Source organism: Motacilla alba, chromosome 4 (assembly GCF_015832195.1).
Source record: "Motacilla alba alba isolate MOTALB_02 chromosome 4, Motacilla_alba_V1.0_pri, whole genome shotgun sequence".
Classification (NCBI taxonomy): domain Eukaryota; kingdom Metazoa; phylum Chordata; class Aves; order Passeriformes; family Motacillidae; genus Motacilla; species Motacilla alba.
This window is the reverse complement of record NC_052019.1, coordinates 8166878-8238288: the sequence shown is the minus strand read 5'-3', so window position 1 is coordinate 8238288 and position 71411 is coordinate 8166878. Positions and strand designations below refer to the sequence as shown.

Sequence of the window (71411 nt, the reverse complement as noted above, 5' to 3'; positions counted from 1 at the left end):
CTTACTAAATGATGCTTTAAAAAAAGAGTGCACAGAGGAAAATTAAAGCTTCAAAAGAAGGGGCATGAGCCAGTGGCAGGCATATGCCTCTCATTGCTAAGCCCCCACACTAAATAAGAGCCAAAATTCTCATGCAAGCAGTGCTTGGCTGAAGGTGAAAATTAAGAGAATGAAGTCTGGCCATGCAGAACATCTGTGGCAGCCAGTTACCAAGCAGGAGAAATAGAAGACAAATTTCATGCTGCAGATAAGGACAAACTGAAACAAAATACAGTCTGGGTGCAGAGATTAGAAGCTCTGAAAATCTGATATTATTAAAGGAAGATGTTGCATTTGGGAGTAATGGTCTCATTTAAGCATTAATAATGAAAAAAAGCATCGGTTATAATATATGGCGGGGAATACATCCATCCTCCTAATGATAACAAGACAGATGATTTTCCTAAAACTCATGCCACTTTTGGCTGTAACTGAGGAGGAACTGGAGATGGCTCCAGAGCATATGGACCAAGGATTTGCTCCAATGCACATCCTCTTGTGAACATGCCACAGGCTATGATTAAGTGTCTAAAAGCATTTGTGAACAGAAAAATGATATGTGTCTGATATGGCTGTGTCCTACTGCTTCTGCTTTGAAAAAGGATTTGCAATGTAATCCCCGTGTTTCTAATGCTTCCCACTGTCTGCATGCAGCGCATCACTTGCATTTCCATCTCTTTGGACTCCTTGTTTGTTCAAAGGCAAATGTGTGGGTCTGTGGGGATTTCCTTCTCTGTGTTGAATGATATTTTCATGGTACAGCATAAGACCTGGATTAATCTGAAAGCAGTCACAGAGAGACATTCTAGGGATCCCAAGCAGAAAGTTCTCTATATCTAGAACAAACTGGAAGGTGCTGTCTCTGCTCTGGGCTCACATCCCACATGACAGGTCTCCTGCCTTGCACACAGTCCTAGAAGTGAGAGCAAAGCCCAGCCCCCACTACAGGCATGGGAAGAAAAGAGAGGAAAAACAACAAATAAGCCAAATGAAACAGGAAAGCATTTTTTAATGCTTTTAGGAGAAGCCCCACAGAGCAAATATCAGCTCTGAACTAAACTTCTCTCTCCTTCTGGAACTCAGAGCAGAACAGTGTGGCTGCCAAGCTGCCAGGCCTCTCTCCAAGGCACTGCCAGGCTTCAAACACCTCAAGCCCTCTCAGCAGCTCAATTTTCCCTGAACAGGCTAATCATCCCTGCTGTCCTAGTGCTGTGCTCCAAGCTCACTTCCATATTGTACAGACTAAGCTTACCTCTAATTCTTCTTTGGAAGCTGCTCTGCATATTCCCACTGTCCTCTCTGATTGTGAAACCTCTCCAAATCCTACACCTGGCAAGGTATTGCTGCCCCTCCCCACCAAAGTTCATGAACTGTGTGCTTCATGCACTCCAGTATTTTGGTATTTCCTACAGAAATTGGTCCCTCTGGGCCTGTTTTTGTGAGCATTTGCCTCTGCGCTTCTCACCTGCCGCTGAGCAGACACACACTCTGCAGGTTTAACAAGCCCTGAGAAAGCAAGGACTGACCCTGTCCCCAGCTGTGCTGCTGAATGCCCTGGGCTTGAGGGGCTAGTCAGGGAATCATAGAATGGTTTGGGTCAGAAAGGACCTTACAGATCATCTAGTTGCAACCCTTCTGCCATGGACAGGGACGACACCCACTAGGTCAGGTTGTTCGGGGTTCCATCCAACCTGGCCTTGAAGATTTTCAGGGATAGGGAATGCTAGAAAGAAGCAGGAAGGTGGCTTCTCAGCTTGCTGAGGTTTGCCATGGCAAGGGAAATCCCTTGCTGCTGTTGTATCCAGGCATGTGCTCTTCCTTAGAGTTTGCCACAAGTACAGGGCTGGGACAGCTGATGGATTTCAGCCCTGGATGTTTGAGGTTTTGCAGGTGGAGGGAGTGGGAGAGGAGAGGAGAGGTCACTCCTGGCTGGCCCAGGTTGGGGTAGTAATTGGCAAAGACTGTAGCAGGTGAAGTGTGGCACCTAGGAAATGTGCCTGAGTATGAGGAGGTGATTTTCCTGAGCAATGTGCCAACTGTGTGCCTCATAGCAAAGCCTTAAGACTCTGCTTTGCAGCACAGCAGGGAAAAACAGCAAAAGCTTGTGGTGACTCTGTAAAGAGCAGGGAAACACGGGTCTGTTTGCATTCAATTAGCAAATGGTCAAGAAAAATTCTCTGAGGGAAGAAATTTTTCCCTGCTTTCTTCATTCATTCTCCTGACTGCCTTTGCCTGTGTCCTGGGGACTGAGAAGCCCATTGGATGTTATTCAGGGGTATAAACTACTATTATTCTCAAAAACTGACTTTTCACAACTATCTTTAGACTTTTACCTGCCAGAGACATCTCCTAGCTCTGTTAAAAGAGTCCCTTTCACATCTCTAAAGCAGTGTGGATCCAGAAAATACTGCTTCAATAATGTAGAAAAATTTGATCTCCAGAGACTGGCATATGCTAAAATGAGCTATAAATGTGCAAATAATCACAGACACAACCCACAGACATAAAGATGGAAGGGAAACACCACTAAATATCTAAGCACAGGTTTTGGGGATTTCCTTCTCAGGCAATGAAAAGACAGTGAGAATTTTCCATCAGGCAGCCCAGAGGTTTTTTCTCTTTGAAACTCCTTGCAGGGTGCTATAAGAGGAAACAAGGTATGAGAGATATTTCATGTGAAAAGGTCCATTGTAAAACTAACATCCCCAGTTTGGAAGTGGTAAGGAACTTTTTGAGAGTCCTCACAAATATGCTTCTGCCTTCCAGCTATCTTAAAAATACTGGTGTTTCACTAGAGGCAGACAAAGGCGAATTCAGATTAAGGCGAACCTAAAAGCTCAGGCAAGAAATTTGGATGCAAACCTGGGTTTTGTAATGACACCTCTTTATTGAACTGCACTGGTAACTGTATGGAAAATCTATACCATAGCCCACGTCCATGGTTGGCTGCTGGAGCACTGACACGAGCTGTTCTTGTAGCCTGAGACTGTTTGAGAAGATGACTATGCAAAGGAAGCACAGGTCCAAGGGCAGAGCCCTGAGGGCCCAGAGCCTCCAGGCGCAGTTCCAGGTGCTGGCACAGAGCAGTTACCTGGGACAAATCAGGCTTTGCCATCTGCCACAGAGAGCTGCAGAGCTGAGCTGGAGGACAAGGGAGGAAGAGACTAGAAGGACTTTCTTCTGCAGGCCCCAGGGAGCTCACATAAGCTGCAGAAACCATTAGAAGCCTTTTTTTTCCAGTTGTTTGAAAAGCATACAAAGTATTTTTGAGGGTGACAGGAAAACCAGGAAAAAGAATTGGAAGAAGCCCCTTGGAGTTACATTCCTCAGAAACAGCTCATCAAGGGGATGATACATTCATTAAGGTCCTTGCCCCCTAGAAAGAGGAAGACAGCACCCACAATGTCGGAACAAACATTTCAAGGCAGCCACAGATTTAGGCTTGTGCTCTGTTGCAAAGATGTATTTGCTACTCTCACAGCCATCCTTTATAGGGGAAACTCAGTTTCTACAGATGTAATGATCCTTCTTTTGCTGAAAGTTCAGAACAGTTCCCAAGCACAGTGAGCTCTGCCAGCAAGATGACTTGTCTGCTACCCGAGGTATGCCTGCGTGCAGGCTTCTGTTATTAAAAAGGAAAAGCAAAGCCCTACAATGCTGTGATATGGTCAGACATTTCTGGAGCTGATCCCTTCTGATTGAGCACAGCAGCCTTGCTCAGAGCAAGGTTACAGCTAGGTTTTGGGTTGGTGTAATTGCTGTGCAGCAATTACAGGAGGAGGCTCTGTCTGAACCAAGGGCTGAGTGGCTGTGGCATTCCTGCATCACTTGAGCTAAACTAGGTGGCTCCTGATTGCCAACATGGGCCAAAATGCCTTCTCTAGTATGCTTGGTCCTCTGTTGGATAGAAGTGTCTGAGAGCTGTGCCCATATGTTTCCCTGCCATATGGGATTTAGCTACACTGGTATAAAATAGCTTTATACCAGGCTAATGTCTTCCACTCTGCCTTTCAAAGTGGTTAAAGCAATCAATTTCCACACACAGGCAAGACATGACTTTCTTTCCGTGCTTGGAAGGTTTTATTCACAGTTCTGAAGGCCAGACATTTTATCTTTCTTTTTTCCTTTGTTTATTGAAAGTCTGAATCTCAGAGAAGAACCTCAGCTGCTACAGAACTGTTCTGTGCATGGGCACCTGAGAAACAGAAACATTTCATGTTATAGATCAGCTAGGAATTATATGAGAGGAATCTTCTGCTCATTAAAACTGGTTTGTCTCGTCCCCACAGTTCCCAGTGGCTGGCAGTTGACTGTGCATGGCATTTTTTTATTCATGAGCTAATACCAGAAACTGCCTCTGAGCAAGATCTAACATTGGGCAGAGCCTCAAGGCACATGACAGTGTTCTTCCACCCACTCCCATTTTCCCAGTGTAGCCATCACTCATGCATCCAGATTTGCAGCCAGAACTAAGACAGACACAAATCTGGTTAGAATAAATCCAGCTGAGGGCTAGACCCTAGCGGAGGGCATGAGGCTGGCCAGCGGCAGCTGGTGAGGTTGTGGTGTTTCTGGTCACTAACAATTGTTATGCCCATCAGTTTGGATCAATGCCCTCCCCTTCCCTTTTAATTTTTGAGAATCTGCAGTGTCCACATTGGCTGCAACATCTTTGCTCTGAAACCTCATCAGGCTGAAAGAATGAGGCAAGAAACAGTCTTTTTGACTGACTAGATTCCAACTACATTTCTGCTTTTTTGGGCACAAGAAAAATGAATTTTCTTCTGCTGGCCTTTCAGAAAGCTGGGCTGCCTGAAACCAGAGGGACATCTTGGATGAGGAAGGTTGGAAAGAACAGCACTGGAGCTGCCAGCACAGGTGAGCATGGCAGAGGAGGGGACATGGTCCTGTGGGGTGGATGGTGGAGTTGAAATCACTAAATCACAGCATCAGAGAATGACAGAATGGGAAAGGTTGGAAGGGAGCACAGATGGATTATCTGGTCCAACCACCTTGCTCAGGCAAGGTCATCCCAGGGCACATGGCCCAGGATTGTGTCCAGATGGTTCTTGAATATTTCCAGTGGGGGAGACCCCACACTCTCTCTGTACAGTCTGTTCTACTGCTCAGAAGAGTAAAGAAGTTCTTCCTCATATTGAGGTGGAACTTCCCACGTATCAGTTTCTGCTCATTGCCTCTTGTCTTACTGCTCCTAGAAGAGCCTGGCTCCACACTCTTGGCATCCTTCCTTCACACACTTACACATAAATGATGGCAATAGGAGCAGCCAGCAGAGGAAAGGGAAAGTCAGAGGGAGCAGTAAGAAGAAAATGTCCAGCAGACTTTGCTAGGGAAGGAGTGACCGCTGAGTGGGCAGCTCTAGGAAAGGACAGTGGGATTGGTGAGGCATCTCTGTGTCACAGCCAGCCCTGGGATGGGTGGGGAAGCCTGGAAAGCCTCAGTTCTTTTGAGGCAACAAAGTCAATTCACTGCCTGTCCTCTCCAGTGAAGGGCTGCTGTGTTGGAGCCAAATCTTTGTCTATGTGAAGGAGCCTTAGGAGCAGGACTGGGGAACTTGCAGGCTGAAGGCAGCTCAGGTATTTTTGATCTTAACTTTAACTTCCAAAGGCTCCATCCCTGTTGATTAGATACTGTGATGTGTGAATGTGTTCACAAGTTTGTGCCTGTTGAATGATTATAGGTGCTTCCTGAAACAAAGTAGAATCAAGTGACAAATACAGAAGATCAGCTATTTCAGACACTTAAAACTTGCTCCGTGTTTATGTGTGGAGTCAATGGAGTTGTTTGTACTCAGGCCAGATTTGAAATTACCTACCAAGTCTAAACTGGCCAGTATAAGTAGAAATTCTGACAGCTCTTTAAGGAAATTTAACCACACAAGGATACCACAAAATCATAGAAGTCCATTCAAAAGGGATGACTGCTGAAGACCAGCAACAGGAACAGCACAGCACTTACAAAATGTGCTGTCAGTCTCTCACAGAACTAGCTAGCAAAACTTTATAAAAGCCTGCTAATGTATGCGATGAAAGGAGACACAGAAGAAAGTTCAGACTACAGTGGACATGCTAAGTATAGCGGGGAAAAAAAAGAGATGTTCCTAGACCACACTAGGTAGCTAAGCAACTAACCTACAGAATGCCAAGCTCAATTCCCCCCAAATTCCTCAAGAACTGAAATGAACTCTTATAGCTGATACAAATTCTGAGTCACTGAGCAAAATCTCTGATAAAAAGAAGAGATGGAAAGAGAAAATAGCCATTAGCAAATCTTGCATAAGGAACTCAAACCCGTACCCTATAATGAATCAGGGAAGAAGAAAAATCCATTGAAGGATACAGAGATGAACTCTAAAACAAATTGTGTCAAAGCCCAGGTGAATAAACTTTCAATTCATATAACCATGCTCCAGAGAAGACAGGAAAAGGGCTATAAAAGCCCTTTCAGAAATGCAGATCATTACCTCAGGAGACTACTTAAAACAGTCTGTTTGTTTTGTTGCAGAGAGAGAAAAACAATTATTAGAAATAATTGCATGTTTTCCTTATTTTTTCAGATTCTGAGGTATCTTCTTCAAATGGCAGGTTTTAGCACATTTTTAGCATATTCTTCCCTGCCAGAGCTCCTCTTCCTCAGAGCAAGCACTGACTGCAGTTCCCCGTTTCTCAGCATGTCCCAGCACACGCAGGTTGGGTGTGAATCCAGCTGTTTGCCCCAAGGAGCGAGAAGAGCAGGACACAAGAGCAAGGCTGACTTACCATTTTCAAGGCCAAAATTTGGCAGCCTCAGCTAGAGCACAGACAGCATCTTCTATGCTGACTAAATGTGACACTGGCTGGAAATTTTTTCTTAAAAGATGCTGCTCTAGGCAGGTTTAAGCTATTACTTGCCATGCCATTGCACAGCTCTGCAGGAGGTTTTTGCAGGCAAACCAAGCTCATTTAAGGAGATGTGTGTGTTGCACTACAGAGCCAGAGGAAAATTCTTGCCTCAACTTGAAGCAAGTATAGTATTACATTCCTCGAGACCAGAAAATGTTCTGTTACATCCAAAGAGATACTTAAAATGTAGCATTTTACTCAAAAGTACAGACACAGTGAAGGTGAATTTTCAAAAGCAAAGCTCTGTAATATCTCATGTATGTGATGACAACTTTAGGTTTACTTAACATTTTATGAAGAAGCCAAATTCCAGATGTATGAACACTTTGGCCAAACCACAAAAGCACAAAGGAGGTCAAAGATGCATCATTAACTGCATTAAATACTCCAGGCATAAGCCCCTGAATTTAATATTTCATGAATAGTTAGCAATCTATTTTATGAGGATCTGTAAAATACCTTCATTTCTATCCTGCTGCCAGTAGTGAATTCGTTAGCAAACTGTGTCTGCTAACTTTGGTTAATGTAAATAAGGACATAGATATGCTGGAAGCCAGGAAAATAATAGGCTCAGATTTATAGCTCCTGCCAACTAGTGTAGCTCTGATGGGTTTGCTTCCACTGCTGGCATTCAGCTCACAGAATGACACCCACATTTAGGCATCTACAGGTGTGCATCAAAGTCCCCATTTCAACCTGTGGAGAGGTAATTCTCCTCTCAGCTGACAGATGGCTTGAACGGGGCTTTGAACTCCACTCACCAGTGGAGCAGAGTTCCACTCATGTACCCCTGGGTGCCAAATCAAGTTATCTTCACAGCCCCCACCTGAGGGTCTGATCACAGCATGAGGAACACACGAGCAGTCCTGGTGGGACAGATCTGTGCCGACTGCCCTCTCACTGTCATGGCCGGTGCCTCACTTTGAAAAGAAATGGGCATAACTCCTCCCAAAACAGGAAGGTGTTGTCCCTCCCTCTGGATCACAAATTTCCATCTCCCATCCTGTTCTCTTTCTCCAGATACTCCTTCACTTGAACAGCCTCTCCTGCCAGCTGTCAGTGTCTTCTGGGTTTAGCATTATTTTTAACTCTTGTTTGCAGAGTTTACTGAATGCTGAGTGCCTAGGAAGATGCTTTTTCTAAAAATGACTCAGTGAGCAAGGTAAATCAGACCTTTTGCTGGAGCTAGTAAAGTATTAAACAAAAACTGCCATGTGATTTGCACTCTCATGTTCAGTGATTACAATCAACTGCTAGACACGGCAGTACCAAAGTGCTGCCAGAATGACTTTCTGCCTCTTTGTGGTAACCTGAATAGAAATATTTTCTTCTTCCACAGAAATGCAGCACTTACTAAAGGCTTATACTGCTCTGAGTTTCATTTTTATCACTTTGCTTATTTATCTTCTTGCCCTCAACTGGCCTGATACTCCTTGAAAGCACCTGTTAGATTCATCCCTTCCTTTTACAGGTTATTCCCCTTCTAAGTGGTTTTTGAAGATAGGCCTTTTCCTCTAAAGGAGGAAAGGTTTGTGCCACTTTTTTTTTTCTCTTGATGGCACAATGACAGCTTTGCTCCCAGGTTCCTGGTCTGTTCTCACTCCCTGCGTGCTCAGTGGCAGCAGTGAGCAGGATTACTGCTACTTCTTATCACCATCAAAGCTGCTTTTCTGGCCGTGGTGCAACAGAGGGGACAGGCAAGCAGAGGTAGTTAGCAGTGGGGCACCTGCTCTTTCAATTAAAGTCACCTTTCCTTCAGATTTCTGGGTTGGCTATAGCAAAAAAGGGGAAGAACCTGTGCCATGAAGCTCTTTTTTTTTAATCCCAGAGCACAGTGTAGTTCAACAACAAAACATGTGAGGACAGATTAAAAAAAAAAAAAAAAAAAAAAAAAAAAAAAAAAGACATAAGATCCACACATTTTTCAATTTCTAAAATTTTTCCATTTCTACCCTTATGGCTGTAAACAGAAATAAGGTACAGGTCCCCAGGTAACTGCTGTATCCTCTGCTACTGCTGGTGCACAAACCCACGTCATCTAAGGAAGCATCCAGGTACTTGCTCAGACTGTACAGTTGCTGGAGAAGCAGATTCTTCAAAACTTGTCATGTGAAATATTTGTCAGACTGGTGGTGATATTAAGACAAAATTATTTGCATTTTACGTAATGTATGTGAATTTGCACAAGCTAGACTTGAGACCAAAATGTTTTGATTCAAGCAGAAAACAATCCCAATATCAGGTGGCAAGGGTTGGTTTTGGAACATATTCATTTAAAGGGAAAAAGTGGGAGGAACTACCAAACTAGTAGTACTAATAAACAAGGAAGTCCCCAAATAAATCTTTTGAGGTATGGGGCTTTAGACTGACAAAAGTTCAGCTGCAAACATCATATCTCGTTTCCACTAAAGTATTCTGCATTTAAGACTTTTGGCTCATCCAAGGTCCACCGAAGCCAGCAAAAACACTCCCATCTTTTTCCATGTGTTTTAGGTCAGGAACTTTCTGAGGAAGATGTGTAACAAATTCAGCACATTGAAAGCAACAGACACGTTTCCGGCTTTGCAGAAAATCTAGCTAGGGAGGGAAAACAGGCAAGAAAATAGACCATTTTTGTGATTTTTTTGCAACAGTATCTGAATGTGGATTCATTCTTTTTCCCACTTAATAGTATTGGTTCCTTGTTCCCTTACCTTGCCACTGTGGATAATTGTCATTTGCTGTCTCTTGTCTCACTGTGAGCTCCTTTGGAGCTAGGACTGTCTTTCTATTCTGGTTTTGTATGGCTCCCGGCCTAAGGGTTCCTGTCCAAGATGCTACTGCAACACAAAAAAAAAAAAAAAAAAAAAAAAAAAAAAAAAAAAAAAAAAAAAAAAAATCAATAAATAATGACAATATCTCTTGTAAAGACAGCAAGCAAAAGTGCCAGACTTTGCACAGGTTTTGGCTGGGTTGAACAGTCCCCATAATCCTCTTCTGTGCCCTTCTGTGCCCTTCTGGGCCACACAGTGCCAAAGGACTCCATGACTTTGTCCCAGTCCTTGCTAAAATGCTGCTGGGGAGTGCTGAGCCTTTTTGTCTACTCTTAGTGACAAGGGTAGAGCCAAAGGCACTCAGCATGTTTCAGAAGATACTCAGGCCCTTGCAGGATGTGGCCCTGATGCATTGCAACTTTATCATAATCAAGGAGGATAAAATCTGTTACCAAGTCACGGGTACTAAATCATCCCTGTAGTAACAAATATGGGAAATTATACATACCACACCATGAAACAGTTCATTTTGGGAGGGCTTATTCTGACAGCTTCCAGTTCCCCTGAATGCTTCACACAGATTTTGCGGACAGTGAAAACAACTGTCCTTCTGGCATGATCTGGAGCTAATTCATCAAAAAGTAACGAGTTTCCCATTACTGGCTCCCTGTCCTCTTTCTGTAGGCATTCTGCCATTCTACTTAGGTATCCTGGCATCTTGTGCTGGATGTCTCTTCCCAAGAGCTGTCCGTGGGCTCCTCGCTCTCCGGTTCACGGTTGCCTGGACAACGCGTTGCAGCCCTCTGCAGGCACCAGCATCCCCACACGCAGGCTGCGCCACCGAGATCACCTTCCGTGGCTCCAACAGCAAAGGCCCCAAACTGCTAATTAAAAATAGATCAGAAGAGAGAGAAGCCAGCAGGCTTCGAGCCTCATCTGAAATGTACGAAGCGAAGACTTTGGATGACATCAGGAAGCGCTGACTACGTGATCCAGTCCCCAGGACTCTCACTAACACGACGAGCACAGCCTAGAGATGAGACTGGCTGTTAGGACTAATTAAGCTGACTCGCCGCAAAACGGCCACGAGATCAAAAATTCCATGTAAGGTCGATAATTGACGCATGGCAAGCCTTTGTGGAGGGGATGCCCTTGCAGAGGGCAATTAAGGGCCGCGCTGAAAGCGAAACGCCGCCTAAGAGCAGGGAGAAATGCCCGCAGAAGCGTGAGGGAGGCCGGGGAACCTCGCTGTGGGCTCGGGCGGCGCCGGCAGTACCGCGCGCTGCCAGCAGGCGGCGGGGCAGCCCCCGGGCCGCAGACGGGAGGGCGCGCTGACCCACAGGATCCCGGAGCCCCAGAATCACAGAATCCCAATATCACAGGATCCCGGAGATCCAGAATCACAGAATCCCAGAATCACAGGATCCCGGAGCCCCAGTATCACAGAGTCACAGAATCCCAAAATCACAGGATCCCGGAGCCCCAGAATCACAGAATCCCAAAATCACAGAATCCCAAAATCACAGGATCCCGGAGCCCCAGAATCACAGAATCCCAGAATCACAGGATCCCGGAGCCCCAGTATCACAGAGTCACAGAATCCCAAAATCACAGGATCCCAGAATCACAGGGTCACAGAATCCCAAAATCACAGGATCCCAGAGCCCCAGAATCACAGAATCCCAGAATCACAGGATCCCGGAGCCCCAGAATCACAGAGTCACAGAATCCCAAAATCACAGGATCCCAGAATCACAGAGTCACAGAATCCCAAAATCACAGGATCCTGGACCCCCAGAATCACAGAATCCCAAAATCACAGTGCAGGGACCCTGGCTTACCCCTTAACCCATACCTCTGGCCCTGAAAGCACTTCCCAGCCTAGTTTTCTACAGCCCCATTTAAATATCCAAACACATAATGAAGGCAGATGTTTCCATTATTTTCATTTAAAGAATAAAAATCAATGAGTCAGGTCCATTTTTGATTCTCGCTCATCTCACTTTCAGGCCCTCAACACAGCATCCCAGCAGCAGGGCACTGATTTGAAAACAAGTATTTCCCTGCTTTACTGTTAGCTGTAGAAATCATTTGGGTTATGAAATACTTTTTAATGTGAACAACACTGTCCTTTTAGAGGCAAGCAGCAGTGCTGAAACACTGAAAATGGTTTCCCTTATCAAAGGTGGCAACGAGGAGAGGAAAGCGACAAGCAAGGATTGCAGGCTGACTGCGCTGAGTACAAAGTGTGTCAAAAGAGAAAGCAGTTCAAAATGGATATTGATGCATAAATACGAGGTGTCCTTGAACCTCAGAGGTATTAGAGGCAGTGGAAAGGGCAAAACCCCACTCAGAAAATGCTTGGATTTAATTGTCTTTGTATTGGTGGTGTACTTGAGCTGGTAGCTTCAGAGACCCCATGACACTTTCTCAGGGATGAGAAAGGAATGGGAGCCCTCATTAGGGAAGAGGGATGCTCAGAGGAGAAAGCGCTGCTCTCCCTGTTGCTCCATGAACAGAATATTTTTTTCATAGCTACAGGGAAAGCACTCAGAGCTCCAGCCACAGGAAAAAAAAAAATCAGACCTCTCAGTGACTTTGCAGTTTTAAACTCTGAGGTCTTTGTGCTTTGATTTTCTAACTGCAAAAAGAGACAAACAATGCAATTTGCCTGCTGGAAGTAGGAAAATGTTGACAGATAACATAGGGGCATGGGGCATACCTGCAAAGGAAGTCCACAAAGTAGGTTTATCACCAGGGGGTTGATTTATCTGTCATCAGTCAGATAAGTAAAAGTGTTCTCAGTCTGACAAAATACATCTTGTTCAGAAGGTGAGTGCTAACAGACAGACAGCTCTTTAGTTTTCCTGGATGGCACCAAAATCTCATGTTTTCCTTACTGAACAGACTGAATTTCACTCCAGAAGCTGCTTGTCATCTGTGATCAGCTGTGTCCACCACAGCACTCTCAGCAGTAAAAATTACAAATACCCTTACACAAAGACAGAAATCCACTTGGACCCAAGTATCTCTTTCTCCCTGTAATCAGAACAGCTCTTTTTCTCAGGACAGTGGCAGCTGGATCAGGTCTTACCACCAAGTTTCTATTGCTTCTGCAAAACAGCCAGAGAATGTTTTGGATGGACTTGTCAGCAATAACCCTGGAACAATCTCTCATATTTACAAGTCAGAAGCAAACTTCCTATGTAAAAGCCCTGTGGGGTCAAAGGAGGCCAACCTCTGCCATATGAGGGGGACAGCAAGTTTTATCCAGTATGAAACACTAGAAATACTTTTTTCTCCCACACCACAGCTTCACTTGCTTGCTGCAGCTCACTCCTTCCTATGTCTCAGCACTGTAATGTAAAAATCAAACCAACCATGCTTAAATTTTGCACTGAAAAGCATCTGAGTCCCTCTGTGAGGGGAAAGACCCTAAGCATCAACTGAGAAGTTCAACATCATTAGCTGTCTCTGTTTACCCCCGTATGCAGAGAGCAGGACAGAAAGGAAAACCACCTCTGCTACATCCTACCCATGAGAATGGAGAGTCTCAGTGGATGCAGGGGTATAAAGAAGGGTTTGAGTGCAAGCAACTGGCAGCACACACAAGTCAAGCTGTTTAAGGAAATAAAAAAGCGGGATGTGCTAAAAGCCAGCCATTGTCTCCTCCTGGAGAGTCGCCCGCTCTGCAGGCACTTACTGCTTCTGTCAGCTCTGAGGCTGAATTTAATATTTACACAGCTCTGGAGATGACCCTATCTGGATTTGTGTGACAAACAGCATGAATATAAAATCCTTCTTCTCCAGAGGCACCTGGTTGGAGCTCTATTTTTCTTGCCAAAACATCATTTTCTGCCTAATCTAAAGGAACTTGGCCTATCAATGCAGCCCAACATTCTTTGGAGCGTCATCAGAGATTCTGAGACCTACATTAGCTGAGTATCCGGCAAGCTTCCAGTCCCCCTAAATATTTTCTAAGCACTCAGCTCCCTGAGGGAAGAGATTTAAGAAGAAATTGGCATACAGTAAAACTACTCGTATTTGTTCTGCCACTGTCAGAGAAATGGCTGTGGGCTTCTTTTGGAAAGCTGCAGGTTTCCACTAACATTTTGACACTTGTGCTGTTTTGTTTGTAGCTGACAGGGCCCAAAATGATGAAAAATCAACTCACCTGGTCCTCAACTGAGTGCTGAAGAGTGTTAGTGTCTCTGTACACTGCTAATTTACCCTTGCTTGATGGCAGTCCGCCCTTGGGAACTGAAACCCCTGCCCAATTCTTCTCTCCTTTTCTGCAGTGTATTCTGTAGTGCACAGCTCATCCCCACTGCCATGAAAATGAGATTTTCTGGCATCCTCCATAATAGGCTGGGAATTTGCAGAAGATTCCTTAGTTGAACTTACAACACTGGCAAAACTGCCTGGTTCTGCAGCAGATCTCCAGGTGGGGTCATGGAGACTGTGGTGAAAATCCTGTGGAGAGGAAAGATGGTCAGAAGGGCAAATGCCTCCAGGGTATTCAGCCTCCAGACCCAGGAGAGGTACGAGATTGGTTTGTTCCATTTTCGTGCCATCTCTTTTGACCCATGCCCACCTCAACTTCTGCAAGGAGGATGAAGCCCTGCTGGAGATGCTGTGGTCCAGTGGCCTGTCCTGCACATGGCATCTCCAGGTGAAAGGCAGAAGCCACAGGTTCTCTTATGTTGGATTTCCAGTTGTGGAATTTTCCTACATTTATTGGAGCAGCTGAAGCTCAGCAACACCACAGTACAAACCCAGTGCAAGCAGTCTGACCCAGACTTGTCCCTGCATCAGCCAATTCCCCTCTCACGGATGCTACTCCCAGTTTTGGCAGTGCTGTTGTAGAACATAAATCCACAGGACTCACCCCAACTGCCCCAGTCTCTCTGTGGGGGAAGATTTTAGCTTAGTGGTTACAGGCCAAACACCCAGCTCCACAGAAGTGCAGGTGCACTTTAGACAATTCACCAGTGGAGAAAAAAATGTGGATTTAGATGCTGGCATTATTGGGAATTCTTGACACACATTGAGCAAGCAAACAGAAGTAAAACAAATACAGACTGAATACGTGTGGGGCTGTCTTGAGAACAGCTCCTATGACTCAACATGACACCCTATCAGGCCATGTTTGCTCTAAGGTTATCAGCACAAAGCCAAAAACTGACACGTTACTGCAGCTGGATGATAAAACACAGAATAGCTCAAAAAAATCAGACTTTTTCATTTCTAACATATAAGTTTTCTAACATCTGTAGAGGGATTCCTGTTGAGGCAGATGTGAGTATCTCCTGCTGCACAGATGTAACACAGAGAAGAACTGGATTTTCCAAGGCTGTGCAAAAGTGCTGCCCAAGTGCCATGGTTAACAGTCCTTACAGGTTTGTACCTCACCATAAAATGTGGCAGCCTTGTCAAGTATCTTATCTTAGTGTAGGCTTTTCCCACAGCATCTTGCTCTAAGTATTGAGGATTGATTCTCTAACACCCAAAGAACAAAGACTGACCCTCCTCTTCAGGCTGCAAAACATGTTCTGGGGCCATTTAAGTGACCAGTATTGGGATTTAGTGTTGGGGAAATTCTTACAGACATTTCTCCATCCCCCCTTCCTGTACAGGGCATGACTGGAGAGAGCATATTCTGGTTTCTCAATGTGGGTTTTATGTTTAACACTGAATTACAAGAAGGTAAAATTGCCAACAGCTCACACCTCTGTTCATTGACTGATAATAGAAACAAAGAAAAAGAAATGTTATGAGCAAACCTTTTTCATGACGTGCTTGTGTAACTTGTTTTGCAAAACTGTTTTCTATGTTTCCATGCATGTTCAAGATTTATGCTGCCACAGTTTGGCTGTGCTAATCTTCAACTAGCACTACACAGCACATGGGCTGATCAGACAGGCAGCTCTTGGAGGGAAGAGGACAGAAAATACAGCCATAAGGAAGGAAAAATGTGTAGGAGTTCAGTTTACAAACCAGTGAAACCAACCCATGGGCTATAAATCAGGATGAAGTTAATGTGTGTTGCTTCAAGAAGACCCCATGCACTGAAAAAAATAAATTCTGACTGAACTAATGAGACTGATTCAAACACAATGGAAAAGATATTTGGTGCTGGTGTAACAGCAGAGCATCGCCAGGAGCAGTCTTTGTTGGATCTATTTTATTGCAGACATGCTCTTTTGATTCTTGGCATCACTGAGCCAGGGATGTTCACACTAGGAAGCTGAACCCAAATCATCTTACATTTCTGGAGCTGTCTAAAGCTGGATACTTGGAGTCATCTCTGAAGCAAAGCAGCTTGTTTTTGGTTTTGCTTTAAATTATAGAAAGAAGAGAGAGTGTCTGTGCTGCACTGAATCCTGTGCTTGGGTGTACTAGCTTGGCATTCATGGAAATTTTCAGCCATCAGGAGAAAGTGACACCTAATATTGTGAGGGCATGGCAGCTCAGAGGGGTCCTGGTGATCACAATGGGGCATTGGTCCTGGTGGTCCCTGTGGCATTCTGGTTGAGATTTTATGCTTTCAAGGAGGATGGCATGAAAATACATGTAACACTCAGACTGCTCAGAGATCACTTGTTATTGTAGGAAGGAAACTGCCGTACCATCAGAAGATTGTCAAGATTCAGTGACTGCCAAACTCTGGCACTGTGTCATGCCCTCTGGACACTATTTTGTCCTATAAAGAGATGTGAAGAGACAGAAAAGTAAGATCTGCCCTACATTCAAAAGAGAGCTTGTAATTCGAGCAGCATATAGCAAGTCCTCAATATCAAACAGAATTTGTGAGTTGTACAGATAGATTTCCCAGACACTACCAGGCTGGTTTATTTGTGTACAACAGCTGTCAATAATGATGTGCAGTTGCTGCTGAACAGCACACACAATATAGGGTAAGTTCCAGAAGTGTGGGGCAGGAGCTGTGAGCTGAGATGTTTTCAGAGCTCTCACACCATTACAAGTGAGAATCATTTTAAGGCTCCCCTGAACACAAAGGCTCGGCAGACATAAGGAAGTGGGCTTTGCTTCTAGGTCATCATATGTGAAATAGCAGGGTGAAGTTTATTGAAACTAATATACATACAGCATTTGGATGCTGCTGATTTTTTTTTCCTAAATGTCGTCTTTTATTTTACACTATTATTAGGTACTGCCTCTGCTGATTTTATCTTACTGTAATCCTTTGTCCCTAAGGCAGATCAATTTTCATTCCATTGAATACCTAGGGAAAGGGGGAAAGGTTTTATACGATGTCCTTTGTTCCTTTTATTTTCTTTCTTAGTTTTATGGAATTTCTCCACATCAAAAATACAGTGGTATTTTGTAAGTCTTTGTGATTGAAATTCCACAATGTTTAGACCTGTATACTCACTTAGGTTTTAATTTTCAAATAAGCAGTTTCTTCAAGTGACAGGAGTTTAGATATAACTTTGTCCTTACTGTATATGTGATGTTCCAGTCCCCAAAGGATGTTGAATTAATAGGATTTATTCTTTATATAATGAAAGCCAGAAGAAAATAATTACATGTAAAGATGTTTACTATTTGATATTCTGAGCTTTCTGAAGCTCTGAGTTTTTAAAATTCCCAGTGAATTCAATGGAAATTGCAAATGTGAAAACCAGATCATTAATGTCTAGGGATGAGTTTATGGCTATTAAATAAATTTGCCTCTGGCTGATGATAAAATTAATGGGGTTTTGGATGTATTAATAAAGAGATGAAAAACTTACTTGGAAAGATGATTTCGAATGCTTTAACATTCCGTTTCTATCTTATTCCTAAAATGTCTTTGGCCCATGAGCACTACAGACAAGTAAATATTGTACAATTGTATTTACATTCCAGATTAATTTTAAAGGTCTACAAGAATGAACTTGATGAAGACAGGAAGTTCGGACTATGATCACTTTTCAGTTCTCCTGTCAAACACTTCTGATGAATCTCCTCACGTAATACCAGCACTTCCCCCACTGTCTGTGTTTCAGGAGGAAAATCAGCAGGTGGCTCAGAGAGCTGAGTGATGGGGCTGACAAGGGCCATGCTGCACTTAGGTACACATTGAAAACCAGCAGCTGATCACCTTAATCTACCCCCAAGATGTTACTTTGTCCAAATGACGCATGAGCGTGCAGAGGATCACATTTTCTGCTTCTCAGGGGAGCACTGCTGCCCTTCCTTCACAACTCACTCCAAGTTTCCCAGCTCCTCTGATCCACTGCACTTCTCCTGAGGGCTGAGGTATAGGTCTGAGGAGCCATGCAGAGAGTGATAATGGATCAGTTTGGATGATAATGAACCATGGAGTGGATCTGACACTGCAAGGTAGAGAGCAGTTAAAACCCTGAGGTAGTACCATTTTACTTGTCCCCCCCTGACATCAGCACATCTGACACGAGCAAGGAGCAAAGCTACTGAATAAAAAAATGCCATCCTAACACCCCTTTTTCAGGGTAAAACTGCCCTTTATCTCACCCAAACAAAAGCGTGTGTAGTGTTTTTCACAGTCCCCAAATGAGCATAATAGCTGCTGGCAGTGAATCTACTTTCATCATTATCAAGGGCCTTGTGATTATGTGTGTTATTGGTTCCTGTTGAGATTGTTACAATGAAAGCCATTTGTGGAAAATTAAAATGAATAAATGCTTAAAAATCTATTATCATGTTTCACTGTTGTCTTCTAAGGAGTGAAATTTACCTATGTAGGGGAGAAAGCCAAGAGCCCTTGTAAGCAGGAACATCTATTTGCATGGAGTGTTTACATCTAACAAATGTGCTTTATCCTTGATAATTTACCCTGTTTGGGTCCAGGAGAGCTCAGACATTATTTAAGCATGGAGTGAGAAACAAACACGTCTACTGTGCTGGATTGAAGTTTATGCACAGGTACAAGCCTGCCTGCAGGGTGCACTGACCCTTTGGCAGGCTTTGGCAGAGATTAGAAAAGTGCCAGCTGAACTAGAAAAAGAACATAGGAGTGTCATTAGATGGGGATTGGTTGTCTGGACCAGCTTTCCTGACTTTGGGCTTAACTAGTGGGAGCTGGTATGGAGATAAGTGAGACGAAGGACCAGCCTTGATCGGAGTAGATCCAACCTGCATCATGGAGCCTGGAAAAGGCTCATGTCCTTGGAGGATGCAATGCCACTGAAATTTGTGTCAGTGCTAAAATTCCACAAGGGAGCACTGAAATCAAGGAGGTCTTTACATTTACTTCTTGTTCATGATAAGTCAGAAAATGGCTTATGGGATGACAGGAAATTTAAAGAGGGTTTTTTCTAAAAGCAAACTAGAGGAGCCAGAAAGTTAGAGATACATTACTTTTATTTCTTCTAATTTTGACATCATTTATCTCATGGAGGAAGATGCCAGTTACATATTCTTTCCCCTTGAACCCTTGCATTACCTGGTCTAGCAGTGTTAGAAGGTTCTCCTATGCTAAGCACACACCTCAGGTACTTTTGAGGAGCCCTTTCTCACAGTGCCCACAGTTTCACTTTTCCATTTTCTCTGACCTCCCTGGCTTGGCTCATTGGGTTACACAGGACAGCAGAGCTTGATCAGAGAAGGCAAGGTGGCTGAGATGGCACCTGGTAAGACTGGAGTGGTGCTGACTGGCTAGGGGAAAGCATCCAGAAGATGCATTTGGGGTGATTCTTAGGTCAGCCTTTTGTTGCTGGAGTTTGCTGCCTGAGGGCACAGTTCCACAGCTCTGGCAGTGCCAGCAGGAAGTCTAAGGCCCTGCTCTGAGTGCAGGATATGCACAGGGAGGTTCTGTACCCCCACAAGCCTATCTAGTCTGTGCCTAACCTCTCCAGAAGGAGTTTAGCCGCTGGCTTGCTCTGTAATGTCTGTCAACTTCAGTTATGCATCACAAGGTGTGCAATGGCCATCACACCTTCTTCTGCACTGTAGCTTCTATTCCTCTCTCCACATATTGATATTGGGGAGAATTTGTTTTATCTGCCTTGTTGGGATTTTGGCAGTCTTAGTATATGGTGACTGACACATCAGTTTATTTAGGCATGTTTAAATAAAAGACATCATGGTCATAACTGTAAAAAATACAAGGCCAGCTACATGCAAGGGGCCATTTCCCAGTAAATCCAGCCCTCATTTGTGCTTATTGTTCAAAGATTTCTTCAGGCAAGTCTCAAGACAGAAGTTATCAATAGATAAAAGAAGGCTTATCTGCAGATTTAATTGCACATAATGAAGTATGGGTAAAGTGAGTATTTTGCTGCACAAAACCCAATTAATATCTAGGAGACATACCTCCAGCAGGACATGGCTATACAGTATGAAGAACTGTGAAACTTCTGCTTTATCAGATGTCAACAGTGGCCAAAATGAAGAAAAAGAAAGAAAGGGGGGAAAAAAGGCATAGTCAAGTCAGGTGAAAGATGACTCTACAGAACTACAAATCAAAAGAAGACAGCATAAATATGTAACATTAACATCCACTTCCAAGAGTAGGCAGGATGGTGCGGGGCTCTGCTGGTAGCTGTGAGAGCTGCTGGTAGCCCTTGTACTCTGTTCTGCTGCGTGTGAGCACTTCTCCTGGTATTTAAACAGGGGAAACTGGTCTGTACTGGGGTTTACAGCAGGGTGATTTTAGTATTATTACTGAAAAACAGAAGTTTGGCACCTGAAATCTGGTGTCCTCCTCCTACAGGTCACTGCAAATTGACAGTCAGCTATTAACCCAAATTGCTTCCAAGAGAAACCAGGCAGGCATTAGAAAAAGGGAATCTGAGTTTCAGTCAACTGATTGGGAAGTGGGGCACACGGGGATTACAGGTGTTGCCAAGACTGCTCTGAAGGCTGAGTTGGCTTCTAATAAGCCCAGAAGCTGTATCTGTGAGACTACATAAATGAACACATTGTGTTCCCTAGTGAACTATAATGGTGTTTTTAATGTAGAGAGAAAATTCCTCTTTCCTGACACTTGCTACAGAAGAATGGATAATTTTTGGCCTTTTTCACTCTGCTGCTTTTATGCAAGAACTAGCTTCAACTCTAATTTTTCCTTGAATAGATTTTGTGAGGCTGCAGGCTGACCCAAAAGCCCTCAGCAAGCAGAAGAAAAATGCTAGTGCCAGGAGCTCTGCAATAGCCTGCGGCAGCCCAGCAGTGCACCGAGCAGCCAGAGCGTCAGAAGGGCAGTTTGGGAGCCCATTGCTGCTCATCTCCACTGCCTAATTGGCAGAAAACTCTGTAATTGCCACAAGTCAACAACACCAAGAGTTCAACACAGGAATCAAAGAGGGGGGCAAGTTAAATGACTGTACCTAGGCACTACATGCTTCTAGGAGAGCCAGAGGCTGTGCATCTCACAGCAAGGGAGCTGCAAAGCAAGTTCCTATCAACATGCACAGAACCTCCAGCAGGAAATGGGCTGACCTCAGTGAAAATGCTGATGAGCAGGGAGTTTGGCAGGTGTTGAACTCATGGCACAGAAAGCAAGCCTTATATAGAGTTGGGTTAAGAAGTAAGAAGCCTTTGCCTTCTTGTGTAAAGAAGTTATGGGCACACCTATCCCATGAGACCAGGCATAGCTCCTTCCTGCTTAAAGAGAAATGTACCTCTCCAATTCTGCTGTGTTTCCATGTGCAGGGACCAGGTTTTTAGGTAGCCTCAGGTAAACCTTGAGAAATGGCACTCAGTGAAACATCCAGGGTTTATTTCCTTTGATTCATGTTACCCATCTCTATGGCCTTCTGCCCAGACTCTCACACATTCCCTCTGCTGCATCATCTTGTCTCCCACTTCTCTGCAGACTTATAGAAGAGCAGCCAAATATGAGGGCAGAATGATTTCAAAGAAGCAGTGCCAGCCTGCCCTATAAATAATGCATACAGACCTTTTGTAGTGGTGAATTTTGCTTCTGAATCATCAACTATGTTATCTTCCCCATTCCTGTCTATTGCTGCAGCCTTCCTGTAACCCTCCTAGAATTAAAGTAATGTAAACAGCAGATTTGAAGGGTGTTTTTTACTATGGGTTCAGCAGCCCATTCTACTCAGTGACTTCACAGATGAGCAGAGCTCCTCATCCAGGGAACAGGAAGATGTGGAGCTGGTGCTCAAAGATGGCAGTAGACAAAAGGCCTTGAATTATAACAGCGCTGCAGTGCTCAGCGAGAAAGGACACTAAATACAGATTATGAGAAGGGACATTAAATACAGTTTTTGTAAAGCAAACAGGACTGTATCCAAAACAAACTTGACCTTGACCATCCATTTTACCACTTCAGGGGGAAAAACTCCAAAGGTTTCAGACACTGGTGAGCCAGAAGTAGAAATTCAAAAACCAAATCAGATGTTTTCCTGTAAGCCAAAATCTACTTACAACTGATAGCTGACTTCAAGATGGCATGCTATATCAGTACAGTGGTGTGTGAGCAATTGGCTGAGATACATGTTTGTGCAGCTTTCTTCCTTAAAACAAATGCAAAAGTTTGAGATTTGCAAATTGAAGAGGTAATCCCGATAATCTGTTTGTTTCACTTGAAGAGACACAGATCCTGTTGAAAATGTCATTCCAGCTAGGAAAAAAAATAAGTGATCACTCCAGGAGTTCAGATGTGGGGCTGAATATTGTACTTCCATGCCCAATATTGTATTTCCATGAATATTGTACTTCCATGTCTGAAAGGCTGCCAGGGTGAAAGAAATAAGTGTCACAAGCTCTGAACTGTGGCTCAGTGCATTTATAATTATACCAAGTGTACTAATGGCTCTGAAGCAGGGACTAAATGCATGACACAGCCCCCCATGTCCTCTGCAGGAAATCAAACAGATCCTAAAAGCAAAGGAGATAATACCATGAAAAATAATGCCCTGCAAGCCTCCACCTGCTGAATTATATTTATATAAAGATGCTTGCAGATCCAAAAGCACACAGACATACTCATTGCCATACCCTCCTAACCTTCAGTTTGGTCTTGCTGGCTCTCTGAGGCTAAGCATTGAGACCAAACAATGCACTTGGCTTCTCAAATGTCCACAGAGGTCACTGCTAGGCAAAGGGATACACTTTTTTCTCTTCCTATCACTTATTCTTCTTTGAGAGGCTGAACCTGATTGTTGACCACACTTGCCTTAGAGGAAGTGACACACCAAGATCTGAACTGAGCCCTGCACTTGTGCCTTAGGTGTCTGTAAGGCTTCATATTATTGGATGCCAATGTAATAAAATTAGTTCAATTCTCAGACAGCATTAGATGGAGTAGCTCTTAAAAGATGTGCATTTTCTGCAATGGTAAGAAGTAGTGGGGGAGCATAGGTTGGGGTAACAACTCAACGTATGAGCACATAAAATGCTGTCCCTCCCCACCATCAAGGGGGACAACTCCCTCTTCTAAAACTATAGCAGCTGGTCCCTTCTTTTTCTCAAGATACTGCAAAGCTCAGGGACAGACATGCACAGGATTGCTGAGCTCTTCCTTTTCCTTTCTCCAGCTTTTGTACAGTCAGGGTTGGCCATTCAAGGGACAGGAAGGAGAGCCCAGTATGGTTGTGACTGGCTGCTGTAGCCTAGTAGAAGCCTGACAGAATTTGGAGTGTCCCTTTGCCTCCCTGACCTCCCAGTGCTGGGAGCACTGGCAGCGTGGGGACAATGCACTGGTGATCTCCTTATCTTTCTTTTCTACCTCCATGCCCCTGGATTTTAATATGTTCCAGGTTGCCCCTCTTGTGTGGGTGTCCCAGTTTAGCTGAAGCCTCTAAGACAGCACCATTCATACACAAACAATGGGGTTGATGAGTCATGCCCACTTAATGTCTTGAAGGACTGGACTCCACTTGTCCCACTGCTGCTGTTCTGTTCCCCAGCAACAACACAGGTGCTCAGGAATTTCAATCACTTCCACTGCCTCCTGATATTTTGTTCCCTGAACACTGAGTTCTCCCCATCTATTCCACAAGCAGGTGGGCACCTGGGTTAGTTGGATGCAATTGCTTGTAGGACATTCCTCCACTAGCATTTCGATTCCCCCTTAACCACAATGGATCATTAATGACCTTAACTTGGATCATTAACTCTTATTTATGCAGCAACTCAATAGAACACTGTCAGCTTGAAAAATCATATTTCTCAATGAAAACATAAGTTGTTGCTAAAGCTGAAAACATTGACCAAATTTTATTTTTCAACTTCTTGATGCCCTTGCCAGCAAGCTGAGCAAACCTATGCCATTTTCTTTCTGCTCTTCCACTTGTGTTTTCCAGTTCAGTCCTTACCACCACTGTTAGACTCTTCTTGGGCAGAAACAACAAAACTCAACAAAACCTAATTATTAGAACACTATTTAAGATAAGCTTCCCTTTCTAATGACATAAACCTTCCTTATCACATATAGCTGTGCTTTCCTCAGGCATTTTACAGCAGTGACTCTTTCAGCACAAAAGAATAAAGCTCCAAAGCACTGTGATTGAAAGCATGCCAACCTTTATTGACAAGGAAGAGCCAAGGCTTTGGAGAACTGTGAAACAGAAGCCTACAGAGAAAGAGATACATTATGTATAAGACGATATTCTAGAAAATAGCCAAAGGGAAAAACGAGCCAGCCTTGAACAACTGTGACAGACTTCCAGCCTCAGCACTTACATTTCTGTTGAAATCTGATGATGAGAGCTGATCAAGAAGCTGAAGTAAATGAAAGTCAAAGATTAATAGGTTCCACTGTGATGAGCCTCTGTATAAAGTTAGATGATTCAGAGAAGGAAAGACAGGTGAAAGATTTGGTCGCCTATTTTCCATTAGAAATTTGTAAGAATGGGGGTTTCAAACTCCCAGAGAGGAAAATTCTAACTTAAATGTAGTAAAAATTCGGGGGGAAGTGTAAAATTGCATCAAGCTGACAAATGCATGGAAACAAAATAATTGTCTGCAAGTGTTTCAGCCTGGTTGTCTACATAAGTGAGGCAGCCAAAGAGATAGCAGGCTCAGGAAGGACTCAGAAGTCCAAATGTACTCAAGACATTGACAAAACAAATCATTCTAAAACAAAAAGAAACCAGACTATGACTGACGACCAGATTTATACATTGATAGCCTCAAACCCCTCTCACACAGTTCAAATTCTTGAGTGATCTTGCATGTGCTTTATTGTGGGGCAGTCACTGGTATCTGTGCTTTGTCTGGCAGTTCCTAATACTTCAGATATCCGGTTCCACTAAGGAGCTTATTCCTCTACAGTTATCTTAAAAGCATGGTGAGGGAATCGATTCATAATACAGGTTAATCCATTTCAGGAGACCACTCCCAGCATCCCAAAACAGAGCCTAAAATGGCAATAACCTAGTCATGCTTTTCCAGACAATAAAGAAAAGAAATGGTTTATATTCCAGCTAAGCTGTGCAAAAGCCAACATTTTAACTTACAATGATACAAAGGGCACTTGTTTTCCAAGAAAATGTATCAGCTTAGCACAGCTTAACTCCCACTGTGATCTGCCTAGACCCCTTTTGTCTCATCCACAATGCTTCCAGTCCCTAGAAGACCCTTTTAAGGACACCCTAAGGAATGCCCTCTCTGTCTATGAAATCAACAGGCTGAGGAAGCTGTTGGTTTGTTCAACCCCTCTCCACAACTTTCCCAGCCCCAGTTTCCAGCACTTCATGCCAGGTTTGACAGCAGTCAGCCTGAAGCCTTGCCCCTTCCCACTTCTCAGAGATTCCTGATGGATAGACCTGGGCTGCTAAGTATAGCAGCAACTGCTTATCTCTTCATTTATTAAAATTCAGCTATAAGTGTTTCACCCCCAAAGTTCTTCAAGTTAAGCCCCCAACTTGCTTTTCTAAATATTTTTTGAAATAATTGTCCTCAAAGAATGGGCTGGAACCCTTCTGTTTCTTTCAACCTTTCCCAGCCAGAATGTCACTTTTTCATTAGAGCCTGTTACAAAGTCCCAAACAATTGTTCTGCAAATGCTGTTTCCAAAAATAGCATTTGGGTAGTTTGCACACTACATTTCCATCTGGAGGAGATCTTAGTGGCTCCAAACACATGGATACATAATGGAAAATACTGTCATGGCTTGAATAATGGCTCCATTGAACACAGAGCAAAAGTCACTAAGCAATGAATCCCAAAGCTTGCTGAGCCCTCAAGGTCCAATTTTCCAAAGCTGTTAAGCGTGGATGTATGTTGTTTTAAGCAAGCTGCTATTGCAGCACCCTGCAAGATTTATTGTTTGTACTCTGGTGGCACATATTGATTCCTGGGATGTGCAGAGCTGAAACAGTTGTTACAGGAAGAACCTCTAGAGCATTAGATCTGGAGCATTGTATCTTGGCTCACTGCCCCAGCCAGTTCATCCACTCAGCCTCTCTCCCTCTGCACATCTCTAGGTGTCCTTGCATATCTTTCCTGCCTTGCTTTCTTGCTTTCAAAGCAAAACTTTGCAAAACATCTCAAAATTGATTTGGTTTTGAGATCACACCTATGGCCCTTGAGCTCCACAGTCATTTCCTCGGGAAGCGTTTGAGAAGCCATCTGCGTGTGTGAGCCCCGTATCTGATTTGCCTAATGAGGCACATCAAACTCACCCAAATCTACATCAAAATGTAATGAATGGTGTGATGTAGAAGCAACCTTTGATTCACAAGAGTAAATTAATCACTTGCTGAACTCTGAGGAAGTTGGTGGAGTCCTTTGACTGCAAGCTGCTGGAGTCTTTGTGGTAGGGCTCTTCATGTTTTATCTACTGAAACAACGAAAGGCAACTCATTAAAAACCTCAGCTTTCTGGAGTTATCAGATTTCCAGATTTAATCCAATTTCTGCACTATTTCCTGCTGTAATTTCCAGCTAGCATGACTTGAAGCATGAAAATTGGAACAAAATTAAGGGAACCAATTTGGATGTATTAATTTCATCTTATGCTTTTTGTGTAAATCCCATGATTTCTTCTTCTGGACTGCTGGATTTGTCAGCCCAAATAGCCTGGAAGATTCTGTGACTGACCTTGAGGCTTTCAGGCAGTGGTTCCCAGGTAATTTCATCACAGTGGTGGTATTGAGGCAGCAAACTGCATTTTAGATCTGCTCCTTCCTTGCAAACAAACAATAGACCAGGATTATGCTGGGATCATCCCAAATCCTGCAGTATGGTTGTCTCAAGATGAAAGGGTGGCTTTGAGCAATGAATGTCAGAAAGTACAAGGCTGAGGTTTTATTAAAGGCTGCAGGGAGCCAGTCAGGGCAGGGGAACACCCTTCCTAAGGGGCCAAATGCCTCAGGCAAAACTAAATTTGGGGTCTCCATTCCTACAGAATATGAACCTTTTTCCCCATCAACACCTGGCTCACAGACCCAGCAGAAAGGCAGAGGTGTTTCTGTACCTTCTCTTTAGGGAGGATGGGCCCAAGGGCAGTCCTAGTGCCCAGGCACGGCCCGCTGAACACCCCAGGGAAGTGACAAGTCCAGGGAAATGGCTCAGCCTCCCAGGCTCCATGTGCCAGGAGGACACTTTGCCTGGAGGACTGTTCCCCACAGAGCCAGTCAGTGACCCAGACAGAAGAACCTGGATGCTTTCTCCAGGCTCTTAGTGGCTGGCAGGAGTATATGGGCATCCAAACAACCAACTGTGGGCCAGTCTCAGACAGAAAACCTCCCACTGGCTAACTGCAGACTGAATTTGATTATAAAGTTCCTGTTCTGATGTACATGACCCATCAGGTGACCTTAAATGAATAAACTGTGGGTGTAAATGGCAACTGATTATAGCAGGTTGCTTTGACTACGTTAAAACAGCTGGAACTTTACCCTACTTGCAGAAGTTACCAGTGGTGGATAGAGAATGAAGGGACACTGAACTGCTTTCGGTGTTGAAGAACACTGAGACCAGCCTGACTCATCAATCCCAAAGTTAAACATTCTGAGGATGTGGAGAACAAGGTTTCCTGACAGAAACTGGTACCAGTGAGGACATAGCAGGCAAATTACTGATACAGGAACCAATGAGTGATAGAACTGATAATTTATCTAAAGCTGCTGAGCCGACACAGCTGGCACACAAAGTCAATAATTTTATACTATAAAATCTCACCTTTAATGGCAGGGACTTCTAACAAACCTTTTCTAAGAGCATTTGTGAGATTCTCTCATGAGTGGGGATGCTCCTCAAGGCCAAGTGAAAGAGATTTTCCCACAGTTGTTGGTATGGGACAGTAACATCCAGTCTCTAATAATTATTTTACTGTTTTTAGTATCATTGCTTCAATATTGCTTCAGAAAATAGTGCACTATGCTAGTAACTATAACTGTCTATACTGTGCAGTAAATAATTCTGATTAGGGTATTTTATTTTAATAATTATCATTAGAATCATCAATAAAATAAATAATCTTATTAATATAAGCATATTGGGTTGCCATCCTTAATCCCACAGAACAAAGTCATACAAAGATTCAATTGCATCTGTAAAACCCTTTGACTAAGTCTGGGACTAGGATTGGACCCAGCCACATCCACACTCCTCTCTGAGAAGGAGTTTAGAAGGACAGGGAGTCTTTTCTGCACCTTGTGACTCAACAGGAGAGCTTCTCTACTAAACTTAGTCCAAAGCTTCTTTCTGCTCACAGCATTGATCTTGAGGAGACGCTACAAAAAACTTGCTCACATGCCATGTGCAATAAAAGTTATAAATGGACATGGTGTAAATCAGACCTCTTGGTCTGCAGTAAAATGCATTTTCCCAAGTTTATCATATTTGTCTTCCCAAACTTTTGCTATGACTTTGGGTTTTTTTCTGCCTCAAGTGTTGCATCTTTGCACTCATTGTTAGAGAACTGACCAAGGTCTAACACTGATTGAACCCAATGAATTCAGTTACATCCAGATCCAACTCAAGCTACATCACAATGAAGTTGTTTGCTTCTGTTATATAACTGTATGTATGGGAAATAGCTGATTGTTTGCAATGAAGACGGTTTCTCCTTGGCTTTTGTCGCGTGGTTTTTTTGGCACAACAATGAAGTATTCTGCAGTCCTTTACAACCCATTCTTCAGAATTGCTTCACAGATTCAAAATCACAATTATTCAATGCATTATTTGGCATGGACTACTTTTCTTTTTCAGGCAATGTACAGCAGTCTATTTAGAGAGAGGAGGTCGTGTTGTGATGGGCCTTGCACATCACATCTTACCTCTGAACAGGAATTTATAACCTTCCCCTTTGTCCTCCTTCATGAATGCTCACAAAATAACCTGTTATTTCCTTTCTCTTGCACATTTTGGTATTGAAACTTACTGATGTGATTGTTTGGGGGAAGGAAATATAAAAAGCACAGCTCAGGAAGAGGCATTAGAAATGTGCACCAGAGCTTGAAAAATAGTTTTGCATTAGTTTCCAAATAGGAAAATCAGTGTTTTGATAAATGGCTTAAATGTATAACACTAATCTCTTCATTGCCTGTATATATAACCCAAGTGTTAGCTAAACAGCCAACAGTTAGACAAACAAACCTTTTTTTGCATCTTTAATGCCAGAAATCAGACAGAGTTATGATATCTACTGATTTCACCTTAAAACAACTGTAAGTTGAAGAATTTGGTATTTTCATGCACAATAATATTTGTCTTTAATACATCCACAATTGAGGTACAGTAGCTTGCATTCTTCTTAGGGAAAGAATATTTCTCCTTTGATGAATTTGGAGGCCAGAGATGACAAAAGAAACATGGGCAGTACCTGAAAGCACTCAAGTGCAAAGCTATATCACAGCTCAAAAATTCCTGGCTTCCAAATTCCTCTTCAGGCTTGTACTAAACTGCTGCTGCTGAGGTTTACATGCTTTACAGTCTGCTATACATTCACCTCCCACACACACCTTGAGTAATGAGGTACAGGCACACTTCCTTAAGCAATTAAAAAGAAAAGGAATTAAACATCAGGGAAGATGGACTTGTTATCATTATTGTGTTTCTGTGGGGAAAAAATTGTCAATCCATAGTTTTACCTCTCCTTTTTCATTTATTTATATGGAATTAAATATGATGTAAAGAGAATCTGTCCCCTTGAGATGTGTCATTATGTCCCCATCTATAATGTACAAACTTGTAAAAGCAGGTTGGTGTACCAACAGTTAGAAAAACCAAATATATTCAGGAATCCGTGCTGCAGGCACCATCTATCTTTAGTATCTTCATGCTTTCAAGTGATGAAATAACTTCTGCACCACTATAAAAAGGCTGGGCTTCTGTTTGCTATTTCACATGGTCAGTACTTGAACTATGGATAATATTTTACTTTGAGCTTGTGATCAGCTTGAGAAACACAATTTATAGCATCAAATTCCTCTAGTCCCCAGCCTGTATTTGTTCTGTATTTCTAGGGATGGGGCACAGCAGCTTTGCTCTGTCCAGAAATACCTTTTACAGCACTGTAAGGGAACAGTAGGGGATCCAAAAGGCAGCTGTTTCAGGCACACAGAGGAAACAGAACTGTGTGTTCTGTGACACAGGCCTGGGTCACCTCATGTGGTTTTCAGTGAGATCATGGAGATTCCCATGTGGGCATATAAGGGTGGACTTTGGGCTGCAGTGTTGAGAAAACAGCTCTGATGATTTCAGCACGAGCAGAACCACGATATGGAGTCCAAAGAATGCATTGAGACAAGCCAGGCTGAACAAATGGCCCATCATTTACTGGAGACTTCTCTGAAAGGAGAATGGGACAGATAATGATGGCTGCAGTGACCTGGAGATTTAATAATGGACATTTATGAACACCATCAATGTGAATTCTTTTTTATCTGCTTGGGACAGGGCTTTTTAATCTGCTAGGGACACAGACTGGGCAAGCAGGTACCTGGGGTTCCTCAGTGTATGTGTGGCTGCTCTGTGCCGCCCCTGGGCCTTTTGCTTTTTCTCTCCAACATCTTTGAGCTCAATGCCCAGCTGGAATGACATAATCCAAGGGTCCAATTGTCTCCCCTTTGCCACCCAGCTCAGGGATGGAGGGAATGACACAGGCTTGAAGCAAGTGGACTCCTGCAAAGCCTACCATGTGCTTTAGTCTCCTCAAGAATCATGAGAATGATTAAGTGATTTTTTTCAAGAGCCTCCTGGTGTTTTTCATTCCTCCGCTCTGGAATTCAGCAAGTTAATAGCTTCAACTTGTTTCTAGCCACATATATAGAAAACACAGCAAGAGCACAGAAGCTTGTACACATTGGACCAAAGGCCCCTCTGTTGGGGGATCCTTCTTCAGCAGTCAACAAATTATCATGAGCATACGGGGTAAAATTAATTCCATCCTCTGCCTATGTGGAGGTGCACATTCTGAACAGAACCCCAAGGCCAGATCAAGGCAGAAACAGAATCAGACATTGGAAAATCAGGGTGACTTTTCAGAAGTTTAGCAGACCCATCTGCTTCATCTACTGCAGCCAGGAATTATTTATTCAAAATGTTTAATACAGCAAAAGTGAGGCTAAATATTTAAACATATATATATATATATGTGTGTGTGTGTGTGTGTGTGTGTGTAATATTTGCAATTGATATTAGTTTCCCACCTCTATTTAATGTTTGCTGCAAAGAACACTCTTTGAGTGTTTCCTTTCTCCTTAGATGGTAAAAGCACCTGCAAATTAATTTCCCCTTAATCTTTAAATCAGCAAGGACCAGTTTGCAAAAGATGCTTCTGTCTCTTCCATATCTTCTTTGGGAACAAGTAGAGCACACAGCCTCCCTGAGACTTCCCATCTTCTGCACAGCTTCAGCTAAGGAGCACAGGGGTTATTTGCAACCACCTCTTCCATCTGCATTTCATTGCACAGCTCTCAAAAGCAGCTTCTGGAAAGTTTGGAAATTTCACATGCTGTGCTTGATGAGAGTGTGAGGAACGATCCCTTCTTTTGCACCAACGCACAAAACATCTCTGGGCTCCCCTTTTCAAATCCTGGCTCTGACACGGCTGTGACACTTTGTCTGCAGCACTGCCCTCAGCCAGAGGGGTTGCAGCCCCTGCTTGCCACGCTCAGCATGTAAATCCCAGGGAGGCTGCAGCTCTGGTTTCTCTGTCAGCAGCCCTGCTTTGCCAGGAACTCAGCCAGGCTGCAAAGGGCAGGTGTCTCTTCCCCTCCCCACTAGCTCACCTCTTCTCTCATTCCCTGAGTCCTGGCCAGGGAAGGACTAAGCAGAACATGGCTTTAGGTAAGGGGCTCTATCTGCAGGCCAAGAGGGGCAAGGGCAAATTTCCTGCCTTGCACCAGTTCCAAAGGGAAAACAGCCTCACAAAAGGCTCAACAGCCTCAGAGCCTTTCTGCTTTTAAATTACATTTGAACTAACCTTTGAACTGAGCTGGGATTCCTGTTAGCCTCCTTCAGCTCAGCAAGTGCTTTGTCTCCTCAGGGTGAGATCTGTGTGCAAACCATGAGTCCCACTGCTACAGGAGGAGCTCTTGTCTTTGGCTTCCAGCCCGGGGCAGGTGCAGAGGAGGGCACAGAAACCACATGGTCACTCTTAAAGGAAATACTTCCACACTTTATTTCTCTGAAAATGGGGAATGTGTGTTGGATGCTCAGATGACCCAGGATTTACTGACAGACAGTTCTGGGTACAGAGACATAACTGGTTTCCAAATATGAGGTTTCCATCTGGAGAGGGTATTCCACAGGATTTTCAGAGTATTCCAGAGAGTCCATTCACCAGCTAGACTCAGCTAGCAATAATACTACTGAGCTTTGATGCTACCTAACAGGATTCTACATTACAAGCAAGGTAAACTGTGTTTCCATTTCCAGAATGAAATCCAGTCATGTCTTCCTAGAGTTGTTCTGAGACTCAGAACTCCAAAACTCCTGAGACTCTAGGACTCCAAAACTGCTGACTTAGAATACACACAGAATTACACCCAAAGAAGGCTCTGGCTCAGGTATGAGAGGGTGTGGAGATGTGGGGACTGTTAATAGGATTTCTGTTACCTTGCCTGTCCAGAGACAGCACCACACTAATGTGATTATGCCATTTCTCTTCCAGGGAGGACTTGGTTGTGAATTTCACAGGCTACCACCTGCATTCCACCCTGTGTACAAACACCACGTGCCCAGGGCTAGCAGCAGCAGCACTGCACCAAAAGAAGAGAAGACACAGCTTGGCTTCAAAAGGTCACGAGAACTGCCTTGGCTCTGCAGCAAAAAAAAAAGTACTGGAAGTGTTGGGTGGGAGAAAAACCTTTCTGCTTTAAGCACTCCTGCAATTAAATCCATCTGCAAAATACAGGGTTTCTTTTAGGAAGTGGAGACTCAAGGGGTTCCGAATTTAAATTCACTTCCTGAGCAAAAAAAAAAAATTAAAATTATCTAGCTCCAATTTTTCTTCATGCCATCCTGCAATTATAAGGAACTTTATCAAAACCACCAAGTATAGAGTAAGAGATCCTTAAAGAAACTCACAAAATCATTGCTGTATCTTTATTTCAAACAAGAGTCAGTTGGATTTTCTACTTCAGCAAATAAGAATATATTAGTACCTTTAGCCCAAATGCAAAGTCTTCTTATTTTTGTATTTAAAATAGCATGTTTCCTCTGTGTATTTTCTGCCTAATTAAAGAACAGGCATTAATTAATGCATAAGCACCATAAATTTGTCTTATCAGGAACAAAGCACACCAAATACTATAATGCATCTTGCCCTTTTATTGTGTTGCATTATAGACAAAAAGAAGTACAGGATATTCACTCTGTTACAACCATAAAGTTGCAGTGTCACTCTGATCCCTTTGGGAGTCAGACAGCATCCACTTGTCATTCATTCCACCTTTATACTGTAACAAGCTGCATATATCAAAACCCAACCGTGAGCAACCATATTTATAAATGAAAACACGAACAAAACCCCCCCAGTTCTTGTAACAAGACTTTGCAAGATTCCTTAAGGTACCAGCAGAATAAGCATGCACAATATCAATACCAAACCACAGACATGCTGCCCCCTGGAAAGGGGAGCTGTGCTGGAAAGTTCACAGGTTCAGTGCTGGGACTCCATCTCCTGCAAAAAGCTGGCTCAAAAGCTGTGCATTACTTTGGTCCAAATATAAGTGAGAGTAAAGAAGCCAAAGGCTGGTATTTTGCAAGGAAGTTGTGTTAATCCTACTGTTTTCTTTGTACAATACAATTTGGTCTATGAGTGTCGGGTTCCCAGCCCCGGATTGGGGTGACCCCGAAAGATGGAAAAGTCCCTCCTCCAACCCGTGCCTTCAAAGAAAGACTCAGTAGTCTTCTGTTGTCTGTTCTTTAGGTTGTTTATTGTTGTTTATCTTAAGAAATTCTTTTCCTGAACTGCTGTGGCCCGTTCAGCAGATCAGACAAAGGCACACTGCCCTCCCAGGGGGCTGGTGCCATCTTTTATATCATATATTACGTACTACATGTTTATACCTTTTCCCCAATGCCTACTATCTATACTGAATGGTGACTTTCTACTCTAAACCAATCTGTGAGTGCCAACATCACCAAAGACATGGAGGCTAGGAAGGAGAAAGAAAGAGGACAGGGCACACCCAAATCCCTCCATCTTAGACCTCCTGACCCCCATGTACAAAACTTGGACCCCTGCGTACAAGGCTTAAAACCCCCTTGTACAGCACTCAAAAATCCTTCCTTTCACTTCGTGACTACTTCTACTACAATATCTAAACTTGTGTGTGTGGCTTGTCATTCTCCATACAGAGTTAGTAATTTGCTCCATGGGCTAAGATCAGAACCCCACGTGTGTCTTTGGCTGCATGCCAGGGTCTCAGAGCCCCCTGCCAGCGGCTCTGGCCATCCAGGGCACCCAGAGGAATGTCCTGGATTCCCACATATGAGGAAAACCTTTCCTGCTCTATTGACCGGTGCCACAGTGCAGGGTGGTGCTACCAGAAGGGAGCTGCTGCTGTGTCATGCTGCTTCTCTTGTACACAAAACAGGTCCCAAGGACCTCTAAAGGGGCTTGCTGGAATACTACAAAGGACAAAGGGGATTTCTTATTTGAAATGCAGGTGCAAGGAAGGTTTTCCTTGCTGAGAACCACACGCCTTTCAAACAACTTTGGCAATATATATGGCAACATGTTCCTTTGTGTTACTGAGTAGGACTGCACATGAAATAACAACTTGGCAGTGGGTCAAAGTTCCCTATTTCCCTGTGTTTGATGTTGTAGACAAAATGGGAGAGAAGCAGTTTGGAAACACACAGCTTCCATCCTAACTTACTGAGCAGGCTGAGAGCAAAATATCAAAAACACCAGCCGCTTATGGAAAGACAGACACACTGAAAAGAATTAGTAAAATTACGTTTTTTTTTTTTTTTATTCTGTTCCAATATTCTTGTTTGTATAAAAATTTTGAGCCTGTACATAGATGCTTGAGCTGACACACAAATCTCTACTTTGGGGATGATGTTTTAAGCCCAATGAAAAATGTATCATTATCAACAGGAACTTTCCACTGGGGCCATTTTCTGTTCTTCCCAAAATAAAGGAAAAAATGCAAACAATGAGAAAGGATTTGCTATTCTCTTTTAAAGAGTAACAAGGCACAATCTTGTTGTCTACTACTACTACACTGCTTTAATTGGTTTGTTCTCTCTTGTCTCTGCAGCAGAAATACAAATAACATCAGCACCCACCCTGACAGAGTGCAGAGTCCGTGCAAGAGCTAAGGACCATTTTGGTAGAATTGAAGTATTTCCCAAAACACAGTTTGCAAGAGACTCCTGGGCAGGCAGGCATTGTGTAGGCTCTCTGCCAAAACTCTCTGTAGAGGCCACTTTGAGTGGTTCAATCCAGCATGTGATTTGCTTAATGAAAGACACTTCTCCAGAAGATTTTGGCAGACGCAATCAGTTCAACTGCCAGGCAGTATTCATGTGATTACAAATGTTACTGATCACATTAGATACTTAATAAATCTCTCCAAAAAGATCACAGCTACTGTGTGGCTCTGAAGAAATCAAAATTGTGAGACAGATTGCTGTGTTTGCTGTGCACTGGACTATTGATACAATTGTGCAACAAATCCCTTCCTTAGACAGCCAAGCAGTCAGTGATAACTATTAATTTCTATATAATGACAAGTCTGATTGTTTGTAAATACGTGTCTATGCATCATGGCAAAGCAGATTCCTTTTCATGTTATTCTTCTATAAATACATTTTAAAAATTGACTTCACTGACTTTCACACATCTATGGCAATTCACATAAGCCAAGAGGTTGGCCTGAGAGTCCAAGGGCAGTTTTTGGCTTGAAATACCAAAAAAGCAGAATGCTATCCTTGCATAAAACCCATAAGCAAGACTTTGGCACTGTTTCTTCTCTTGACATTTCAGCAGATGCAATATCACATAGACTTGTGACAAACCACAACAAAGCAAAAATAATCTGAGCTATACCTGTTTTGATAAAAATGCTTTTCCTTATGGTGGGGCACAACTTGCACTCTGAATCTTCCTGTAATTTACTGAACAGCATTTTAAAAATGAATATATGTCCATTGGCCAAATCCCAGTGCTCATTTCAGTGTATTGCATGAAAGCAATCACACAGGCCTCTCTTTTCTGCTCTCAGGAGGAGGGTTTCTGTCTGGAAAACAAAACAAAACAAAACAAAACAAAACAAAAACCAATGAAATCAAAGAACTGAATATATTGCTTTAAAGGAGTATATAATTGATTAGATCTAATCCCTCTGCACAGCTGTAGCCAAGGTGCTCTGCTGAGTGAAAAATCATAGTTCTTAGTGCTGGTTTTCATCCAGAAAAAGTGATTAAATGAGTATATTTAGAACTGAGATGCAGGGAGAGTATTTTTATAGTTTGAGTGTTTTCATTTTCACAGTTAACTTCTAGGGAGTAGTCTGTCAAAATTATTAAAAGTGTCCTTTATAAGAGCTGCGACAAATTCCACTTTCAACTGCACTGCTCTTAATTCCTTTGTGGTGATTGATGGCTTCCTGTTGACAACGCCTTCAGTCCTGTATAATTTAATTACACCAGATAGCAAGTGCTGAGGAGCCAGTTGTGCTCTCAGTTACACTGCTGTTTCTCTGGAACAACTCTGAGTTGAATCCAGCTGTCAGTCTAACCCTGTTGTCTGAAACTCATAATCTTTCAAGGCAGATCTAGGTCTGAGTGTGTGGTTCCTATTTCAATCTGAGTTAAATTACTGACAGTTGCTTTATTATCACTACTTGAGCAAAAGCTTAAAAACCATTCCAAATATACAACATTTAAAATTACTTCCTGTTGTATTTGGAGCTCCTTAGTGGACAAGCTTTTCCAAGCTTTTTTTCTCTGTATACAGGGGAGAAAAAAATGTTTAGGTCTTTAAAGATATTCAAGTATCATTTATTTAATTGTGATCAAGTAACTTAAATATTTTGTGGATTCTTGTCACACTTTTGGAGAAACAAAGGCTGACTCTTTTGCATGGCACCATCATTTCAGAAGCCAATTTCTCATGAGACTCAAGATTGTTGGTGCAAGGAATTCACATCAGCAAATGCAATTGAGACTGAAGAGAAACTTCTTCCTGAGCATATCTTGTGGTTTTCACCCTGTGGTCTGCGGTCTCTCAAGCAGTTTGCAGACTGGCTTTGAAGAGTTTCTTGAGGGGAGAAAAAATGAATTTAGTGGGCTTAAATTCACAGTGGATGAGTTTCCCATCTGCACTGCAAAAACCCATTAGAGGTTGAAACCCACTTCTTAAGAAATTATCTCAAAGCTCCGTGAAACAACAAGGTCTTCAGCCTGCTGGTGTTCCTCTGTCCTGATTCCTCCTGACACCCGAGGGACAGCAAAGGGCTAATTAACCAAGGCACTTTCCAAAGGAGAAGCTGGGCACTCCTGTGTGGGTCCTGTTCCATCTCTGCCTGGCCTGGGCAGCAGTACCTCTGTCCCCCAGCAGTGCCCACTCCCTGTTATTCACTTCTTCTTCTCAGACTGCAAGCTTGTGCAGGACAGGCTGTTTCAGAATGGCTTTCCCTCCCCTCCCCAGCCCCATATCCTCCTCAACTCAAACTTTTGACACCCACCTTTGCATTAAAGAGGGTTTGTTCACATTCCTTGCCTGCTTTCACTTATCAGCTTAGCGCAATAAGGCGCTGCTCAACACTGCTCCCTGCTTGCACAATGAAATCTTGGATGAGTGAATGCTCCCATTGTTGGGAGCTCAGGAGAAATCATAGAATCATCTTAACATCAAACAGGCTTATTGGATTTCACAGCAATGCCATCAAGCTGTCACTGCTACCACAAACTCTGCCTGGGCGTCACTCAGGACTATTTACAGGCAGGAAGAGCAGCTCTGGGAGCACTCAATTGCAAACTGAAAGACTGTGAAAGGAGGTATCAATTACAAATATTAATTGTGGCCTTGATGGCATTGGTTTAGAAAGTCTCTGATATGCAGGAGCAATCCTGCATGGAGCTTGGCCTTGTAGCAACAATTTCCAAGACTCAGGAGTTATTCAGTGAAGTTATTTGTGTGTCAAACTTGAGAAATTATAGCTGGTCAGCATGAGCCAAGCATCAGCAGTGAAGTAAGGATATGGAAGCTCTACCTTTCAGAGTATAGAAGGCCACAGTGTGCCATTTGTAGGGCCTTGGTTGCTGTACTTCACTTTAGTTATCTCTGCATCTCTCAATAATTTGTGTTTATCCAAAGTACCTCTGATAGAAAGCCCTTTGGAGTATCAATCCAAAGGCTGGGAAAGGTGTACAGCAATTCAGCCTTTATTTACCAGTAGTGTTAAGCTCAGTTGTCTAAGGGTCTAATCTTACAAACTCTTTGGTTTTGTGATGCACTGTTCCTATGCCCCTTGCTCTGTAACACTGGGACATGTCTCAGTCATGCCTTGGCATGCCAGGCCTGTCCAGGTCCTCACAGAAACAGAAACTCATCTTGTGGCACCCTGGCACCAGCTCCTCCCTTTACATTCCACCTCACCTCTCCCAAGACAGCACTGCTCTCTGGCAGCACCCTCAGTCCACTCTGCAGAGAGAACAGACATCACAGACACACCTGAACACCACTGTGGGTGGGATTAAGGAATTGTGCTGCCTCCATTGAATTAAAAAAAAATCTTTAACTTCCCAGTAAAGCCTGTTGACAGTATAAGAAACAGCACAGCTGCAATTGCACCTGGTCTTGACATGTCATGTGTAAGTACAAAACATTTCAGCTGACCCTAATCCAAACAAGTGGAACTCTGCTATGCACCAGAAGTGTCCAGCACAGCTGCTGGAGGTAAAGCCCCTCTACTGACACTTTACCACTTAAGAGTTATTTATTATTACTCAAGTGCATGGGAAACTTCTGGAATGTAACCCAAACTCAGAACTTTGTCCTAATCAGTTTGCTATTGATAGCTCAAGAAAGTTGAAGTCACTCCAACTTCATTGTGTATGGCCTGATATGGCTGCCCAAGGTCACAAGAAACCAAAGGCAAAGCTACATAATTGTCTGATGGTTTGAGACACATAATTGATTTATGTCCCTTTGATTAGCTTTGCTGGGAATGACAATTTGAGCTGAGTGTGACTGTAGAGGAGCATGGAGCCCTCTCACCTCCCAAGAGGGATGGCCCTGCTAAAAGGAAGGAGAGGTAGGGCAAGACATACATAGAGAGGGGCTTTGTTTGAGGAGAGAGACCTCCTGCCTCTTGCAAACCTCAGCAGAAGAACCACTGTGGAAATCCTACCCCAGCCAGTTTGCACATATTTGCAAACCCACACAAGTATGAATTACTAAAATCAGGGCATTTAACACTCCCTCATTTTGCTCACTGAGACCTCTGGAGACAGGCATGTAAAGTGGCAGAATCCCCTGTGTGCTGTGATAAATGCATGAAAAAATGTGCTTCTCCCTTTTCCACAAAGCATCAATCCCTGAGCAAAGCGTGTGTGTGCTTCCCTCTCCTCTGCCAGCCCTGCCTGCCACCTTCTCTCTCTCCTGCTCATTTCTGCTCCTGCCCAGAAAATGGTCAGTCCACAGCAATGGTGTGAGGCACAGAATAAATAATCTGTCTTGTTTTCCTCTCCTTTGCACACCTTCTTTCCCTCTCCCCTTGGTGCAGGGACTGTCTGAGGTAATTCCTTCGGCTGTTATGCAAGAAGTCAGCCTAAATGATGATTACTGAACCTCTGCAGACTGTGAAAAATGATCTGTGCTTGTTTGCTATAAACCTATTTGCTGGGGTGGGAGTGAGTCAGCAGAGATGTCATGTCTGCTGTAGCCAGACAGGCAGACCTGGCCCGGGAGATAAAGGCTGGGGGAAAGCTTTCCTGCAGGACACCTACCCGCGTGTCCAGGCTGAACGCCGTCTTCTTCAGGTCCTGCAACGCCCTCTGCATGAACTCGAACGCGTGGCAGTCAACACAGGGCCGGCCTGCCAAGAGAGGACAAGGGGACATCACTGTCACGGCAGGAAAGCTGGAGTGCAGCTCTACAGAGGAGGAATACTCGGAGAGCTTGCCAGGAGAAACTCCAGCTCTTACCGGGCACCCACACCTGCGTGCGGGCAAAATCGGGGCTGCCTGCATCTATCTTGGTGCAAATGGGAGAGGATCAGCAGAAACCACGGAGTACTTCGCTGGGTGTGCTTTTCTGAGCATGGCCCAGACTTGACTCTGTCTGCTGCTTCAGCCCCCAGCCTCTCCCCTTCAAAGTGAAATCCTTATCCCTTCTCAGACACGGGTTAATTCTCAACAGATACACTGAAAATAGCAGTTTGCAGTGGTTCAGGAAGCAGACGGGCAGGTCTGTTTTTACAGGAGCTCTTACAGAGCAGCTTGGCAAGGGACAATGCCAGATCTGTATTTGCTTCCTTTCACCTGCTGCTGTATTTTTTCTCTGCCAGGAATGCAAAGCATCCCACTGGCTCTGCAGCTGCTGCCAGTGTGTGTGCTCAGAGGGGCAGGGCAGGGAAAAGGCAGAGAGTGGAGGAGGAGGGGACTCGACAACTAAAATGGCTCACTTCTGAACCCGGGCATTTCTGCTCTGCCAGGATTCACTCTGCACCAATCTCTGGCTGTTTGAAGTTAACGATGTGTGAGTTTTCAGAAGAAGAAATTGCAGACACTGGAGGAGATGCGGGGGGAATGGGGAAAGATGACATTTCATACTGATCACAGAGCCCCCGTGGTGGGGGGAGTGCTGAAATCCTTGTCCTCATGCAGCCACCTGTGCTGCTCTACCAAAGCAAAGAGGGTGCAAAGCTGCTGCAGAGATGGCTGGGGAGCTGTCTGGAGCCAGGGACCTGCTGAGCAGCCCTGCAGCACCCATCTGTGCCTGGCACCCTGCTGCCAGCACTGCCTTCTGACTTGTACCTGAAGGAAGGGAGCAGCCAGAGTGCTTCTCAGTGCTCAGCAAGCCTCTTAGGGGTTTCGATCTATTCAGGAGGAGTTTCTCTCCCACCTGTCCTTCTCCATCTCCCCTCAGTGCAAGTGGCATCTCAGGGAGACCCGGGGATCAAGCTAGGGATTTAATTCCCAAGCTGTGAGGAGATTCAAAGTCCCCATCTCTATCAGAACAGCACTGCTCACAAAGACTGCCTCTCCAGGCACAGGAGTAGTGACAGGATGGTTTTGAGCACACTTTAAAGACACTCAACCTCCTCCTGCTTTCAGTATTGCAGTAATTTAATTGTTTCCACTTCAGAACATGAAACAGAGCCCTTAGAAAGAACCTGCATGCTCAGACTGCTGTCAGCAAATTAATCATTCACTTGGTGTCATGCCCTGCTTCTTCCCTCGTTCTGGTCTGCTCGGAAACACCTTGCCCTGGCTCCACCTCGGAGAGGTGCTGCATGTCCTGAAGTGCTGACAAGCACCAAAATTTTCTCAAAATCAGAACCTGAAGGAGAAAAAAAAAAATCAGGTGATAAATTAATGTCTCCTGCTTCTGCAGTAGGGAGAAGAGGAGAGCCATGCATTCCATAATCTGTCACTGCTTGTCACACAGGAAGTCTTCCCAGGGCTTTGTGAAAGCTGTGATGGGATGGTTGGGTGGGATCATTCACTGGTATTTATGACAGCCAAGTGCTCCTGTGTGGACAGGGAGGCACTGGTGGAATGGCACAACCATGCCAAGTGGTTTTTTCACTTCTGCCAGTCCTGGGAAAGCAGCTGCCCTGGTATCAAAGCATCTTCTGCAGCAGAAGGTGGTGGCACAGAGGACACCTGCCTGTGCAGCTCTGGGTGTGCTGAATCAGACCTGCAAAGCTCCTGACACAGCACTGCCCTCCAAAGTCAGTGCACGTGCCGCCAGTTTCACCACATAACAGCATGCTCACTCTTCAGTGTCATTTCTTGGGCTGTGCTCCGTGGTGGAGGATCCTTCTTCAGGCACTGCTGTCTCTGGGCCAGGTCAGCATCCCTGCCTGCTGGGAGCCAGTAGCCAATGGCAGATGCTTGAGGAAGATACAAGAGTAAGAGTCTAGCAATGTTCTTCTAGCCTACCAGGAGGCTGGAGGATATCCTGCATCTGGCTGGGGTTTCTACGTCTGATAAGCCCTCCATGAGTTTTTCTCACATTAATTTGCACTGTTGCTTCCTGCATCCATGTAAACTTTTGTCATCTGCAACATCCTGTGGCAATGAGTTCCATATCTCAGCTATTCACTGAGTGAACAAAATACCATTCCTGTCTGCTCTGAAGTTGACATCTGCTGCTTTCATTTCCTGCCTCTAATTTTTGCAGTGGAAGAGACAGTTATTAAATAATCACCAACTTTGTCCCACTTATGACTTTGATGTTCTCCATCACTCTCTGCCTTGGTCTGCTTTCCAGAATGAAGAGCTGAGCTGCTAAACTGACTTATCTAGGTGGATTTGATCTCTCTTCATGCCCACGATATTTTCAGCAAGGTGCCCATGGACATTTCCCCAACAGAAATATGTCTAAACATCTGTTTTACCAAACAAATCTAAATATGTGCTGTTGCCAATAGGAGCAGTCCCACTCCTTGGCTATGGCATCTCCCACTTGCTCACAGCAGGAGTGACAATGCAGCTCCTCCATCCGCTGCATCACTGACTTTTTTCCCCCCAGAGCAGATCCTGAACCCCCAAGTTCTGGGGCCAGGAGAAGAAAGAGTGCAAGGAGAGGAGACCAGGTTATGGAGAGGAGAAGGGCAGAGGCAGCACAGGCTTACATCAGCTTAAAGCAGTCATGAAACCAAATCTTAAGTCACATCATAGCAAAGTATAGCAGAGTGCTATTAATTCCTCACTGACAGCTGGAAACAGACTATCATTCATAGGGAGACTTAACAGGTCTGTGGATTAACATAATGAGAATTATCAAGAGTCAGCTATAACTCTTTAAATGGGTCCTGTCAGCACAAAGACTGTATGTGTCTTTGTGTGTTTTGGGAGAAGTGGGGGAAGAGAAAAAATATATTTCTTGGCTTCTTCTTGGTGAAGAACTAGGACTGAAAGCACTGTGCAAGTCTAGTTTACTTCCCCTTGCATACACTTGGAGTTTATTCTCTGTATTTCATGTACCTGGGCTAATGAAAACAGACTGACCAGCTTCTGGTCTTCAGATTCCATATTTTAGCTTTCACAGTGGGTGATCTGGGCTATAAATGCAATGGGAGGTTGGGAAATAACTTATATTTTTCCAGTGGTTTGCAGAGAACTTTAAAGAAAATAATCTGTGATTATTAGTAGCACCACTTCAAACTTGAACAGTCCTTTGCATATGCTAAGTGCCGTGAATAAAGCATAAGGACACAATTAATCACTGCTAATTAGAATTCTGGATAAAGAGCTGTGCCTGGCTGTGTGACTGGTGGAGAGCAGGGGATGGTGTCCCGAGCCAGATTCCAGTGCCTCACACAGGACAGGATCTCTCTGCGCTGCTGAAGAGATCTGTGACTCACTCTCACGCTCCTCTCCTGTGACTCCTGCACCTCCCACGCTTGTAGGGAGCATCGCTGCCCCTGTCCTGCTCACGGTGCTGCAGGAGGGACACATTCCTCCCAGCAGGTGGGAGAGAGAGACCGTGGGTCCCTGCGGGAACGCTCCTGCCAAGGGCGTGCTGCCAGTGCCGTGTCACACGCTTGGGAACAGAGGAAAGCATCGAGCGCCACACTGCTCTGCCCTGCAGAAGGACACTAAATGTGGCCCATGTCCTTCCCACATCCCTGTCGAGAACATGCACTGGAGATCCCTTTCCCCTCTGGGCCATCCAGGATCCCACCCCCAGCAGTTTGCCTGGGCTGACAGTAAGGACACAGGGAAATAATAATAATAAGCAATAGGGAAAGTGTGTGCTCTTGCTGCAGAGGCAGTGCCCTCTGAAAGGGTCCGTGCCCACGGGGACCAGCTCCTGATGAGATGCAGCCACTGGGGCATCAAGAAGGAAAGGATCCAGGGGTGTCTGTACCAGATCACACCAAAGTGAGTGCCCAGCCCAGTGCTCAGTCAGTCTCCCACAGTCTGCATCTCTTGAGGAATATTGAAAGTCTGGGAGCATTCCCAAGCCTCGAGAGCCTGGGATAGCTCTACTCTGGAACAGTCAGATCTGTTTTACAGACAGACAACTGGCCTCCTCTCATGGACACAAGTGTGCCAGGGTCCATCCTAGCAGGGTACTGGTACAGGCATGTCCCCATGCCAGGCTGCATCCCTGGGCACTGTTATACCTTCATGGCCAGAAATGGGTGCCTTGGAATAGCAGGAGAACGGGGCAAGTCTGGAGGGATGTATTCCCAAAGACCCTCCCAGGTCTCAGGAATATGCTAAGGCAGCTCCTGAGCCAGAAGAAATGCCACTATATTTAACAGGTCTTTCTAGGATTTTTTTCCCTTGAATTTAACCAATTGGTTCTGCAATCTCACACAAACATTTAGCATCCACAATGTCCTAAGGGAAGAGTTTCACAAGTTAACCATCAGGAAGAGCCCTGAGAGGCAAAGGAAAGTGTCTGGAGCACTTAGCAGCTATGTAGCACTCTCCCAACAAGTGGCTGACAAGGACCATCAGGAGTTCCCTGTAGTTTTAAAACTCTGTCCCAGCAGCAGCCCAAATCAATTTACAATTCACAATCAGCTGACAGCCTTGCTCCTGGCCTGGTCTCAGACAGAAATAGCATTGTGCTTTTGTGGCAGTGCTCACAGCCTCTGTTCCTGGGGATGGGGCAGTGTGTCTCTGGGTAACACTGCCACAGAAACTCTCTCATCTGCCCTTCAGTCCACACTCTTACATTCAGGAGCAAGACAAGACAAGGAATCTTCCTCAAAGGCTGTTCAAGGGACTCCACAGCCTGGCTAGAAGAGGGTAATAAGATCGTAAAAAGACTCCTTGATACTGTAAGAAGGATGGGACAGACCTTTTTTTTGCGGGGCCTGTTGTGATAGGTCAAGGGGTAATGGTTCTGAAAGAAAAGAGGGTCAAATTAAATTAGTTAAGGAAGAAGTTTTTTACTGTGAGAGTGGTGAGGCACTGACATGGGTTGCCCACAGAGGTGGTAGGTGCCTCATCTCAGGAAATGTTCAAGGTCAGGTTGAACTCGGCTCTGAGCAACCTGATCAGGTTGAAGATGTCCCTTCCCGTGGCAGGGGGGTGGAATAGATGAGCTCTAAAAGGCCCTTCCCACCTTTCTATGGTTTTATAATTCTGTGAGACTCAGGTCAGAAACCCTGGCCAAGAGTTTTGTTCTACAGTTCAAATGGGAGTTTTCACTACACAAGTAGAACAAGAAACCCCTGTATACATTGTCCCAAATGTGTTGACTTGCCTCTGCTAACACAGGCACACAAAGAGTATGTACAATTTATTTTCCAAGCCTGATTTTCTCTTTGAGGAGATAAAATGGACTACTCATCACAAAACTTATTAGAATTAATGAATTCCTAGGAAACAGACACACAAAATAGCAGTGAGATCTGGTTTAGAACAGACCAAAACCTAGTTCTAATTAAAAAAAAAAAAAAGAAGATAATGGAAAAAGAAATTCAACATCTAAGTCCCATTAATTTCATCTAATGGAGTTAATTGTGAATAAAAAGCAGTGACAAAATCAGACCTTGTATTAAATGTTTTGATAGTCATATAAAAAGTAAACATGACTAAGAACTAGAGATTTGGTTTTATGCAATTATCTTTCTTTGTCTTCTTTTTCCCAGAGGACATTTTATGTTGCTAATGAGTGGCTATTTCCCACTTGCTGTCACCAAAACACCCCGGGAACATTGACTCCATCCCAATAACTTTGAACTATTGCCTCATTTTGGAGCTGAGAAAGTTTAGAGACTTACTCAAAATGACAGAGGAAGCTCCTATAGAGCTGTGATCCAAATTCAAGAGCTCCCAGCTCCGTGGTGTGCTCAAGCCAGTCTGTCATATTTATTTATTTTTTAGGTTTGCAGGATTTCAGAAATTTATATTTGCTTTCCAAATGCACTGTTTGGGTAAACATCCTCTATGTTGATTTGTGGTAGCTGCAAGAAAATTGAACTTGACCTATTGTTCCAACCAAATACTAAAACAAGCAAGATGCAACGCCCCAGCAGAACTACACACAAAGTTTCTTCTAACAATACTCGGACTAGTAAGGACATCATAGGTATTGTGGCAAATCTGTGTATATCAATTAAAACTATCTGGCAAAATGAAACTGTCAAGAAGCAGATCTAAAAGACCTACAAACAAAGAGCTTGAGCGCAAGCTCAAATGAAAATTAAGAGTATGCAGTTAGCATTTTTTCCCTAAATAACTACTCATCCTTTGCTTGCATGCTGTTTCTGTGGCCGTTGTTTTCACGTGCTTTGCTGGCATGGCACAAACTCATCATTAATCAGGCAACACCAGGCTCCCCTGGAGCAGAGAGCCCGTGTGGCTGCTGGGGGCAGCGGAGGAAGGCAGGCAGGACAGGGTACAATTGCAGCAGGTACAATGGCAGCAGGTACCTACTTTCTGCAGGGATGGCGGGCAGGACAGGGTACAATTGCAGCAGGTACCTACTTTCTGCAGGGATGGCACTCCCGGGGTCCTGGCCAGCGCCCACGAGCCTCGCGCTGAGCAGGCTGAGCGCCGACAGCAGCAGGATTCCCACCCGCATCTCGCTCCACACCGGCGGCCGCGCCATCGCCCTCATCAATAATTCAAGCTGTCTTCCCTGCCTGCAACGAGGAGAAGCGGTGAAAAATCAGCACTTTGCTCCCTGCACGCTCCTCACAAAGAAGTGGATGAGATGGGATAAGCCCAGACCCCGTGCGCGCACAAACCCACTCGCACACGCCGCTGCCGGTCACGCCGTGGGCCCGAGATGCCCCCCAAGGACCAGCCTGCCCAGTACCTGCTCCTTCTCCTTGCCTGTGTGCCAGACCCTTGGAGCAGCTGTGGAGAGCAGGCAAGGCTCCAGCAGCCACTCTGAGCATGCGCCCCTTCAGCATCCCCCCTTCCCTGATTAGGGTCATTGCCATGGAGATTTGCTATAGCAACGCTGAAAAATTGGAGCTGCCAAGTGGAGAAGAAGATTTAAAGGGACCACAATGTGATGGGTGGTCACTGCTGCACTCCTGCTCTGCTCCCAAAGGCCATGCCTTCTCCTTGGCAGACACTGGCTGCTGCCACCCACATTAGAGAGTCTTGGGCAATTTTTGTGTTTGTTGCTGTTGTTCCTGAAGGGACTTTGCTAAAACACACAGCTTCCATCCCCTGCTTTAGCTGTGACTCACTTAAAGTGAGATTTCATTCTGTGAGGCATCAAATGAGAGAAAAACTCAGAAGTTTGCTTGGATAATGAAGCTGCAAGGCCTGCCGATGGTGCCCTGCACTTTGGGGAAGAATCCATTATGGTCTTTGTTTAACTACTCTGAAAATGAGGCCTTGTGGACAACAGAACCCCTGGCACATGGACCAAGCACAAAACCAGATCCTGCACAGCATCACATTAGGGTGTGCTAATATAAATAAGAGCCCAGCCAAAACCTACACACTGCAAAAGTTTAAGGATGCTCTCTTCAAGCTCAACTTTTGATCTGGGATCATCCCTTATTTATTTATTTGTTTATTTATTTAGTTTTTGTGTCCTGACAAAGTTAAAGCAGGAAGCTTCCTGGACAGGGAATCTGTGTAAGCACCTGGCTGAAACCTAGCATTTAGATAGGGGAGGTGATACTTTTTGGAAAAGAAAAAGAGATGCTCTAACACCGACCTGCTTGCCCCAGAGCACAATTAAAGGCTCCTTTTGCAAGGTAACTGTTCAATTCATGGCTTTGTTGCTCTCTCACAGAAGAACACTCCATCTCCTCTCACCAAGGAGAGGCTCCAGCCTTCCTGGCCTGTACAGAATAACCACCCTGCCAGGCTGTGGAGGTTATCAGTCTTCCCAGACATAGACATAGTTTATCCTTGGCTTTCCTCAGCCCTAGAGATTCTCACCAGTACTGCCCTCTGCTTCTATTTCACTTGTTCCTGTGGCTTCTTCAGAACTACCTCTTATAGCCCTCCTTTCAATGCTTGTGCTTTTGGATCAGGTTAGTTTAAAAGTCCTCTCACAGGACTTTCTGGCAAAGTGGACATGCCTTTCCTGCAAGGGGGCAGCCCAGAGTTATGGAAGCAATTACTACAAGAATGACACACTGCCAAATTTTTAGCCCACAGTGCAACTGAAACTCAAATTCCCTTGAGTGGAAGGTCCAGCAGAAGGTCTCAGCCACTGGGATCTTCATGAGGTGAGTCTGGGCACACATGTGCACCAAAATGTCTCCACTGGCTTTATGAGAAGCTGAGACTCCTAATTCAAGCTCTGATGCTGGATGCCTGAAGTGGTGTGGGATGGACCAGTTTTACATTGTTTGTCTCATCCCAGGCCTCTCAGGCCTGCTAAAGGAGCAGCTCCACAAGAGCCAGGATATAAACAAACATTCTAGAGCTTGACTGTACACTCATCTAGGGCTGGTCACACTGTCTACCATGATCTTCAGTTTTAAATAACATCACGTGGAGATCCTGGCATAAAATCCAAAATCCCCACACTTCCACTCATCCTGGCATATGAGTTTCTTGCCCATACCCTCCTTATGGTCCCATAGCTGTAACCCACTTTTCATACATGAGTTTCAAGAAAGGGACAGGAAGGAATCACCTGCAGGTGCAATAACCTTTGATGAGGTAGAAAGCACTGTTTGTTCTAATATTTTTTCAAGGAATCAATGTAGTCTTTTATAAAATTCTAACTACTGTGATATCTGCAGTAGGGCATTCTGTATCCAGCACCTAAAGGGGTACAAGGTGTTAGTTCAGTGTCACTTATACTACTAAGCATAAAATAATGTCTTTTTTTTTTTTTTTACCTCAGTGTTAACATAAAACAACCAGACCTTACACTTACAGAGTGTGGCCAGTTTTTGTGTCAAATTCCAGGGTCTTTAAGAAATATGAAAAAAGTTTCCAACTCCTCCTGCTAACAAAACCATGTGGTCCAAGATGTGGTTCTCAATTCACAGAGAACAGGAGCCAGTCTGCATAGAAAAGTTCCAGAAATCTGTGCTATTTTCTCACCTCCAACAAAGCTGAAGAGGAGAGACACATGAAAACATTTGCATGACTTGCTTAGCTATTACATTCACTATTTGGTATCACCATAGCTAAGGAATACCAGTACCAAATTAACTTTGGAAGACAAGAAAATTCAAGAGATTCACAAAAGTCCATTTAGTGTCTGAAAAATATCATAGTGAATCCCAGAGGGCTCTCAGAAATATTTTCACTTAATTTTCTTTTTCTACAGAGACTACACACCTAATAATTGTTTGCTAAAAGAGAAAAAGAGTTTCCTCCAAAGCAATCGGAATGATCAGGCATTTAAGGGGAAGATGATTAGTGAGGACAGACATATGGTGGCTTCCTTGGAAAATTTCTTATTGATTCCTAAGTGTTACAGGTATTGAAAGTTACATCTTTGAAGTGGGGGAAGAAAATTTATATACCCATTTAAAATGACTTACATTAAAGGCCTGAGTTGAATATGTGTGCATAAAAGGAAGATGCAGGCAAAGGTTCTGGTCTCAGAACTGACTCCATTATTACAGTCATGGGCACACATGGCAAACAGGGCAGTTAACCCCAGCCTAACATGAAGTGCTACATCATTGCCCACTCACATGGCCATCAGCCCTTTGTTGGACTCGAACAGAAGAAAAAACCACAGGCACAGAGAATCTGTGTCTGGTCACCATTACCTGAAGGACAGAAGGGCAGGAGAATAACCCCAGGCAGAAGCCCGGAGAGGTCAAGACTCAAAACCAGACACAAGGAGCTTGAAACAGGAAGAACAGCAAGAAAGCATCCTTTAAACACAAGGGCAGTGAAATAAGGAAGACAAAACCCAAGGGAAGAGTTTATTCTCTGTTCAGCAGAAGGAGAAAGTTTATCAACTTGATGCCTTGAAAAGTGGTACAGAACTAAGCACCTCTTTTAACTACCAATGAAAACAAGTCAGCTAGTGAGCAGAAGGCTCACACAACTAATACCAGTGAACATGTTTTAGGTAAAAACATTTAGCAGAAATTTACTTTGGTTACTGATGCTTGTAGGTTGGTGGTAGGCCCTTTTCTGTGTTTTGATCTGCCTGGAGCTGTCTTTTTACTCAGGGCTATCACTAGACCCACCACAGGGGATTGAAAGAAGAACCCAGAACAACCACCAGAGGCAATCGCTGCTGAGAGCTCAGGGAAGAGCTGACATACACTTATGTCAGTCTTGGAAAAGGGTAAGTACAGTGACTGTGTTTAAAATGAGGAAAAGAACTGGAAAACTACACACAAGCCAATTTACCATCCACCCCTGAGAATGTTTTTCAAGCAATAATCCCACCAACATTTTGTAAGTGTTTGAAAAACAAGAACTGGAATTGCAAATAAGAGCTATTTGTCAAGAATCAAGTCAAACTAGTTTGGTATCCTCCTGTGACAGGGTAACAGGCCTTGCAGATAAGGAAAGCCAAATTTAATCAATTTCAGGGCTGTGTCACACAGCATTGTCAGAAGCAAACTAAGGAAACCTCTCTGAGGCCAGCAAAACTGGCTGGGTCACTGCTGGGAGTCAGCAGTGGGTCACTGTCCCCATGGGAAGATCACATCAGGACTGCAAAGACTCAGTTCAGGGGTTATTCAGCATTTCATTAGACAACTGGATAATGAATAAGCAAAGTGATTATTTAAGATGTAACATCAGCCTAGAGGTTATAAGCAATGCTGGGGAGAGGACTAGAATTCTAAACCAGGCAGACAAGCTAGATAAAAGGGTCTAAAAACCTATATAAAATGGAAAAGGGTCTAAAAAGCATATAAAATGAACTTTTATAAAAATGAGAGCAAGGTGCTACACTTCATCATCACTTCATCAGGATTAATCAACAGCTCATACGTGGAATGGGGAACAGCCCATTAAGCGTCACTTCCATGGTGAAGCTAGGGAGTCACAAGCTGAAATTGGTTTACAATATTCTGTCATCCCCCCCAAAAATACAATTATACTGGAACATAAAAAAAAAAGTGCAAGAGCTTAGGCTGACCTCAGCACAAGGCCTGAGCTGCAGTGCTGTGTCTGGTTTGGTCACTGCAGTTCTAGGAACTGTCAGAGACACCAACAGCAGCAGAAATAACCACATTTAAATGGCATCCAGGAAGCACAACCAAAGCCCCTGGAAAACTTCATAATAATGAGGATGGCACTGGGATGGATTTCCTGCAGAAGACAGGGGAATATTTAGGCCTGCAGGTATAAATTAGACATCATTTGGGGATGGCATTGGGATAGTGGCCCTGCATAAAGACAAGGGAAGAACTGAGCTATTTCTTATTGATACCTTTCCCTGTCCCTTCTCTCCTAATTCTGTGATTAAGAATAACTTTGTTCCCCAGGCAGTCACTCCAGCTCTGTGTTGTAATTCCAGAAGAAACACAGATGCCCCTGGAGAAATTCATTGCCCTTGTGCAGCATCTGAAATTCAGACTAATTATTTCTCCTCCCTCAGTTAGCAGGACAAAGGAAATGTTTTTTTCTCATTTAAACAAGTATGATGTCAGAACATTCCCATTCTGGGATGGGTCACTGATAAGGCAATTCAGAGACATTTGGCTGCAGGGCAGCTGGCAGAAGTTTCTTCTTCTGCCTTAAAGAAGTAAACCACAACCTTGCCAACGAATTGAGAAGTGAGAGGCTGGTGCACTATTTGACATTTTAGCCCATAAACAGAATAAATTCTATTGTCTTTTTTTCTGACAGCCATTTCAGGCCTGAGAAGGACTGAAAAGAAAATCACTTTATACTTACCTTGTCCCTTATGCTACGAGATAATGATTCACCTTTGCTTGATGGCTCAGGATTTTCTTTAAACACTAAGTCAGAGGTTTGGGAGGGGAAAATCTCCCTCGTGAAACGATAAATTTGTTCTTGGCATCCTTGCTTGACAAGTTCCCCATCTTAGAGCTTCCTGGAAAACCCTTCAAGAGTCTGACCACAAGCTGAACCTTGGTCAGCCTGTGAGGCTTTGAGACACTGAAGCTGTCCCAGCAAAGTCCACGTGACACTGCCAAACAGGGAAGTGGCTGCAAACAGGGAGCATGATGGAAATTTGCCACTAAGATCCTTTAGTGTAGGAACCAGCCAACTCCAAGAGGCCTCTTTCACCACAGTGTAAGATGTGGGAAAGCACCCAGGCTTGATCAGTTCTCCAAAAATCCACTGAAGCCAAGTGTGACAAGCATCTTTAAACACTTTCAAAACCTTAGAATGCTTTCAGCTATGCAGGAGGGGCTGTGTCAAGCTGTTGTGAAATTAAGGTCAGTTCAGAACTTTGGTTCCAAGAAAAAGTAAGAATCACTGGTAAAATACCAGTTTTCCTAGTTTATTTGTGAGGTTTGCACAGGATTGCTGGAAATCCAGCAGGCAAAAGTGTGCTGGACATGGGGTCAGTTTACAGCATGGGCAAGGGATGAATGCCACCAGGGACAAAGCTGACCTCTTTGCCTTGCTACTGCCAATCTAATCCCTGTCTAGGAAGACATAGGCATGTCATTATTTACTTGCTTGACTTGTGAGTAAAAATCCTTTCTTGAATTTATGTGTCTGGGAAGAAACTGTGGGCTGATATTTTAAGTGCTGGGACTTGGGCAGATTATTCCAAAACCAGAGTGACTAAAGACTGGCAGTCCTCTGCACAGTCTGTGCTTACAGAAAGGGCAGGTGGGGAGAGCTCATTGTAGTTTAGGAAAGCTATTGACTTCCTAGGATGTGGTTCAACCTTCCATGTGTAAAATTGTACCTAAAACAAATGTGACACATGCCAGCTGTCAAAAGGCATTTAAACATTGTTCAGGTCCTGCTTCGGTGCGAGCCCAAACTGTGGAATTGTGCATTAGTTATATTTAGTGCTGTTGGCTGAAACCAGACACGGTTCACAGGCTGGATGCTGTGTTACAGAGTATATATAGTCCAGCATGAATGCAAGAGCTGCTTAGGCAAGAAGCCTGGTGTAACAAATTTAGTGCACGGATGAAGTTCTGCTCTTTAACCGAGGAAAAAAAATAGCCCACAATGCCCAGAACTTTAGGAGACAAGTTTTAGCACTGCAGGTGGCCTCCATGAAAGCCTGGACTTGAAGCAGTCACAAACATGGGTAACTCTGGGCTTTGTCCTGAAGTTTGTGCCTCTCCCCAGACCCCATATTAAACTGAAAAGTTGCCAGGTGAAAATGCATGGTCATCTTTACAGGTTGCAGTCAAAAGATTAATAGATAAAACCTCACATGTGGATAGATAAAACCTGAACATGTGGACTTTAAAGCCTGTTGGAATTAATGCAAAGGAAGATGCTAAGTTTCATCTGGTTCAGTGCAGAAGCCATACAAAACAGCAGATTTTGTTAGCGTTGGTTGGCTATATTAACTTAAGAAAATTTAGTGCATATTTAGTATTAAAAGCTACTTTCTGTTAGCAGATCTGTCCATTAATTTGGACAAGATTAAACTCTCTTATAAAGAAAAGTTCCTACACTTTCTATTTTCTAGAAAACTCCCATAGATGGATATCCTTATACACATCAAAATGTCATGTTATAAACACTTTTAGCACTTAAAGCTAGATGGAAGCTGTGTTTTTCTTTTCTCTAACAATTCACATGGGTCCCTAACTGCACAGAAATCCCTGTGATGGGACTCCTTCATTTGTCTCTCTGTTTTGCCCACGTTTTCTGCCTGCATTGCTTTTGCATAGCCAAATACTTTATGGACTTTAGGAATGAAATAAAAGAATTGTGTAAAAATGAAGTTTTAAAAGAAAAGCATCAATTCTTAGAAAACATCCAACAATGAGATGTAGCTTGGGGCTGAGGCTACCATTCTGTTTGCCTGAGCATGAACATTAAGTACAGCTATTAATGCACACAGAGAATATTCATATCCCTCCACATCTAAACACGAAATTGAACATTGTTCTCCCTTGAAATCTGCATCCTGATTACTTTGTGGAATGGTCTTACTTGCATCACCAGTCAGCAGTCTTTCCAGCTGATTTGGACTCTCAAAGAAAAGTTAAGATATGAAAAATAATGGGAGGCTTGCCAGTCCTGCCCCATTTTCAGACTCTCTTGACAAAGAGAACAATCTCTACTTTTGTCACTTAAATTTTGCAGAAAAGTGCAGTGTCACTTAACTTTGATTTAAACAGCAAAAGGTGCTCAAGGCTAATGAAGACAAGCTGGTGTCTTAGCAGGTTTTCACAAAGTTCATGGTTCAGAGCAGGAATCAAATGATGACAGCCCTGACTGTGAGGAAGGTAAAGTGTAGGCAGATCAATGTAAAAATAGAATATCTGCAGATATTTGCATTTCTTTTCTCATGGCATCTGTGCCTGGAACCCTTCTTCTTATGCTTTAAGTCACTTTTTAAACTTCAGGTGTTTAGAGGTCTTGAAAATGTCATCTCTGTCACTTCCCAACATTACAAAGCCACAGCTGGAGCAGCAAGATGGAGTTGGAAGGTTAAGGAATATCTACACGCAGATTAAACTGCAAACCCATATAAATGAATACTATGCTTGAAACTGGAGCAACAGGCCAAAATATTTTACATTGTGATTTTTATTTAATAAGCTGACAATACCTAAAGGTGTGATGGCCACCTGGCAGTGCAATTGACATCATTTCTCTGGCCCAGACAGCTTTCAGTGCAGCCACAAAGCAAGGGGAACCATGTAATGTAGAACAGGGAATAAAACAGGACAAAGTGGACAGGGAGAAGGATGCATGAGTGTTCTGATGACCCCATTGTATTTGTGTGTAACAGTCTGGAGTTAACAGGAACCTTCTGGATTTTGAGGATAAAAAAAATGCACATCTTGTAGGAGATTTCCAGCACCTGGAACACACAGTAGGTCAATCCTCATGTAGATCATCCTCATGTTTGCTCTGCCCCTGCCTCCAGCAGGTTTTGTCCAGTGCATCCCACTGCTTGTTTGCAAAGGGACAGCAAACAGCCATTGTCTGGTCACTTATGGTTTCATTAACTTCTGTCACCCTCTTCAGCCATCTCTTGACTAGACTGAAGGTTCCCACCTGTACACTGCTTCTGTTTATCCTAGCTCCTTTGTCAGCACTTTATATGGATCTGCTGTATTCTTGTTCTCTATGAAAATGGTTGAGTCTTGTCATTCTGTCATACTAAACCTGATTTTACATATTCAAATTCTTCAAAAGTTTTTTTTCACTTGCCCAGAACAGATATTCTAGTTGCTGGGTGCAATTCCCACACCTTCCTGTGAAGGATTTTTCAGAACTGGTGGCGTATTCGCTGCTCTCCTGTCATTTGGGTGGTTTTGAACAAGAATTAATATAGAACAGTAATTGAAGGAAAAGAGAATAGGTAAGGTAATTTACAAGAGCATGCAAAAATCTCCACTAGGAAAATCCTGCTTGTATTGGAGCTTCTGCAGACTGAAAGGAAACTTTTTTCAGATGTTTTTTTCCCCTTTCCCCATCTATTCCCCTCCTGGCTGGGTCAACAGCCCAATTCTGTCCCATGTTTCACTTCCCCAGTTCCAACAAAGTGAATCATAAAGCAGAGCAGCAAAACAGCTGAAGGAATTCCAAATGGTCAGGTTTTCTTTTGTTCAAGCCAGTGTCTGTGCAATCACCAGGGGAAAAATTCATGAAGATCTATAGGTGTTTCCATCTGGCAAACATGGCTGGGTCCTTGTCCACACCTGTAACAAACCAGTGAGATTACACCAGCCTGGAGGACAGTCCACAGAATAATTCAGAATAATTCATCTGAAACTGAGCTGTTCTGGGACTTCCTCCAAGTTCTGCAATAGGAATGTTCATTTTTAGGTAAAAAGGGCTCCTTCCACACAATGTCTTCCCTGAACCGGTGAGCTCCTCTTCCTGGGAATGAGATGCTGACATTGCTCACACCACAGTCACTCACCCCATGTTAACTGGTGTCACTCTTTGCTCTGGCAGTGCTGGCAGCTGGACTAAAGGGGCTGCTGACCTGGGGAGTGTCAGCCTCAGCCCCCACACCTGCAGTGACTACAGAGTCACCAGACTGAGGGGCCTGGAGTGCCCTGAGAAAGCCCTGGGATTAGAGAGAGGGCAGTGCCAGAATGGAAGAGGGAAGGGAGGTTGAAAGGGAGAGGAGAGAGAACACAGGTCCAGAGCAAAGCAGGGGAACAAAGCCAAGCTGGAACAAGATGGGGACAAGCCAAGTGCAGCAAAAGCCAAGGAGCTCTGAGAAGCCATTGTGCTGCAGCCAGGACCAGCTGAAGCCCTCCAAAGGAGGCTTTGCTCCCAGAAATCCTGAGAGTGCTCTGCCACAGATAAGGACTGCTGCCCCTTCCCACTCTGCAGGTGAGGCTTGCACTGACTGGCTTTGCCAAGCAGCCTGAAATGAGCAGTGCCAGTGCTCCCATGCTGTGTGAATGGACTCAGTGAAAAACACAGCACAGCTGCTCCCTGAGGGGATTTGGAAAAATAACATCAGAATCCTCTCTCCCATTCACCCTGGGCTTCTGTGCTGGCCTGGGTCCTGGGCGCACACAGAAGGGCATGCTGTGCTTCTCAGTGTACAGGGATTGGTTTTCCCAGCTCTGGCCAGGTTTGGGAAGCCACTCAGGTCCCTGTGGTGCTCCCTGCTCCCCCAGCTGCTGTCACCATACCTACAGCTGCAGTGGCAGAGCAGTGGTTGTGTTTCCTCTCTCGTCCACTTCCAGCAAAGTCACACCAATTTATTTACAGAAGCACAGCCACAGGCAGGAACTTTCTTCCAAATTCAGCTGAAGAGATTTTTACCTTCAGATGTCCCATCCCCTTCCCAAGCCAGGTCTCAAAGTTGGAATCATTGGAGGCAGCTCTAAAGCACAGCAGACAAACTCCGAGCACCTCCTCACAGGACTCAGCCTATCTCAGACTTGTGAGTGGACATAGTATCTTACAATAAAGGGGGAAAGGTGAGGATGAAACAACCTCAGCTTTCAGCACAAAGGCCTTTCTTCATGCCTGAAACAGAAGGAGCAGTTTTCAAAGGCAGCTACAAGAGAAAACCAAAACATTTGGAGTTCAGTCCACCACAGGATGGACCAAATACGTGTGGCCTAATCCCTGTGTTTCACTTGAAGCAAAATAAGGCACAGTCTCATGAAGAAACTTCTTGGCACTGCACAGAGCTGTCCTTCAGTGTGATGCTGAGCAGCATTTGGCACAGCTGGAACTGGCCAGGCTGCCTATCACACCCTGATTCTCCTTTTCACTCTGTCCATTTGACCTGCTAAAATAAAGCTACTCAGAAATTCACTAGGGTAACAATGGGGTGTTCAGGGAAGGAGGGGAAGAAAACAAACATTTTAATTAAAGAAAATACTTTTCTGCAGGATAACAGAAGGCTCAGCACTGAGATATAAACTGCTTTGGTCCAAGAACAGCAGACGTGTAACTCCTCATGACACACACCCCATTACAGCTGACAGAACTACAGCGTGCCTGAAGGTGAGCACAGCACACACAACAAACAGAAAGGACTTCATCACCTTTAATACACAGGCAAAGCCTACAGAGACTACAGTGCCATGTCTCAATGAAACTGGGTAAGTTGCCACAGACATATATTCATATTAAAGACAAAAAACAGCTGCACGTGTCTCTAGGGCACTGTTCTCCAAAATTATCTTGGGGGGGGGGGTTGCACTTGGCAAATTCTGATTTAAAAATCAAAGCAGGTACATTTTCCACCCCACCCTAATATCAAGTAACAGATTGACTGAATTGAGCCCTTACTGGCAATCCAGCAGATGTGAAAAGAGGGTACTTTTTAAAAAAGATACAGAACAGACAAACACATCAGACACTGGCCCCAGTTTCATCAGTACATTGGGGCATACATGCTTGCCACATGAACTCCATAAAGCTGTATTTCATACAGCTGCATTTTAAAAACTGCTGGACAGGTGAGTCTCCTCAGGGGTCTCCAGGATTCAGTTCAGCAGATTGGCAGCTAGGCAGTCACACAGATTTCTCTTTTCCACCTGAAGAAGCAGAGTTTCTGTCTATAAGAGGGAGGAACAACATCATCAAAAAAACAAATGTCAGCATTGTAAAACTAATGAACTCCCAAAGAAAAGTCCATCTTATTTTTATTCTCCAATTTGGAACTAGTGGCATGAGGTGAATTTTGGGGTAAAAATCAGACTTATTGTTTACTGCTCTGCAAAATGATTTTGCTTTTGTGGGATTAATTATCATACCAACATAGCACTATTTCCTGCGACATGGAGAAAGTTATTTTTCTTTCTTAGAATCTTATTTCAACAGCACAAACTGGAGCTTATGCTCCCACCCCTCCCAAATCATGTCAGAAATCTTATTTTACTTAGAAACAGACTCCAAATTTAAAATTAGACTGTGACAGCCTGGACCCACTCTCAGTGAAGAAATTAACTTCTCTAATTTCTCCTTTTTAACTTTCTCCTGATAATAGAAAAATTCAGTAGTTACTGATAATAAAACAGACAAGAGGTTCTGAGCTGGCACAGAGCCATCACAATTCAAACACGAGATGAGATTGCTGACTTCTTTAAGGAAAGGGGTCCCAAACTGGTGAAAGCAGAAATATCTGGGTTGAACAGAGCTTCATCAATATCAGGAGATCTCTGTTGCCCACAGATCCCTGGTTCTGAAGCAACAAGGGTGGATTGGGAATTTCTGAGAGCTGGAGCTGGGCATGATCAGAAAGGCTGCACCCTCTCAGGCTTCCTGTGTGAGAAAGGGCTGGGGAGCAGGGAGGGGACAGCAGGGCCACATGAGGAAATTTGGGAATTCTTCCTGTCTAGCACACACACACACACACACACACTGGTGTTTTCCTGGATGTCTGGAGCATTTGTTGCTTCAGTAGACGCACGATGCAGCAGAGATGTTTGACACCAACATCACATCTTCCCCTCAGTTTGTCTACCATGAGCCGAAGCAATGCTGCTCGCTGGGTTACGGGGTGTCCCCAGCTTCGGCTCGGCCCGAGTTCCCCAGCAGCTCCCAGCCACAGACCACCTTAGCAAGCTTCAGTGATATCAGCTCCTTAGTGATGATCAGCTCATTTGTGATTCCAGCTCTCGCAAGGCGCCACAGGCAGAAGCAAGGCGAGAGAGGAGAAAAGCCGCGGGAGGTTCCACAGGGAAGTCTTTATCGCTCTTCTGTGAAGGTTCTCAGTGACAGCTCTTCTGCCAGACTGGGCAGAAGTAGGGGTTTATATAGGGTACGGGGATTGGAAATTGCCCAGTCGTAAGGGTTAAAGGAAAGTGACTATAGCCTTACAGAGAGATAAGCAAGGGTCTGAAGGAGGAAGAGAGCGGCTCCTAAGGTCCACTCATCATGACTTGGCATTTCCTACCTTAGGCTGCTGAACACCAGGGACGCCTTGCAGGCCCTGGGCCTGTACGCTGAAGCTGTACCTGAAAATCAGCCTGATCCAAGAGAGAACTCCCCCCTTATTGCCATGGGACACGGTAGCTGTGGGAAGTCCACTCACCAGATTAAACCCTACTGGGGTAACCAGCTACCAGAGCTAGGCACAGAAAAAAAGGCATTATGAAGACTATCAGCTCTAAATGCCAATCAAACCCATCCTTAACCTGCCTGACTTGCAATTTTTGGATGAGATGGAGTTGCCACGTGATTAAAGGCTGTGTTTTAAAAGCTGTGTTATCCATTGACCCTCCTCAGCTAAAGGCACTTGGAGCAGAGCTGGGCTGAAGCATCCTGCTCTGCACTTGCCTTCTTAGTGCAGGAAAAGCCATCTGCTGCTCAGGCTTTTTTTTCCCCAGATGATAAATCTCAGGAAAAAAACCACAACCCTGTGGTTTCATATTAAATCAGGTATCACTTTTGATTGTTTCAGCTGCCCTGCAAAACTGAAAAGATCTGATCAGACTTTGCTAATCACTGAAAAGACAGTCACCACCTTCAGTCACCACCTTCTCGCCACCCCACTGACATCATGTGCCATGGTTTGAATAAGGGAGGCTGACAGCATGCCAACATCTTTGGAGCTGAGCCCCAAGGCTGCTTACCATCTTATGTATCTTTAATAACATTTTCAAGCCTTTCTTTTTATTTTCAGGGACACATCTAACTTACTGTGCTTTAAACATTCTAAATAACCACGGACAGTCTATAAAGCAATAAAGAGCAGTGGTTGTGGTGGGAGCAGCACAAGACTCCTCTCCCCAGCCCATGATCACATGTGGCACTTAGGCTGAGTGGTGAACCACAGATATTCCCAGAAAAAACTGCCCAGAGTTAATTCTCACTGCCAAAACAACTACTCCAGCCTGCTCTGAGGGACCAGCAGCAGCACAAAAACAGGACAGAGAGGGGTAAACAGATCTGATATGTGTAGAAATCGGCCTGCCAGGAGTGGTCTGTGACCCTTCTGATGCAGTCAGCCTGAAAATTAGAGAGGGACCATCACACCAGGGCAGGTCACAAAAACCTCTTGGGATTGGAAAAGGAAGGAGATCCAGTCTGTGGCCTTCATGACAGGGTCTGTGACCTATGCCAGAGTCAGTCTGCTTTGAGACACCATGTAGCTCAACGCAGGGCCAAATGAAGTGTGAAAGCTCTTGAGCAATATTCTTGTGCAATAAATTATATACAGGCTTCCCCTGTACAGAACTGCAGGGTAAGATGTGCAGGAGGAATTAAATGAGAATTTCCTCTCTAAGCTTTTGGGAATCCCTCCCCCTCCAACACAGTTAGGAGCTGCTTAGTCATCATCTAACAATCTTGCCTGCAAACAAAGGAGAGTTTTTCAAGGAAATTAATGTCTCCAGTGGGAATATTAACAAAGGGAATTGTATTTTCAGGGACAGGAATATTTACCCCACAAAGCAGCAAAACAGACTAAAATAGTCAAATGTGAAATATATGTGGCTGAAAGCAGTGGTCCTAAAGCCCTCAGTTTGCATTAAATAGTGCCACAGCAGAATAATAAAAGTAAGAATTAAAATACCCTAGAAGACAGTTCCAAGAAGTCCTCAACTGTTAAATATTTCCATGTCTTTTGAGGATGTAGGCAGAATTCCTAGCTGAGTGACTGGAATAGGCCTGTTCCAGTCATGGGGAACTGAAGGATTTCAATATGAGTTCAATTATTTGATTTTAAAGGGGAAAAGAAGTGATAGGTTTGTTTTCATGGGAATATATAATATTTTCAGGCTTGCTGTCAAATCTACAATTGTGAAAGCCAATATTAGGACATTCATCTCAACTGACATTTTTTCTACCCTCATGTTATCTCTTTGGCTGTCTTTAATTTTTATTTTTTAAAAACTATTAAAACACAGTTTCTATCTTTGGGGTTCTTAATGCTACTTCTGCTTTGGATATCTGTGTTTTATAAATTTTTTCTCTTGGTCTTCAAGCTGAACCTTTCATAAAGGTCACTGTCATAGCCAGACTAAGATGTAGAAGTTCTGATGAAAAGTTCAAAGGTTTGTATTGGAAGAGGTGTGCTAAAACCACTTTACAGCAGAATCTGAACATCTTGTTTGGGCTGCATAAAGTGCTAAGCAGATTCATTAACAAGATTTCTTCATGAAGCCCAAAATATATTTGACCTATAATTATTGAACAGATTTTGTTTAGCTGTAAATGTGCTACATACCAATCTGGTTCTGCTGGAATGTTTGTTTATTTTTTGTAGTATGTCACAATTCAAGGTGTTGAATTGTGCACCTGTATTTTCACCTAAACATCGAGGACCCTGCTTGAAGTAACCTCAAACCATTCCTCAAAGACAATGGTTCACAGGCTTTGACCTGTGAACAGCCCTGACCATAAATCAGAAAAGCAGAAAAGTTTCAGTGCCTTCTGTTGAACAATCTGTGCAGGAGTGTGTCTATGGCACTTCAGCTAAAGGGTACACAGGAGGTGGGGACAAAGCCACCCTCCTGGGACACTCCATCTGACAGCAGCTGTGCCAAAGGTAGGCACAGATTGCAGGTTGCTGCAGCAAGAGACAGATCCACATCCCCCACAGAAGGGAGGTACCAACCCTGGCAGATTCTGCACACTGACTGCCAGCCAAACAAGTTTCATTGCCTATGCTGTTCTACTTTGTGGCATTTTTCATCATTATGAAACCAGAGAAATGTAAAAACTCCCCATGGATGATGTTTCCTCCCTCAGCTTCTCCCCAGGGATAAAAGCATGTGCAGGGGAGTATTTTATTTTAGTAGGCTTTTTGTTTGAGCTGGCTCTTTCCTTTTGGGTAATATATATATAAAAATTATACCTTACTCCCCCTGACATAAAACCAAAGGTGTGTGCTCAGCATTTGGAGTGAGAAAAGCAGCACTAATGGCTCTAACTTGGCAAGAGAAGGACAGTCAGTTCACACTTTCCTGTACTTTCTATTGTCCCTGCTACCTCAAAGCAGAAGAATTCCACAGATTATTGCACAGAGAGGTGAAATGTAATTAACCAGCCTCACCTCAGAACACAGGACAGCACAGTTCACAGAGTGTGCAAAATCCATCCACCTTATCTACTTTTATCCACAGAATTTTCTTTTATATTGGGAAATAAAAGAAAAAAACAAAAAAGAAGACATTTGATGTTTCCTTACCCTTGTGTCTAGATTATATGCTGTCTTCTTTAAATCCTGCAGAGCTCTCTGCATGAACTCAAAGGCATGGCAATCAACACAGGGGCGGCCTAGAAGAGCATTCAGTAGAGAATCATGACTATGTGGCATGAAGAATTAACTAGAAGGAGTAAACAGTGATTTTGAGCATCAGAAAGAGCTACAGAAGAGTCCACAGAGTGAGTACTGGTGTTGGTACTCCTCAACAATCCAGGTAATTTTAATTGGTTCACTGTGATGGTCCACCCAGTCTCTCAATTATAAAATAATTACTTCAAATTTACATTAATATTTTCCTTCCTGCTACATTGCTGTTCCACTTTTCCTTCCACAGCTCCTTGTATGGAAACATTAAACCCTTAACTTGAGCTTTTAATTTTGCTCCACTAACCCCGGGTACATTTTCAACCTTATCTTCAGGTTTTTCAGAAAATCTGTCTGAAAACATGAACCTGTTCCCTAGAAAAAGCTTGTCTCCTAATCCAACACATGTGAGCTCTAAATAGAAAACTAATGGAATAAAACTGACTACAATATCATAAAGGCAGACCACTCTGGCTTCTAATTTTGAATATGATTCAGCTTTGCCCAAACAAGTGCCCTGTTAACAGCAGGCATTGCTGTAAGCAGAACTGCTGCAATCTGGATTTATTGGAGTGTTTAGGAGAATGTCCCCAGATCCAGACACTCCGACTGAAGGCCACAAGGCTTGCTTTGCCTTGTTCACCACGTAACCCAGACCTGTGCCCTGACAGACAGCAGTACTGAGACAGCAAAGACAGACAGGACCAAACACCTTGAACCCACGAGGCTCATCTGCTCTCATTTGCCTCTCCGTGCCTGTGCCTGGCTGACAAGCTCACCAGAAACACTGCACTAGAGAGAAGTCCTGAGCCCAGCTTTAGTTTGCTCTTTGGGGTCTGCTGTGAATGAAAGGATGAAATTCAGGTTAATGCTGGGAAATGCAGCCTGTGTCCTGTCTGTAAGCCCATTTTGCAAACCCTTGATGCTGGGCTGTACATGCCTCTGACAGGCTGGACAATGAGCTCCCAGCTCCCACTCTGAGTGCTAACCAGCAACCAGGAATTCTGCCTGCTGGAGAAAGGGAGCCTGCCAAATTCTTTAACTGGCTAAGGAAAAAAAAAAAAAAAAAAAATATATATAAAACCTCACATTAAAGAGACCTGCTCCATCATTGTTGTACCATCACCCAGCTTCAGTGCTATTGTATTTACATTGGACAAAAAGGAGAGGACAGCAGTTTTTCACATCAACAACTTGACGGAAGAACCTATCATTATGTTTATAAAGTAAAACAAACTCAACACAGATCAGCAAAGGAGAATTAGATGGTTGAAGGCCCCAAGACTAGATGTTGACAAAACACTTTCTTGGCATCTTCACTGTGAATTTTTGAAATAAAAATTTATGACTTTAAAACAGCAAACATTGTCAAGAACAAAATATAATGAACAGACAATGTCAGCTGAAAAAGAACAAGCCTCAGTAATGCCTATGAAAAGCCAACATGGTGATTCCTGGCACAGAAAGGGCTAACACAATGCAGAAAAGAAAAGGTGCAGAACAGTGGCAGATTTCAGCAACAAGCAAGACAGCAACAGGCAGAGTGAAGAGCTTTGGATGCAGGAGCAAAACAGCACTGGTTGTGGTTTTAGAACAATGTAGGCAAGACATATCCAAAATAGTTTGAATTATTTGGGCAAACTTCAGAGTCCAGCAACATGAGAACTGCAGCAGGGGCTGTAGGAGAGGACTGTAGGGTGGTACTTACTCTCAGCTGGGATGGCTGTTCCTGCTTCTTGGTCAGCTCTGACAGGCTCCGTGACAAGTAGTGCAACCACAAAAACTAAAGGAACTGTAAGGATGGCTCTCCTCAGAAGGCAGGGTGCCAGCATCTTGGGAATGGTGCTTCTCTGCTTGTCAAGAGACATACAAGTTAGTGAGGAACATTACAGACACACGAGGGTTTTGTTACAAAGAGGTTAATGTCCCTGATGGCTAAAGCATTGTCAGTCTTCCTCTGAAAGAAAACAAAATACCAGAAGATCTAGGACATGGAGAAAAGTCCTCTGTACCTTTCTGGAGTGTACATAAAACTCAACTGTGAGAGAACATCCCTACACTAGATAAGAAGTCCCTAGAGTGTCCTTGGTTTCATTTGAAGGCCAGGACACCAGCAGCTTTGCCTGGTCTGTGACTTTTTTCTAACTACACAGACATGAGTCTGGTTCACTGTTATACTTTGAGATCAAAACTTCAGGGATTACAGAGCTGGCTGAAACAGAACCTGGAAGCAAGGTCTTTGGCCTCTGGCTTGCTTCACTGCATCATCTTTTCACAAGTAAAATAACTAAAGGTAACCACTAGCATTACACAGCACGCTAATTATAAAAACTCCTTTATGAAAGTATTTGAAGGAAAAGACTTTTGTTAAACATCCACAAATTCATTGGTAGAATTTCTAATGGTAAATGCATCAAAACTCTTTGACCTTCTGTTTCCCCTCCTAATCTGGGCTTCAGGCCATTATTTGCAGCCATCCATTTGTTCCTGCCGTGCCACACCATGCCTGGACCTTGGTACAACCTGGTCCAGCAACAGCTTCCCTTCACACAGAGGCAAGTTTTTCCATAAGTTTCAAATTAAGTGCTTTCTTGACCCAACAAGTAAACTGTTCAGAGCAAAAGGGACTGGCTCAAGTTGCAGCTGATTGTTAGAGATCCCAATCCAAGCCTCAAGGACTCTGGCACACTGACAGGGAGGTCCTTAGCTCAGCCAAGTTTACCTTTCATTCCTGTACATCAAAATGGAAGAAAGACAGGCTAAACTAGGTTATGGCAATACAATAAAACCCACATAAAAAATCTGTTCAGCTAACTGTGGGAAAGCAGGACAACATTCTGCCTCTTTTTGTTGGTGCTTATTGAGCAGAAGATGTTGCATAAGACCATTAGATCTGCATGTACTGAATGCTAGAGTACAGCACTCCCCAGAACAGATTGTATTTCACATTTAGAAAGGCAGTAGAGGGTGGCAGGAAAGGGAAGGGTTTTCCCCATTTTGCCTCAAACGCAAAACAGAACAAGGCTGCTCTTCAATATGTGCAATCCACCTTTTCAGACACAGCTAAAGTGAAGCTGCAAACTCTGCACGAACACTGGCAGCATGTGCAAACCAGCAATTCAGCCAGGGAAGGAGCAGCATTATGCACATCCCCTTCCTGTGCACCTCAACCTAAACACAAGAGCAGGAACAAGAGACAAACATGTACAAGTAGAGTCACAGATATACTCGAGCCCATGGCAACAAAAAGATAGGGTAATAAAATTTCTATACCCTCATATTGGGTTTCCTGTCCCACCCACTATTTAGATCTGATGAGATTTTTTTTTTTTTTTAATCTCTACAATCCCTAAAATAAAGGGATTAAAATCACTGCAAGTGGTTTGGGTTTTCTGTTTTAATTTATGGTGATCTGCAATCAAAACAAGTACAATCAAAGCTACCAGGTTTTGCAATAGGATGCAGCAGAGTGTCTCCAAGTAATAGTAAATTAGGACAACACCAGCCTCTTTTGGAAGCACCTGATGAAGCAGCCTCCTGGTCAGCAGGAGCAGAGGCTATTCTCATAGTCGACTATGACTACTACAAAGGTTCAACAAAACAAAACAGACACACTGTTAAACTTTTTTTGGGTACCTTATCCATCACCCACCCCAGATTCAGCTCAGCTTTGTGTGTGAGCCCCACTGCAAAACAACTGCTCCTCTAGTGCAGCAATCATCTGAAATCACACCTGACTCCTGCCTCTTGGTTACTGCACGGGAATTTGCAAGGAACAATCATGACAGGCTTCAAGGGTGGTCTCTCTCTGCAGTGCAGCCGGGAACAGAGACAGATCTGTGCACGGACTTCTATGAAAGAGAAAAATCACCCCCTTTAACAAAGGAAAAAATATCAGTACCTGATCTTTCTCTTGTCTTTGTGATGGTTTCTTTGAAATGGCCGCTGCAAACTGCTAAGAGAACAAGTGCAGCATTTCTGAGCATGTGCACTGTCTCTTTTTAACCTTCTCTGAAAGAGGTTATTACTATGGGGAGATTTCTGCCATGGCAACAATGCAGAGCACTGCAGCACGCAGCGCAGATTTAAAGAGGCACAGGCTATGTAGCCCAGGTCTGGGGAAGGATGTTTCTGCTCTGACATGCAAGATCCAGCGGTGACTCACCTGCTCTGGGTAAGGTTTTTAAAGCCAGGCCATTTGATTAATCTCTCTTGAAGTCTGCTGAGTGGTTTTCCTGAAGTCTGAGCAGCTGGATGGGGTGCCTGGTTCAAGCAACTTGCTTCCCCAGAGCTTGAAAATCACCATGACAAACTACAGCTGCTTTTTGGGAGATGAGGACAGACCAGGGACTGCACTGAGGAATTGTTCAGTGCACTGCCTGCCATTTGAATGGCTCTGAATTATAGGGGGCATAAGCACTCGTGCCTGCTTTCCCAGGTGTTTCTGTGATTCCAGTCCCAGGACTGCCAGGAGCAGCTGCAGCCACCAAAACTCTGAGTGGGAGCTTGAGCCCAAACTCAGAACCCCCCTTTTCCAGCCTGCACTTCTATCACCCTTTCAGTGCCCTGTGAGCTGCACTCCAGGACAACAATGACTGCACTTGTTCTGCACGCAATAATACGACGGAATGAAGATGATAAAAGTGGTTTTGTCAAATCAAAGTTAAGTTCAGGGGTTACATCACCCCCCAAAAAACACATTTCCCATCACAAATTAGACACTAGTAGTCCTCTTTTCAGAAAGAATGAGCCCAGCTGAGGGCAGGCACAGCACTGAGGAGCGTGCACAGACCTTCAAAGGGACTGTGCACTGTGTTTGCTTTAGCTGGTTCAGAGGAGACTCAATCTTCAATGATTTCGTGGTGAAAGTTGGGGGCATTTTGTGCCCAGGAAGGTCAGGCATACAACCTTTTTCTTCATGAGCAGAAACTCTTCTCAGAATTATGACTGAATTGCTGGCTAACATTTTTCTTTTCAACCTGCTCTATATAACCTGTCTCTCCTGTATAGCCCAAGAGGAATGCTTTGCTCCCATTAATTCTGGTAAGTAAGTAAGAAGCTAAAATCTCAGCTTGTTCAGTGTGTAACTATGCTGCTGTATGAAGTTACAACATCCATGAGCAGAGTTAAGAGGGGATTAATTATAGTACTGCCATCCTTATACATCACAAAAACAAAAATCAGGGGAAAATAATTTTTAGAGACTGTTCTTTTGGGAAAACAAGATTTAGCATTGCAGAGATAACCTTTTGGTCTGATTTAGTATCTGCCTGTACATAAATTACAAACACAAAACTTTACTCATGATCACTTTCTGCCGTCTAATCTCATACCTTGGCCTGTCTTCCTAATAAATAACACAGATATTCATACAGACACACACTCACCACCTGCCCCCCTCTCTATATATGCCTTTTCTTAGTCTGATCATTCCCAGTAAATCTGTTCTCCTGAATCCTGTGCTTTCTCTATCACAACAGTAACACCAAGCAGCCAGTCCTGATACCTTAGGTGTTATCACTGATTCCCTCTTCTAAACCCATGCAATGGGCTTCCAATTCCACTAAACAAACTTTTAAAAATCTGTTTCTGCCATTCAGATGTTAAATTGCTTGCTCTTAGCATCCCATACCAAATATTGCAATGTCTCTTCTTTAGCCTTGTCTTAGATCTATTTATCCTTCAAGGAACAACTTCCATTCAGTGTTTCAAACACATTTCCTCTTTATTCACTGCTCTCCACTCTGTTAAGCACCAGTTTTTCTCTTCACTGAAGCTAAAATTTTCTCAAGTGGAATATCTCAGTTCACCAAGGAGGAGATCTTCCATATAGGAAGCAGACATTCCATTTCAGCACATTTTTCACAGACTCATAGAACGTCCTGAGTTGAAAGGGACCCACAATGATCATCAAAGTCCAGCTCCTGGCCCTGCACAGGACCATCCCCAAGAGTCACACCCTGTGCCCGAGAGCATTGTCCAAACACTCCCTGAGCTCTGCCAGGCTGGTGCTGTGACCACTGCCCTGGGGAGCCTGTTCAGTGCCCAGCCACCCTCTGGGGACAGAACCTTTTCCTAATTTTCAACCTAAACCTCTCCTGACTCAGCTTCACGCCATTCCCTTGGTTCCTGTCTCTGTCACCACAGAAAAGGAATCACTGTCTGTCCCTCCTCTTCCCCTCATGAGGAAGTTGTAACTGCAAGGAGGTCTTTGTCTTCTCAGTCTTCTCCAGGATGAACAGACCAAGTGCCCTCACCTGCTCCCTGTATGGCCCCTCCAGACCCTCACCATCCTCGTGGCCTCCTTTGGACACTCTCTGATAGTTTCATGTCTTTCTTATATTGTGGCACCCAAAGCTGCCCCCAGCACTCGAGGTGGGGCCACCCCAGAGCAGAGCAGGGCAATTCCCTCCCTTGCCTGGCTGGAGATGCTGGGCCTGATGCCTCCAGGACATGGTTGGCTCTCCTGGCTGCCAGGACACACTGAAAAATTTTGAATTTTTGAAAGTTTTGAAAATTTTATTTGGAAAATGTTTTGAAAAATAATATTTTGTCAGTTCTCAAATTTTGATAATTACTGGCTTTCTGATTCAGAATTCTTTGTTTTTTTAAAACTAAGCTTTACACAATACAAATAGTCTGTTCATGGAATCTCATGCTAAAGTTATTGAGGCACAACCCCAACAAAAACTTTCCTTCTCTTATATCCCTCATGCACAAAGCACAGGTCACAGAGATGCTAGCTCAAAGACACCTGAAAATTGGAAGTACAGAGGAGGACTGGAACTATACAGCACCTGCACCACACCCTCAGTGGTGATTTCACTGTGCCCAAAGTTGCAGTGGTGCTCACGAGGCACCATGGGCTGCGTGTGAAAAGTGACATTTATGTGAAAGCTGGAACAACTTGACTCCCTAGCTGCCCTTGGGGAGCATTCATGAGGAAAGCAGAGAGAATTTATAGCTTCTTTTCTATAATGAAGTCGAACACAATGGATTTTTTTCAAGATACCCACCAGCTAAGAAACATCAAAGCACTGTTACTGAGATTGCATTTTTTCATCTTGATAGCACATGTCTTGATACTATAAATATTTCTGTGGGATTGGAAGAAAAGCTTGAGCCTTTACCTCTAAGCCTCTTCACTGCTTGGTCTCTCCTTGGCTCTTAAATCTAATATCCTGTCACTACAGAAAACTTTCTCCCTCACTAAAGAAAACAGATTCTGTAATTTCTCCTGGAGACACTTTTATGGTTTCTCACAGTCTGCCCCCTAAATCATGGCAAAAATCTCCCCACAAGGTACCATCTTGTCTTCTACCAACCACACTTTTATGCTTTACCTCTGCCACGAATCCCACAAAGGAGAGCCTGGGGATGAATCTGGCTGGGGCTGTGGATGCCATGCAAACGTGTTTGTCACACCAGTATGTCCCTGCCCCACACCTCTGGCTGTCACCCCTGTCACCCCTGTCACCCCTGCCATCCTGGGATATCTCGAGGGCAGGGGCTGTGTTTGCTCTTGTTGGCACAGTACCACAAGGCTGGAGTGTTGATAGAGGGCTCGTGGCACATGTGATGTATCATAAAGTCAAACTACCTAAAGCTGGTCTCATTCTCCCACACTCTGATATATGAGCTATTCACAGAGCAAGCCTCTGATTCTTTTCCTTCCAATGGAAAACCTTTGGGATGTATCAGAGTGACCAAATTAAGAAGTGAAGCCTGCCTTTGTTCCCTGAACAGGTCTTGCCTGTGCTGGTAGCAGCAAATAACTGCAATTGTTCCTCCTTCCCTTTTCCCCACCAGTAATTTTAGGAACAATTTCCTTGTCACCAAATCCAAATCCCACAGTCCCTATCTGTCAGAGTATGGATTGCCTGAAGTCATTCTAGGATTCAGAAATCTTGAGTTTCAGCACAACCCCAAGGCTGGGCTCACATCCAAGTTTGACTTTTCCACACAGATCTTAGGCAGACCTGCACTGTCAGAACTACTTACTGCTTTTTGGATGAGATGCTAAATTGGGGTCTTATCTTCCTGCATCTCTCTGGGAGCTGAGAAGCATCTAAAAATCCCATGGCAATATTCAGGAAGGGTTATCATTAAGTGAGACATCCTTGGCTTGCACTCTCCCTGTGCACCCTCCTGCACACAGATCTCTGGGGAATAAAGCTGTGCTAGAGCTATTTCAGGGTACATAAAAGTTGCAACTTTAACTTGTTTGCAAATTCCACAGGGATGTCTCGAGTACTCTGCAGCAATTAAATATGCAGGCACTTGAATGGGCTTTGAACTAGAGGGGAACAAACCTCTTACTTCCCAAACTTCCCAGTCTGGAACCAGACTTCAGAGTCCAGGGGCCTCTTTTAACACTGGAGAGATCTCTCAGCTAACAAACAGTGCCAGTTTCCTTGCAAAGGCTGCTTGGAGAAAGAGCAATTGAGAAAACTAAAGAGAGAGAGATTGC

General features: G+C 44.0%; 2 protein-coding genes across 3 annotated transcripts; both read right to left on the bottom strand.

The window, feature by feature from the left end:
* Positions 1-34397: 34397 nt before the first annotated feature.
* C4H4orf48 (chromosome 4 C4orf48 homolog) lies at positions 34398-47124 on the bottom strand. Of its 2 annotated transcripts, none has more exons than XM_038136289.1 (4): positions 47015-47124; positions 46681-46838; positions 40009-40097; positions 34398-36293 (listed from the first exon to the last, which is right to left on the bottom strand). In XM_038136289.1, exons 2-4 carry the CDS (start codon positions 46811-46813, stop codon positions 36228-36230), a joined length of 288 nt encoding a protein of 95 aa, XP_037992217.1. In that variant the 5' UTR covers positions 46814-46838; positions 47015-47124; the 3' UTR covers positions 34398-36227. The 2 variants fall into 2 exon arrangements, with proteins under 2 accessions (XP_037992217.1, XP_037992218.1); XM_038136290.1 differs by having other exon boundaries at positions 46944-47084.
* Positions 47125-57733: 10609 nt separating this feature from the next.
* LOC119700787 (neuropeptide-like protein C4orf48 homolog) lies at positions 57734-64790 on the bottom strand. Its single transcript, XM_038136405.1, has 3 exons — positions 64650-64790; positions 62840-62928; positions 57734-58262 (listed from the first exon to the last, which is right to left on the bottom strand). Exons 1-3 carry the CDS (start codon positions 64771-64773, stop codon positions 58191-58193), a joined length of 285 nt encoding a protein of 94 aa, XP_037992333.1. The 5' UTR covers positions 64774-64790; the 3' UTR covers positions 57734-58190.
* Positions 64791-71411: the final 6621 nt, after the last annotated feature.

What these genes read in the sequence shown, in the direction of transcription:
- LOC119700787 (XM_038136405.1), bottom strand. Translation starts at nt 64,773, where the DNA reads ATGCTGGCACCCTGCCTTCTGAGGAGAGCCATCCTTACAGTTCCTTTA. An exon ending in AACAGCCATCCCAGCTGAGA is followed by an intron (nt 62,929 to 64,649) that starts GTAAGTACCACC and finishes ATGCTCTTCTAG; the next exon opens with GCCGCCCCTGTGTTGATTGC. An exon ending in CATATAATCTAGACACAAGG is followed by an intron (nt 58,263 to 62,839) that starts GTAAGGAAACAT and finishes TCCCTCTTATAG; the next exon opens with ACAGAAACTCTGCTTCTTCA.
- C4H4orf48 (XM_038136289.1), bottom strand. Translation starts at nt 46,813, where the DNA reads ATGAGGGCGATGGCGCGGCCGCCGGTGTGGAGCGAGATGCGGGTGGGA. An exon ending in GAGTGCCATCCCTGCAGAAA is followed by an intron (nt 40,098 to 46,680) that starts GTAGGTACCTGC and finishes CTCTCTTGGCAG; the next exon opens with GCCGGCCCTGTGTTGACTGC. An exon ending in CGTTCAGCCTGGACACGCGG is followed by an intron (nt 36,294 to 40,008) that starts GTAGGTGTCCTG and finishes TTTGTTTTCCAG; the next exon opens with ACAGAAACCCTCCTCCTGAG.